Genomic DNA, 72,089 nt, shown 5'->3' with positions numbered 1-72,089 from the left:
TTGCAGAGTCTGGAAATCACAAGGACTGCAGAATGCCACCCTGGGGAGCATTAGTACCTTTCATGGAACATGAACTCGGTGTTGCTGCTCATGGTGATCACAAGCTAAATTGATTGGGAATTGGAATTTTACAGACCAATGAGTTTCCCTCTGATTGCCCAGCCCCAGTATGTCTCCCAATATTTTACCCCTTCTCCTGCCCTATAGCAGCAGGTAAGAGCTGAGCCTGCATTATTCCCTGGTTCCTATGAGCATAACAGGCAAAAGAAAGCAGGGAGTCAACCAATGCAATAGATTACTGTTTCCAACTGAATTATCCATTCACTGAAAGAAAGACTCGGAGTGCTGCAGTGACCATCAGATTGCATGTAACAGTGCGCAGTGCAGCTCTTGTTTAAATATTCTTCTCTTGTGCATTGGCTTCAGCAGGGAGTCAGGAGGCAGTAGCTCGATGTTCCCAGAAGCTTTCTCTGCTCTAAATTCCAACCTTTGCAGCTTTTGTGTTTCTTCCTGAAAAGCTACTGTTTGGGCTCAAGGATAAAAATGTCAAGATTGAACCGCAGGTGTCAGGCATCACCCATAATAATCTTTGCCTACACCAGCTGAAACAGGAACTGAAATCCTTTATGGTTATTGCACATATTGGGTTTCTCGTGTCCTGCCATCAATGGGATGTGAGTGCAGTCAGTTGTTCCTTCCACCATTAAGAAGTCTGCAATCCTGACAACTCCATGAGCTAAATCAGGGCAACCAGATATTCTGATAATATCAGAGTCATCTGATTATCAAGGGCCTGGTTCCTGCGCCTGATCAAGTTACATTCAGGACATCAATTGACCTGATTTTTCACACTGGCTATTTGGGAATTGAGGGTGACCATTGTGTATAAAAGTACAGCTGCAATAATAAAGTATGAGAGTATATAATGTAACCAGGTCTGTATTTACAGTGCAACAGAGAATGAAACCGAATAATGTAGGCAGTTCCAAGTTATATCATGCTGTAGTTGGACCATACTAATTATTTGACCACAGGGCTCTCAGATTGATGTTTGATGCTTTTGCTCTCGCTGACTGGATCCAAGATATCTGAAGAATGTATCTGCTCCTTTATATTTTTCAAGGAGAGTGAAGTATTTCACTATTCTTCCTGTCCCAGAAAGCAGCGAATATTAGAAATTATGGTTGGATTGTGTGTGAGGCTGCCTCTTCGTCTCTATCTCCCACCTTGGCTTTTCGAGTCCATTCTTAAGCATAACCCAGTTGGTTTGGTTTTCTTCTGTTAGTGATGTAACATATATCATCCACCACTCTTAAATGATGTGTCAGGATTTCAGTAATTTAATCTGACCTGTTGGTTGGAAGATAACTCCATATATTCCACTCTGTCTTTGCTGTTAGGTATGCTTGCTTATGTATGTATGCTGCAACTTGCCAAGTTTAGCAACTTAAAATAATTTGTTTACAGCTCTGATATATCTTCCAAACTCCTTCATTGATCCTGTATTGGTTCTCTGGTTTGATGACAATGGCAGAGTGAAGGTTATCCTGGGCCAGGGTCTTTTTGTGGTGGAACGTTGTCCTGTTGGTTCGGATCATTCTCAAATCAGCCCAGTCGCAACATCTGCTATTGCCCAGAGGGCGGTGTGATAAGTTTGCATAATTCTTTGTCCCAATTAGAATGGAGAGGTTGTTAGATCTACCTTAACAGTATAAAAACTGCATTGCCATTTGAGTGTATATAAATTATAAAGTTATATAGCTCAAAGTTAAAATATTTCCAAAACTATAGATCCTTGCATTGATACTAATGTCCCTTTGGCCTTTAGCCTGAAGTTTAGCCCTGTGTCTTGATCCAAGAATGCTGATGGATTTGCTGAGTTTACAGTTATCTTGTTTTATTGGAGAATTAAAGAGAGTAAAATGTGATATGGAAAGCAAATCATTTAATTATTTATTGAAATGTCTTTCCTCCCCTACATCACTTGAAAGGTTGGTACAAAATTCAGACAAAGAAAGATAGTTTCATTGCTTGTCTTTGCTTTCTTTATGTCTGTCAGTCAAGTGTATAGTCCTTTATATTCTTTATATTAAATTATGAAAAGATAGACAAGATAGATGTGAGGGTGCTGTTACCATTGGCAGGGAGGACTAGAACTAAAGGAAATTACCTCAAGATTCAGAAATTACAGTATATTAGGAAGAACTGCTTTCCAAAGAGTAATGAATTTGTGGAATTCTCTAGTCAAGGAAGCAAATAGATTTTTGCATAGTAGGGAAATTAAGGTGCATAGGGAAAAAAGGCAGATCAGTAACAATCTTGTTGCATAGCAGAGCAAGCTTGACAGGCCAGATGGACTACTCCTGTTCCAATGTCTTATGTTCTTATGGCAGAACTTTGAACATTGCAATTTTATTTGTTTCCAAGCCTGATTTTCAAAGAGGCCACAATATAAGCAAATATCATGAAGTTCTTTGTATTATATTGGCCTGCTTCAGTATCAGAAAAGGACTTCTTATTTTGACATTATCGAAGGCTACCCAGTCTCTCCTATTAGTAAATTGATTTGGTTTGCTAAAGTGATGCATTTCTTGATGTAATCTCAATTAGGTGTTCGCTTGTGTTGCAGACTAATCCAGTTTTGCCCCAGTATGTGAATCTCTTTTTCATCATGTTGAAAATCCTGTTCAAGACAAAATGAAAAGGGATGAAATAACTATGCCAGTGTTTACTTTAATCAAAGATTAAGCAATAATATTACTTAAATTTTAGGTGGCCTCAGCACTATTTATTGGCATGATTTTACTCCCACAATGATAGCTGTATTTTAATTTCCAGTATCTAAAATTCAATAAATGATCTTACCACTAGGGTATAGTTATTCTCAGTGCTTGAGCCAGAAATGTCAACATTTGGAGGATCCTTTCAACAAAACACAGCAATAGCAATTTAATCAACTCCCATTTGGCTGTGATGGAATCTTTTAGGTAAAATCTAGCTGGAGGAGAATAAAACCAGAAGGGAAAGTGGATTAAAATGGGTGGAGGCTTGTGGGAAAGGGGTTAACAATGGGGTGGGAGGTGTAAAAAGCAGAAGGAATAGGTCTTAGGTATTAAAGACTATGCTGTCATCACTTGAATATCTGTGCTTCAGCCACTGGTGTTGAACAAGGAAAGTCACAGCAACATCAAGGAAAAGTGGAAAATATCACTGGTCTCTTTTGAATGTGATCCTATGGCCTGTAGCATACAAGGCTATCCTACAATACTCACAGACATGGTTTAATACTTTGTTATTGTCTATGCATTTAGTACAGCCCAAAAACATTCATGAAGAGTAGAAGCCAAAGGAGCAGGAGATGATAGAAATGGAGGAGGATCAGCAGGAAGACCAGCATCAGACTTGCGGGAGCCATGGAATGAGAATTGTCACTGATAGAATATGAACTGGGACATCTATTTGTTCAAAATTCTCTTGTGCTCTTCAGTGCACACTCCCCAATGGAGAGCCAAATGGTTATGGTTTGACAAGGGCTTTAGGCATGAGGCCACTGTGACATGGTAATTATTCCCTTTAACTCTTTAGACCCAAGATCCAGAAGCTATTGAAAGTCTGAACTCTTACCTCAAGATAAGTACCAAGGAAGAACACACTGTGATGATCTTGAGTGATTGTAAGTTCCACAAATAGATGCAGCACCTATTCCACAGATACATTCCCTCCCCCACCACAAAAGTGGATTTATCATTTGTGAAGCTTTATTCATGAATCAACAAAACTGCATTAACCTATTGCAACCTAATTCCACTCTCTCCCTCTCCAACTGCCCAGAGTGGTCCACCTCTCATCACCCAGCTCCAACTTCACCCCTCCTTATCTCCCCTCTATACTGCTATCCACCCCATGCTCTCAGTCCCTGAAGCAGGACCTCAGCCCAAAATATTGACCATCCCTTTCCTTCCACAGATGCTGACTGTCCTCCTGAATTACTCCAGCAGATTGTTTTTATTTACCAATTTCACCCATAACATGATCATTCACTAACAAACAAGGCACATAGCAACAGTTATTTATTTTAAAGACTCCTTAAAATTTCAATACTACAAATTAAGTTAATACATTTGGAGACTTCTGACATGGTTTCAATTGTCTGACTTTGCAGATAAAATGCATAATCTTTCTGTGAATTAGTTATTTGAACTACTGCCATTATGTTCAGAGCTTGACGTCCTGCTTTGCGGAAACTGCCAAAATGTTTGGCCTGGAAGTCAGCCTGAAGAAAACTGAGGTCCTCCATCAGCCAGCTCCCCACCATGACTACCAGCCCCCCCACATCTCCATCGGGCACACAAAACTCAAAACGGTCAACCAGTTTACCTATCTCGGCTGCACCATTTCATCAGATGCAAGGATCGACAATGAGATAGACAACAGACTCGCCAAGGCAAATAGCGCCTTTGGAAGACTACACAAAAGAGTCTGGAAAAACAACCAACTGAAAAACCTCACAAAGATAAGCGTATACAGAGCCGTTGTCATACCCACACTCCTGTTCGGCTCCGAATCATGGGTCCTCTACCGGCACCACCTACGGCTCCTAGAACGCTTCCACCAACGTTGTCTCCGCTCCATCCTCAACATCCATTGGAGCGCTCACACCCCTAACGTCGAGGTACTCGAGATGGCAGAGGTCGACAGCATCGAGTCCACGCTGCTGAAGATCCAGCTGCGCTGGATGGGTCACGTCTCCAGAATGGAGGACCATCGCCTTCCCAAGATCGTATTATATGGCGAGCTCTCCACTGGCCACCGTGACAGAGGTGCACCAAAGAAAAGGTACAAGGACTGCCTAAAGAAATCTCTTGGTGCCTGCCACATTGACCACCGCCAGTGGGCTGATAACGCCTCAAACCGTGCATCTTGGCGCCTCACAGTTTGGCGGGCAGCAGCCTCCTTTGAAGAAGACCGCAGAGCCCACCTCACTGACAAAAGGCAAAGGAGGAAAAACCCAACACCCAACCCCAACCAACCAATTTTCCCTTGCAACCGCTGCAATCGTGTCTGCCTGTCCCGCATCGGACTGGTCAGCCACAAACGAGCCTGCAGCTGACGTGGACTTTTTACCCCCTCCATAAATCTTCGTCCGCGAAGCCAAGCCAAAGAGAAAGAGTTGGCCAACAGCTGCCTTGACTGTCATTGTTAGACCAAGTAGATCCACACTGAGTTGATAGATTTGAGGTTCCACTTGACTTCATCCAAGGAAGCAGTGCATGATGGTGGAAGGTTGCTTCTCACAGTGGAGGTCTGTGACTAGTGGTGTGCCGCAGGATTTTATTTTGGGCCCATTGCTGTTTGTCATCTATATAAATGATTTAGAGGAAAATATACATGGTATGATTGGCAAGTATGTGAGTGAGACTCAAGAGTCTGGTATTGTCAATATTGAAGATGGTTGCTAAATATTGCACCAAGGTCTTAGAAACATAGAAAATAGGTGTAGGAGTAGGCCATTTGGCTCTTCAAGCCTACTTCACCATTCATTATGATCATGGCTGATCAGTACCTGGTTCCTTCCTTCTCCCCATACCTCCTAATCCCCCTGGCCACAAGGGCCAAATCTAACCTACACTTAAATATTGACAGGGAACCAGCCTCAACTTCTTCCTGTGGCAATGAATTCCACACATTTACCACTCTCTGAGAGAAAATTTTTTTCCTCATCTCAGTCCTAAAAAAATTTCCCCTTAATCTTAACCTATGGCCCTTGGTTCTGGTTTTTCCCAGCAATGGAAACAACCTTCTTGCGTCTAGTCTGTCTAAAGAATTTTATAAGTTTCTATACGATCCCTCCTCAATCTTCTAAATTCCAGAGAATACAAGCCTAGTCTATCCAACCTTTCTTCATATGTGAGTCCCTCCATCCCCGGTATCAGCCTAGTGAACCTTTTCTGCACCCCCTCCAAGGCAAGGATATCCTTCCTCAGATAAGGCAACCAAAACTGCACATAGTACTCCAGGTGTGGTCTCACCAAGGCCCTGTACAGCTGCAGCAGGATCTCCCTACTCCTGTACTCAAATCCTCTCACTATGAATGCCAACATACCATTCACCCTCCTCACCACCTGCTGCACCTGCACGCCCACTTTTAACGACTGATGCACAGCAACACCCAAGTCTCGCTGCATCTCCCCTTTTCCTAAACAGATACCATTTAAATAATAATCCTCTTTCCTGTTCTAATCTCCAAAGTGGATAACCTCACATTTATCCACATTAAACTGCATCTGGTATGTCCTGGGCCACTTGCCTAACTTGTCCAAATCACCCTGCACTCTCCCAGCATCCTCCACACAGCTAACCCTGCCACCCAACTTCATATCGTCTGCAAATTTTGAGATACTGCTACCTATTCCCACATCTAAGACATTGATATATATCGAAAACAACTGCGGCTACAGCACTGAGCCTTGCGGTACCCCACTAGTCACTGGCTGCCATTCTGAAAATAACCATTTATTCTGACTCTTTGCTTCCTGTCCCTCAACCAATTCTCTGTCCACCTTAATACCATACCTCCTATACCATGCTCTTTAAGTTTATATGCTAGTCTTCTGTGCAGAACCTTATCAAATGCCTTACTAAAGTCCAGCTATACCACATCCACTGGTTCTCCCCTATCCACTCTACTGGTTACATCCTCAAAATACTCTATTATATTCGTCAGACATGACTTCCCCTTCACAAAACCATGCTCACTCTATGTGATGATACCACTGCTTTCCAAATGTACTGCAATTGCATCTTTAATAACCGATTCTAGCACCTTTCTTACTAACGATGTCAGGCTAACTGGTCTGTAGTTTCCCGATTTTTCTCTCCCTCCCTTCTTAAAGAGTGGGGTTATGTTGGCCACCCTCTAATCCTCAGGAACTAATTCAGTATCCAAAGAGGTTTGAAACATTATCACCAATGGATCCACTATTTCCTGGGCTACTTCCTTCAGCACTCTCGGATGCAGACTATCCGGCCCTGGGGATTTATCCGCCTTTAATCCCTGCAATTTAACTAATACAACTTCTTGACTTACAATTATTTCCTTTAGTCCCTCCGTCACAATAGATGCCCAATCCTCAATAATTTCCTGTAGATTAGTTATGTCTTCCTTGGTGAAGACAGAACTAAAATAGTCATTCAAACAGACTGCCATACCCTTGTTCCCCATGATCAACTCATCCGTTTCTGTCTTAACTAACCTCTTTCTCTTAATGTATCTATAAAAGCTTTTAGTCATTTTTATGTTCCCTGCCAGCTTCCTCTCATAATCCCTTTTACCTTTCCTAATTAATCCTTTTGTCCTCCTCTGCAGAACTCTGAATTTCTCCCAATCATCAGGGATATTATTCTTTTTGGCTAATTTGTAAGCCCCTTCTTTGGATTTGACACTCTCTTGGATCTCCCTTGTTAGCCACGGATGCGCTACCCTCCTCGATTTATTGTTCGTACAAACTGGGATATACATTTTCTGCACTTGCTCCAAGCTATCCTTAAATGATTGCCATTGCATTTCTACTGTTAGTCCTTTAAGTACCATTTGCCAATCTATTTTAGCCAATTCACATCTCATACCATCAAAGTTACCCCTCTTCAAGTTCAAAACCTTTGTATCAGTATCAACTCTGTCACATTCCATCCTAATGAAGAATTCCACCATATTGTGGTCACTCTTGCCCAAGGGGTTCCTCACAACAAGATTGCTATTAACCCTTCTCCGTTACTCAATACCCAGTCTAGAAAGGCTCGTTCCCTCGTCGGTTCTTCAACATGCTGATTTAGAAAACAATCCCGCATACATTCTAAGAAATCCTCTTCAACCTTACCCTTACCAATTTGGTCCACCCAATCTACATGTAGATTAAAGTCACCCATTACAATTGCCATCCCTTTGTTGCACGCATTACCAATTTCCTTCATGACTCCTTCACTAACTTCACTGCTACTGTTAGGCGGCCTTAACACTACTCCCACTAGCGTCTTCTGCCCCTTCGTGTTTTGCAGCTCTACCCATATGGATTCCACATCCTCTACACTGATGTCCTTCTTTTCTAAGGCATTCACCTCTTCCCTAACCAACAAGGCTACTCCACCTCCTTTTCCATTCTGTCTATCCCTCCTGAATGTCAAATAACCCTGAATGTTGAACTTCCAGTCACATTCCCCCTGAAGCCACGTCTCTGTTATCCCAACTATATCATAGTTATTAATAGCTATCTTCACATTCAATTTGTCCACTTTATTACAAATGCTCCTTGCATTGAGACACGAGGCCTTCAGCCTTTCTTTAGCCACACTCTTATCCCTTTTACCATTATGTTAATAAATAGCTCTTTTTGATTTCCACCCCCGCTTTTACTTGCCTACCACTAATGCTTTTCATCTTGCTACCTTTTGCTTCTATTCTTATTTTACACCCCTCTGACTCTCTGGTCTTGGTCCCATTCCCCTGCCACATTAGTTTAAACCTTTCCCAACAGCTCTAGCAAACAAACCCCCAAGAACATTGGTCCTAGCCCAGCTCAGATGCAGACCGTCCTGTTTGTACCAGTCCCATCTGCCCCAAAAACAAGAATCTGAAACCTTCCCCCCACACCACCTTTCAAGCCATAAATTCATTCTAGCTATCTTGTTGTTCCTACTCTGACTAGCTTGTGGCATGGGTAACAATCCAGAGATTGTTACCTTTGAGGTCCTACTCCTCAATTTATTTCCTAAATCCCTAAATTCATCTTGTAGGACCTCATCCCTTGTTTTTCCTATGTCGTTGGTACCGGTATGGACCATGACAGCTGCCTGTTCTCCCTCCCCTTCCAGAATGTCCTGCAGCTGCTCTGAGACATCCTTGACCCTTACACCAGGGAGGCAACACATCATCCGGGAGTCTTGTTTGCAGCCATAGAAACTCCTATCTATTCCCATTACAATGGAATCCCCTATGACTATTGCCCTACCACTCTTTATCCTGCCCTCTTGGACAGCAGCGCTACCAACATTGCCATGAACCTGGCTACTGCTGCCTACTCCTGGTGAGCCATCTCCTCCAACAGTATCCAAAACAGCATATCTGTTCTGCAGGGAGATGACCACAGGAAACTCCTGCACTACCTTCCTGTTACTTCTCTTACTCTTGGTAACCCAGTCCCTATCCTTCTCTACCCTCTGAAACTGCTGTGTGACCAACTCACTAAAGGTGCTATCCACCAGCATCTCAGCATCCCGGATGCTCCAGAATAAGTCCACGTGCAGCTCCAGTGCCGACAGGCAGTCAATCAGGAGTTGCAGCTGGACACACTTCCTGCATATATAGTCTCCAGGGACACTGACAGTATCCCTGAGTTCCCACATAGCACAGGAGGAGCATGACACAGGTCTGAGATCTGCCATTCCAGAAACAAACTCCTTAAGCTAATGCAATAAATAAAAAGAATGAAATACTCACCAAACTCTTTCCTCTTACCTTCACCTTGATTGATTGGACAGAAGAATGGTTGATGGAATCTTATAATAAGAAATGTGAGGTGTTGTATTTTATAAAATGTAGCATTGGTGAATTCAAAGGACCTGGATGGTGTTGTAGAACAATTGGATCTAAGAATACAGGTACATAGCACCTTGAAAGTAGCATTGCAGATAGACAGGGTGGTCAAAAGGGCTTTTGGGACATTGACCTTCATCAGTCAGAGTCTTGTTTTTAAAAGTTAGGAAGCCATGTTTTAATTGTATAAGACACCAGTGAGGCCCCATTTGGGGTATTGTGTTCTGTTTTGATCACTGTGCTATAGGAAAGATGTTGATGAGCTGGAAAGGGTGAAGATAAGATTTATGAGGATGTTACCCAGCCTCAGGGGGCCTAAGCTACAGGGAGAAATTGAGCAGACTATGGTTTTATTCTCGGAGTACAGGAGTATCAGGAGTGATCTCATAGCGATGTAGAAAATTATGAGAGGAATAGATCAGGTGAATGTAGAGACTTTTATCCAGAGTAGGGGAATTGGTAACCAGAAGTCATAGGTATTATGTGAGGGGGAAAAGATTTAATAGGAACCTGAGGAGTAATTATTTTTTACACAGAGGGTGGTGGCTGAATGGAATGGCCTGCTGGAGAAGGTATTTGAGGCAATACTATTGCAATCTTTATGAAACATGAGGGTGGATGCAAGGATAGGATAGATTTAGAGGGAGATAGACCAAATATGGGCAGGTGGGAGTAGAGTGGGTGAGACATTTTGGTTGGCATGGGCAAGTTAGTTTAGAGGCCTGTTTCCACACTGTATGACTACTCAATGACTCTGAGGAAGTGTTGTCTTGGTGCCATTTTTACATGAGCTACTAATCCAAACACTTTCTGACTTTTGAAGGAATAAAAGATCATGTGATTCAATTTTGAAGAAACAGGAGGAGAATTCACCCTGTAAAATATGCAAGGTTTATCCTGAAATCAATTTTATAAAATCAAGTTATCCTGTAATTTACTTAGCTATCATCTGTGTGAGTCTCAAGTCTTCAGATTGGCTGCAGTGTTTCTTACAGTAGACCAACAACGAGGAAGCTTACCTGGAAAATTATTGTGCTGTTACGGACTCTCTGAAGTTGTGGTAAACTTCTGAAGTTTGCTGTCACAATGCAAATTTTCTATACTTTTATTCTTCTTTCATTTAGGTGTTTGTGTTGTGCTACATTTCCACATGAGATGCTACATTCAATAGATGTGAATTTAAATTGTGATCATTTTGAAGCTATGTCCATGGGAGTAGGACCATTCTGTCCCCAGCCATTTCCAAAGGCATGCATTATCCAATCTGCTTTATTGTTTTGCCTATTTTCACTGTTAAGCTTCATGTAACTTCAGAAAATGTTTGCTGTATTGCTCTTTTCTCTGCTACCGTAGCACTATTACTTGGCATAGAAACACGTTATCAGCACAGCATCGTGATTGGAAAAGTTTATATAAGTTAGAAAGTCATGTTTTAATTGTATAAGATACCGGTGAGGCCCCATTTGTTGTAGTAGAGAGGAGCATAATAGTCAAGAAATGTAATGATCTTATCCTAAGACATAACTAATTTCTCATGAGTTAGTAGATTGACTTAGCAATTTTATCTGTTGCACTTCCATTGTCTCAGTAGCTAGACAATCATAGATTTTCTCTGTGTAGTATGTTAATGGTATGTATGATACCTCCAAGCCTCCTGTGTCAGGGCTTATTTCATTGTGTAATCATCAATCACTATATGTGCATGCTGCCTTCAAAGTGCTTCTATCAGATGCCACCCTTCAGGGAAAAAATGATCATGCAAACAAGAGCATCCTCAGGCAATCCTTAACTTAAGAATCATGCTTCTGTCAAAAAAAAATCAAACACCACATCAGGCCACTGAGTAGCCTCTGCGGCAGTGAAAATGTTAACCTTCATCTGTCATACAAGGGTCAAAGGGCACATTGCGTCATTGGTTTGGGTTAAGTAAAGCAGATGATAAACAAAAGTATTAAATATTCGCTGGCTGTTCTCTGGTTTCATGCCGCGATATTGAATGTTTTCCTATCCAATATGCGTGAATCTCTGCACAATGTAGAAGGGTCTCCTTCCTGACCCTGCCTTTTATTAGAGCAGTGGTGTGCATTCAAGAACCGATTTCCGTTGACATCTTTGACACGCTTCACTAAACCTAATGGCTGCCTATTACTAGTTACAATTTAGCAGCTGAGCAGGGAGCTGTAAAACAAAAGTAAATCATTTGGAGTCATGGTGAACAAAAGTACATTTCTACTGAGCATGACCCCAAGGTAGGAAAATGTAGGAAACAAATGCAGTGCTAATTTAATTAGCTGGTAGGAGATTGGGCAGCCTGTAAACTCCATTCACATTTGTTTTAATGACAACCAGATGCTGTAAATGAGCAAAACACAATGTTAATCAGGTTTTCAACGATCTAGTACAGGCTAAAATATCATAATGATACAAAACTGAGATGCTCTGACATTTTTTTGGAGGGTAAGGGAATTGTGTACTTTAAAGATCATTAAAAAGCAGATATTATTACATTATTTTAGCTTATTAAAGCCTGACTAATTGTGTTGGGAAAGTTTAATAGAATGCTCTGGAATTTGTTTCTGAATATCTTGAATATTTAGATATATAAATAACTGAGTTCTTCTGTCTGCTGTGGACTCCACAATGACTGGTTCCAATTCAGGTCTCATCATTCAATGCCTATCTAAGATGATAGAAAACAGCACAAAGAAATGAAAAAAAAGCATGAGAGACAACCATGAAAATATTTATTGAACGATTAATAATGGAATAACAGATTAACTACATGATAGCCTTGCACCTACTGAGCACAGCTCTCATGTGAACAGTGGGATTGTACAGAGTTTTGCATTTTAAACCAGTGTTTAAGGCTGCGTCGTGTTTCCAAAAGGAAAATCTGTTTTGTTGCAATAACTCTGACCACAAAGAAGCAGCCTATTGGACTGAAACAAAACATACATAGTATCTCAGATCTAAATAAAGTAGCCTACATAAGTTTAAACTGACATCACTTATATTACTATTTTAATCGTTTACTTTGCAATAGATCTGAATTGTTAAGTTCAGACATTGAATTTGATATGCAGACATCTGAGTTATTTGAAAAACACTGTACATCTTAAGCAGGGCATTGTGCCTCATTTTACAAGCAACATAACAATACTGTCTGTTTATTCATACAAATGTGTATTATAAATGACTGTGTGACCTTTAGATATTTAGAATGTACAAATTACTTTTGAGCCATTATGCATCCCTGACAATGATTAAATCATAAGTTTCATCTGACATTTCCAAAGAACATTTAATATAAAATAACAGCTACTTTGAGGACAGAAAAAAAATGGATAATTTCAAAAGTTATTTTGAAAAGCACTGTTTATTTCTGCAAACTGATCCATATTCTTCAACTGGTGTGTGAATTGTTCAAAAAATAAGGAGTACATTACATTATGATATGTTCATATTTTGGAGACAATTTTATTTTTCATTTTTACAATGTAAAATACATTAAACAAAATGTAACTTGAGTATTTTCTTCTGATATGAAAAGCAAAATTTCCATATTTCAGCTAGCAGTAGTCAGGAAGTATTGCCAACGATACCATTGAATTAATAAAAAGAATTTGTGCTTTAAAAAGTGAGTAAAATGTGAATTATGATATACTCCAATCAGAGACTTTATTAATCTACAGACATGAACTTGTTTTATATAAAATGCTGAATTTGTTTGTACTCCATTTCTAGGTGATAGACGCAAAAGCACAATCTCTCTTGTTCTCCTGCCATATTCTGCCAGTTTTAGGTGGCTTATAACAGTGTAAAGACATCAGTGGCATGTGTTAAAATGTATTAGTCATTGTACTTTTGAAGAACACACGAAAGAAAGAACATTGTTGTTCCAAGGTCCAATTCATCAGTTTTTTTTTCCCAGAGACTCTTTGGTTGAGCTTTTATAGGCCTGTTTGATTTTCAAATTCTCTTTCTCCCTCAGTGGAGCTATAGTGTCGAAACTTGTCTACATTTACTTCCCATGTTTTGTGCATGGTAGATGTCCTTTAAAAAAAGTATCTGAAATAAGTCTTTATTCCTGTTTTGTTGGTGCTTATTCTGTGTTTTCATGAACTCTGGCCCTGGCCATGGCAACTGCAAGAAATATGTTAGCATTGATTGACAGGATTAAAAAAAGCTCAGTCCCTATCCGCATTTCAAACACTTCGGAACAATGCTGTTGGGTATGATTGAATTAATGAGATATCAAGGACTGTCAAAAGAGCACACATACTTTACATAAACCTGATTATCTTTGCATGGCAGAAGCAAAAAAAGGAGGGAACAGAGGTTTGGCTTTCACTTATGCTTCCAAAGGAGCAATCAAAGTGCAACCCAGGCTCAGAGAGTGATATGCTGGCTGAGTCTCCCTGCCCTCTCCCTCCCACTTGGCCCTGCTTAGCATACATCAACCACGGACTTTAACAAATCTATTCAAGTAACAGAACCCAACACAACACTCTTTTCACAGCTCAGCACCTCCATGCTAGATATTGTGCAGTCTGGCATTGTTTAACTTGAACTGAGCATATATTTCAACAACTCAACTTAAAATTGGCCTCTTGTGCTCTCCTTTAACTCTTGGTGTTACATCAGCCAGAAATTGCCACAAAACATTCAGACTAGAGTTAAAAGCAAGCAGCAGTTTAAGCATAAACCATCTCAGAGACTTTGATTCTGTTCAAAACTGTTTGAATTTAAAATACCTTCACTTGCTTTGTTATGGAGGTATTTAAAGATATTTCAGAGATGGATTTTTAAAATTATTTCTGAAAATCAACCGATCTACAATGTGAAAAGGATGTAAAGTTTCCAACAAAGTTGATTAAAAGTGAAACTACAAACAATTGTTCGTCCTAATATTTCAGTTTGTGCAGAAAATGTTTATCTTCCTTTTCACATTAGGAGTGATATATTTCTAATGATGCAGTTTGAAAAGCAAATATCCAAATTGTACGAGTGGTTCCGTTTGATATTTTAAAAGTTTCATAATTTCATTGATATGATGATTTGATATTTTTACATTGACTTCCTTCATTAATTTCCCCTATTTTCTGAAAGGTATTTCAGGAATGTCATTAATGTTGCGTGTATCTCCTGCTGAAAGGAAATCATGTTCCTGACAAGTGTAATATTCAAAGAAACCTGTTGATTCAGAATCCCAATTGCTGCATTTCCTAAAGTTATAAATTAGCCCATGTTGTCATAGCCAGATGGAGAAAGAATTGGACTAATTGGATGCTTTACTGAGGATGGCTTGTTTTGGACTTCATCAAATTTCGTCTTTGGCTCTTCCTTTGATAATGATGTTTGGTGAAAGAATTTAATTGTTATTGTTCCAGTGGACACAAGTTCATTTTTCTATCTGTCATAATACTTCTGTAAATGCTTGCTTGACATCCAAGGAAAGTGAGAGGTGTCAACATAAGGCTCTCACAGTTCCTTTAACTTTCAACTGGAGAGAGTTTACCTCCAAAAGGATGCTTTGTATAATTGGATTCAGCAATCACTTCATAGCCTTCACATAGACTCAGCTATAAGAAACACTGGTTTCATGGGCATGGTTTGCTCAAGCCAGAACAATTTCAGAGTCCCAGCTACAAGCTTACTTTCTGATTGCCCATAGGAATATAATAGATAAAATAGGTAATACTTCTAGTCAGAAGTATGGTTCAACAAGAGTCTTTGCCCGGCTGTTTGAAATAAAAAATAAGTAAATAGCTTTCCTATTCCTATCACTATCAGGACAGTTATGTAATTCCAGGTTCACTGCCTCAAATTTAAACTTTAAATATTAAAAACTAGCTTTAGACTTGAATAGCTACTTTAAAGATAGCAAATAATAGTTCATTCATCTGGCATTTCAAAAAAATCTTTTGGATTGCAATCTTTTTTCCTAGGTGGTGTGCAAGCCAGATAGATTCATTTTGATTCTGAAATCCATTCAAAAGTATTAGTAATCGAGGAAATCATGCATTTGAATTTGAAATTGAATTTGAAATTTCAATCAAGGTAGCAAAGATTTAAGATGTTCAGGATTTTATCACTGGACCAAGCTACCCAGAAGAATATCGATGAGATCTGATGAGCTGTTGGAATTCACTGTTAATTAAAATTAAGCTAGGTATAAAATAGGCTAATTTGATCTGTCTGTTTTCTGTTGAATCTGTGAGATTAACATTATCTCCAAAGTATCTGTAAGAGTAATGTTGGTGTATCAAAATACTGGCAATGTGTTACTGAGTTCTAACATAAAAAAACCCAAAAACAAACAAAAAAAAGATGTGATCTATGGCATGCTTGTTCTGTCAGTGTGTTTTTACAGTGATTCAAAAGGGAGTTTGGAAAGAATGAAGGGTTAAACTCACTGTTAGCTGTAATTTCTCAATCAGCTTTAGAGACCTAAGGTCAACTTTGCTGATAAAACCCTCAACAAATATTTCTTACATATCAGGGAAATTATAATTCCATGCACAGAGTGGAATTGTTCTGATTGTTGCTCAGTATTAAAAATTAATTCAGAAAGATAGCCTGGCAATTGGTCTACTACAAGATAAATTCTTTATCTTTCTTGCTGACAGAATGAAGATTTCATGCAAAGGATCTGCTTCACATTTCATTGTATTAAGTTGTATTGCTCTTTCTTTCCCTAAATTGGAATCTAATTTATCTACTAATGGTAATCAGTGCATTTGTCTTGGAAAGTATTTCATGACATATCTTTCAGAACAGACAATCCTAGGGTGAACACCCCTGAAATGTATCACTTTCCTAACATAACGAAAGTGCAAATCAATGGAAAGTGGCAAGCGCCATGATTTTCCGAATGACCAACCAAGGGACAAACCTTCACAATCCTTGAAAACAACTGCCACTGAGGAGTGAGCTGAGGATAAACATTCTCTATGTTGGGATTTTCTACTTCTCCAAATCATTTGGGATTCAACATCATACTGGAATTTGAGATGGCCATTGACAATGCAAAGTGGTTCCCAGAATCTGTATGTGGATGAGAATGTAAAAGTCAGGGAGGGACTTGCAGTTCAAGAAGTTGATTCACCTCTATCTTCTCCAGAGTAACTGAGAGTGAACAATAAATGGTGGCCTTGTCATCAAACACATCTTTCTAAAAGAATTAAATAATGGAAGTGTGAGCCTCATAAATGTATTTATTGCAATTAGATACTTAGCTTTGAATGAAGAGATTGGAAAAATCCTATGGCAGGAAGGCAGACATAGGACATTTTGGCTACAGTTCAAAATTTATGAACACAGGAATATCCAAATTAAGAAGGATTACATATTTAAAGTCATGATTTCCTCAAGTTCACATTTGAATTATTGGGTTACTTTAATCCAGCAAATTACAGCTCCCTTTATTAAATTATAACTACATAGTTTTGTTAGCTTATAACAAAATTGTTTTGATAAATTTATAAAATAATTTCTAATCTCTGTAATTGGATTCTGGACTTCCTAACAGAAAGACTACAGTTTGTCTGGGTTGGTAGCAGAATGTCGAGCACCATCACATTGAACACTGGGCACACATCAGGGCTGTGTGGTTAGCTTGCTAGTTCACGCTACTGACCCATGATTGCTGTGCCTGATTCAGTTCTAACATACTCATCAAGTTTGGAGATGACACGACTGTAGTTGGCCTCATCAGAAATAATACAGAGAAGAAGTGGAAAATTTCATCATATGAAGCGAGAATATCAACCCGAGTCTGAAAGTCAACAAGACACAGGTGATTATTGTGGACTTCAAGAAGACCAGGAATGACCATCCTCCACTACACGTTAATAGCTTGGTTGTGGAGAGAGTAGAGAGGAGTCCACTGAAGAAATGACCTACTCTGGACACATAATATCTCCTCAATTGTCAGGAAGGTGCAGAGCGAATACACTTCCTGAGAAGACTGAGGCAGGCAAGTCAACTTTCTACAGGAGCTCTATTAAGAGCGTATTGGCCGGCTGCATCACAGTGTGGTACGGTTGCTGAAGAGCATTGGATCAGAGATCAATCTACAGGATCATAAGAGCAGCTGGGGTCTCCCTCCCTTCCTATTGTTGTGATCTACCGGGATCATTATTTGAAGGGAGATCATAAAATATTTGAGGATCCCTACCAGCCCATCCAGAGCATCTTTCAGCTACTCCCATTGGGAAAGAGATATAGATCAGAGCCAGAACCACCAGTCAGAGAAACTGCTTCTTCTCATGCATGGTAAGTCTGCTGAATGACTAAATGAACTGCTCATAGAAACCTATGAGACTCCACTATTTATTTATTTATTTTTATATATGTATCTGCATATGCATCGTTTTTCAGTATGTCAGTTATGTCTGGATGTGTGTTTGCATGTTTTTTGCACTGCACTGGAACATACTGTTTCATTGGGTTGTATATATACAATCAAATGCTAATAAACTTAAACTTGAACATAAACTTAATATGTGTAAATGTTTCAAATCTCTTGATGATTTTATTAAGGATGGATTGCAGGCCTATTGTGGGCTGTACATTGTGTATCCATGGGGGAAAAGATACAACAGCTAAAAAAGATCATAGCAGTCCATTCGCTCAAGTTCCTTTAGTCATGGCTTGAATAGACCTCTGCCCAGAAGACAACAGGTCAAATGATTCACTTGAAAAAGTTGTCACATGTGACTTGGGCATGGTTCACTGAATTTCAAGTCCAACAACAGACCAGAAGTATGAATTTGGTCAAATGCTGACTGATTCTATGTTACATAACATCTTACAAAATGGCTTGTCTTGTTTTTCAGTTGCCATCACATTCTCTCTGTGGGTTGGACAAATGGAAATTCACTATACACCTAATTCAGAGTGCCAAAGTAAAAATTTACTTCAAGTTCAAGATCAAGTTTGTTGTCATATTAGTGAGAAGGGTTCTTTTGCCTGCAGTCAACTAGAAAAAGCATTTAGCCATACAAAGTAGAAGAGCAAGAGCACAGCTATGGAGTGTAGTGTTGCAGTGAAAAGATCAATTAAGATGAAGCCAGGGAATTATGATGTTACCTTTATGGAATCTGTCAGATAGAAACTGTCTTTTAGCCTTTTAATACAATATTTGACACTATTAAGCCTTCCCCCTGATGAGAGGAGGGAGACAAAAGTGTGTCGAAGATGGGATGGATCCTTCAGTATGTTGAATGCCTTTCCTAGGCAAAGGGGAATAGAGTTTGTGGAGGAGACAGAGTTTTATATGATGTTCTGAACTGCATTTGCCAGCTTCTGCAGCTTCTTCCATCCAAGGCAGAGAAGTTTCCATATCACACTGTGGTGCATGCAGCTAGAATGCTTTTGATGGTGCACCTGTTGACATTGTTAAGGAATATGCAGGAGATACCAAACTTCCTAAGCCCACTGAGGAAGTAGAGGCATGGGTGCACTTTCTTGACCATCATGTCAATATGGTTGGTCCAGGTCAGGTCATTGGAAATGCTTAGTCCCAAGATGACATGAAGTTATCTACTGTCTCCATTTCAGCACCACTGATGTGTACACGAGAGGGGGCTCTGTGTCCTTCCTGAAGTCTATGACTGAAATTAATATATACTTGCATTGACCAAATAATATTCTTTTTCACTTTTATATTTTAGATTATTGATCTATTTTTTTGTTTTCTTTTAGACTACTGAACAGAAATAATAAATATATTTAACGTTTTGCTGAATAAAATCATTCCATTGGCCAAACAAAGCAAATAAAATAACCACGATTGCAATAGAGCAGAAGGCCCAGCTGGACTGATCAGATCACTGCTCTGACTGTTGAAATGTTAGTCAAAGAAATTTCAAGCTAGCAGCAGGCTGCAGGTCTATGAAGTCATAAAAGACCATGTACGATTGCTGACCTGCTCTCTATGGTTTTCTTAGGTTTGTCATGCACTGAAGATCATGTCCACTGTGCTTTCTGAACTAGAAACAAACTGATGTTGGAACTCTACAGGTCAGGGCAGCATCCATGGTGCAAAATGGACAGTTAACATTTTGGGTTGAAACCCGACAACAAAACTGAGAAAAGAGAGGGAAGGCAGGCAGTATTAAAGAGATGGAGAGGTGTCAGTAGGTGATAGGTGGACCAAAGAAGAGTGAAGGAGACAGATAGATCGAGCCAGTGGGATGGAGTTGTAACAAAGTGAGAGGTGGAAGCACCCAAAGAAACAAAATGTAGAGGGCAAATAGAGCTAAGAGGGAGGGTAAAAATGGAGAGAGATTATATCAACAATTTTTCTCTGTGATTGTTGCCTGACGAGCTAATGTCCAGAAGGTCTTTCTTTACTTCAGATACCCTGATCTGAAGTTTCTTGTGTCTGCATTGTGTTTCCATCCTGGGGTGATTTCTTTGCCTACTGGGAGACTCTTTTGATAACTTTCCTGTGGGGAACAGCGAATGGGGCTCTTCTATAATTACTGAAATTACATATTTTCTAACTTGAAAATGGTCATGAGTGTAGTTTTTCCTGATGTCCCTTGGACACACTCATCTTCTTAGATATAGGCAGTGTGTTCAACAATTCTCTTGAGAAGTTGTTTTCTGCTATGCTTCAATATTTCATCAGGATCTTTCTCTGACCTTGGAGGTTTGTTACTTTTCCAGTTTTAGATGATGTTTTAATCTTTTGCTTTTTTGGGTCAGCAAAAACAAAATCTTTAAAGTGCTTCTTCTAATGAGAATTATCAACTGGGCTGAGCTCCCTTCTGCTCTTTGCTCACAGTGTGGGCTTTTGAATGTTTGGAATATGAATATTTTTGATAGTGACTTGCAAGCCAAGTTGTTCAGCAAGCTGCTGAGCTTCCTGTAACTATTTCCCCCAGCATGAGCTCCTTAGATGAAGCTGCACTGGAGTCTTCAGATTCCCATGGATCTGTATTTTTCCCTGGAGTCCTAACAGTGGTTCCTTTCCGAGAAGGTCATGCATTTACAAATTATTACCTTCTGGATCTCCAGGTTATTCTTAGCAAACCATCCACTGTGTTTTCCAGTAGAGAAATCAAGAGCTTCTTCAAAGGCACTGATGAATGAGCACTTTGGATAGGCCAGGTACTTTGGAATCTCAGTGTCCTCTATTGGTTGCAAGTCATCAGGATGGGTGTGAGGTGAAGTCAAAATGATATAGTGGTCAGCTTGTAATGCTGCTGCACCACAGCTCCAGTGACTTGGGATCAATACTGAGGACTAGTATTGATCCAGTGTGTGGAATTTTACGTTCTCCCTGCCACTGCGTGAGTTTCCTCCAGGTGTTTTGGTTTCCTCCTAAAACCCAGTTCTGGAAAATGTACCTGGACATGGTTCCAATAATGCTCTACAAAACTGAAATTGGAGAACTCAATGTAATGGCATTGAGCTGTAGATAATCCAAGTGAAATACTGTTTCTCCAGTCTGCATTTGGCCTCATGTTGGTCGGAAAGGATGCCAAGGCCAGACAGGTTGGCTTGGGACAGGACCCCAATTTTAAAATGGCTTGGAACTGAAAGCTCAGGGTGGCTGTCTAATGTGCACTTGGGCCCACTGCTTTGAGACCACCATTAGACAAGGTTAGATGAGATGCACAATAAATTCAGGCCACAGCATCTCATTTTGACTCATAAATTGGGCATTAAGTGTATTATAATTTCCAGCCCTCTGCCTCCCTAAAGTGACTGAATAAATATAAACATTGCAGACATTTATTGTTATTTGGAGTAATTATTATTCAGAGGAACAGCCCACTGTGCCATTGAGTGCTTCATTTGTGGTTTGTATGTGAAGTTACATTAACTTCTACAGCCTCTATTAATTATAGTGCCATTAGTCATTGAAGATTAATCAATGTATCATGTATAGAACATTCTGAATGGGAATGTCTGTGCTCAGTGTGGACTTGCTGATAATTACGTCTTTTTCAAGCTGACTTGTAAGAACAAGGAGATAAAGAAAGAGTGAAAAAATATGGCAGGCACTTCAAGAAAGGTGAGGGAATATAGGAACAAAAATGTCAGAAAAAGGACATTGGGAAAAAAATATTTTCAAGATATAAATGCCAGTTTATTTGCATCAGACCAACCTCTTTGTCTCTCTTTCATAAATATTTTGATAAGGGAATATTCAATTTAAAAGAGGATGATGTGTTTTCTGCCTCTGTAAAGGGAATCATGTAGACACATGTGCTTGGAATAGTTGTGACCTTCAATAGAATGTTTAAACATAAAGCACTGTTCTGAAAACTGCAGCATCTACTTCTGTGCTGAGCTGTTTCTGAAACCTTTATAAAGAATTCCAATTGTCACCAGCTAGTTTGGATTGCCAAACAATAGCAGAGCAGACCAGTAAATCTGAAGAGGTAAAAATGAACTTTTCCCCTCCTTAGTCCCTTTCTGCTTTTCTTCTCTCTTAGTGTGTTAGAGAAACACAACAGAGAAACATTCCCTTTCATCTGTCAAGTTTGCACTTATGATCAGTCACCCATTTGCACTAAGCCAACATTTATTCCATTACATTCCATTATCTCATTATATTCTCCCAACATTCTCATGCACTAACACTTAGGAGCAATGTACAGTGGCCAATTAACCTACAAATATGCACATGGGAGGAAACTGGAGCACCCAGAGGAAATGCACATGGAAATGCAAACCCAAGATCAGGGTTGAACTGGATCTCTGGGGCTATGATGTAGAAGCTCTACCAACTGTGTTGCTGTGCTGTCCCATGCATGTATCCTTTGGGGAGAAAGCATAGAGTTTGCATATCATCTAAAGTTACTGTCATCAATGTCTTTCCAAGATGACAACACAGGACTGTGTTCTTAGCTCCCTGCTCTACTCACTTTACACCTACAACTGTGTAGCTCGGGACGACAATAACACCATCTACAAATCTGCTGATGATCCCACGGTAGAGGGTTCTATAATAGATGGGGATGAGTTTGCATATTGGTTGGAGATTGAAAACTTGGCTGAATGGTGCACCATAACAACTTTGCACTTAACATCACCAAAACTAAGCAGGTTGACTGTTGACTTCAGGAAAGTCAGAGGTATATAATCCAGTGATAATTGGGGGATCAGCGGTGAAGAGGGTGAGCACATTTAGGTTCTTGGGAGTATCTATCTTGGAGGATTTTTTCTGGACCCAACACACCAATGGCATAGTGAAGAAAGCACATCAGCACCTCTACTTCCTGAGGAGTTTTCAGAGATTTGGTATGACATCAGGAACCCTGGCAAATTTCTACAGATGTCTGATGGAAAGTGTGGTGACCGGCTGCATCACGGTCTGGTATGGGAACACCAACACGCCTGAGCATAAAGCCTTCCAAAAAGTAGTAGACACAGCCCAGGACATTACAGGCAAAACCCTCCCCACTATTGAGTACATCTACAGGGAATGCTGCCATCAGAGCAGTAGAAATCATCAAAGACCACACCAACCAGCACATGCTCTGTACTCACTACTACCATCAAGAAAGAGGTATAGGTGCCACAAGACTCACACCACCAGGTTCAGGAACAGTTGTTCCTCTAACATCAGACTTCTCAACCACAAACTCAAGTGAAGTAAAGAGCCCAAAAAAATAATGACACACTTTGTCAGATGATTCACAGAGTTGGAGCCTCAAACTTTCAAAGTATAGTCAAACCTTGATAGGCATGAATAAATAGTCCTGCACGACCACATCAGTGACAACGTATAATGCTTTACATGGTATTGCATGAACAAGTCTGCCTGAATGATCAACAACCAATGAAGCCTCACTCTATGCAGCTGCTAAGACACAACCAAATACTATTGACAGGGACTCTACATGCACCTTGCAATATCTGTGCAAAAGTAGCTTTAAAGAAAATCCAGACCAATTAATTTTAATGCACACTGTCCATCAGTTGACTTAAGGTGGATATTAACTGGTGGAACAAATCAATTGTAGCCTCAAATCAGCACACAAAATTTACTTGCAATCAATTTTGCATAACATTTGTCTTTCTGCCAGAATAAAAACAATTTATAAAAGTGAGGCACATTTGAAGATTGAAATATATTTTGAAAAAAATAATCCCAATTGTAACTCCTTCATTATTCGACTCTGAAAACTTTTTTGGATAATCGAGGATTTTTAAAAAATGAGAAATCTTCGTTTATTCGAAAAATTTTGAAGCTGAAAATGACATCATTTCGCCTCCAAAAAAAATCTCAGATAAATGAAGATATCCAAATCAATCAGAAATCTTCAGTTATCCAAAATATTTTCAGAGCCGAATTGACAATGTTGAAAATTAAACATTATTTACATTATTTCATGCTTTTAAAAACCTTCCCTTGTTGTTTGTTGTTGTTTAAATGTTGTTACGAATGATTAGCTGTTGCTGTTTTAAGAAAAATAACCAGCTTTCCAAAAATATTGTTTATCCAAAATAGGCCTGGTCCCGACCATCGCAGTACATTTCTAATGTATAAATTTACTAATGTTTAGTGGGAAAATATTCAAAGGATAGTTTATTGACAATGGTGCTCTTTAGAGTCCCTTTAGCACAGGCATATGATGTTCCTAAATTATGACTGATCTACAATTGGTAATCCTTTACCGCCTGCAACCTGACTGAAATATTTCAAGATAGTTAATTGGAGTTCTGATCCTACTGAGTTACAGAACAGTGAATCTGAATTACTTTTAAAATTTAGACATACAGCACGGTAAGAGGCCCTTTCGGCCCACTTGCCCATACTGCCCAATTACATCCAATTGACCTACAACCCTAGTACATTTTGAAGGGTGGGAGGAAACCAGAGCCCTTGGAGAAAACCCATGCAGACATGGGGAGAATGTACAAACTCCTTATATTCGACTCTGAAAACTTTTTTGGATAATCGAGGATTTTTTAAAAATCAGAAATCTTCGTTTATTCGAAAAATTTTGAAGCTGAAAATGACATCATTTCGCCTCCAAAAAAATCTCAGATAAATGAAGATATCCAAAACAATCAGAATTGTTACAGTCCCAATTGCTGGCACTGTAACAGCATTGGGCTTACTGCTATACTAAATGTGCTGCCCCATGTTTTGGCTTTTGAAGAGATAATTTTTATCATCACTTCTAATCAAGTAAATATGAATTCAAAACATCCATTACATCAGGTTCATGAGAGAAAGAATTGCTTGAATTTAAGTGTTTCATGTCCTATCGCAGATTGTTATGTTTATGACAAATAAAATTTACAGAATCATTTCACATGGCAAATATTGCTGATGACATATCAAAACGATAATCTGAGGGTTAAACGAGCAGTTCAAAATTTCTGCACATTGTAAACTGCTTGAGAATGTTTTGTTCGTTTAACTGCTTAATTATGTTTGAATGCTTTTTTAAACCAAAATGATAAGGCTAATGGCAATACACTTGAGCACTACCCACAGATATAACCTATGAGTGTTACTGATTAAATGCAGTCTGCACATTAATAAATAGCATCTTGATTAGCATTAAGAAGAAAAATGTAGTGTACAATCAGATCATGTTGCAGAAAGCATTTTAAAATGAGTGAGCAACTTTTTTTGCCTGACTTACTTTTTAATGCAATAATATGGTTAAATATAATGCTCGATGGAATAAAATTAGCAAGGTAATACCCTCTTCGTAAACTGTCAATGACATTGTCAAGCTAGATATTTCCTTTTTAATTCTTACTCTCTCCTACTGAAATATTTAAAGGTAATTACTGGGTTTGGTGATCCCTGCTGGACTCACTATTGAGTCAAAGAGCTATGCATCGAGAGGTGGATGATAGCGTTACTTTTAATGACTGAAAGAAATTGAACTGCTGATCATTCTTCTGGATTTAATCAGACCAACATGTGCCAGAAAGGATGTTGATAATTAACACCTTCTATGTTCAGGGTAATGCTGCAGATTTCCAATCTCGTGCCACACTGTCCGATCATTTACAGGTGACTGGACCTTATAGTTAAACCTCAATGTGACAGGAAGCGAAACAGCAACTGGGGAAATGAAAAGGGCTGGAGGTCTAATCCAGGGGACTGCTGATGTTAGGCTTCTCATGCAACATTCAATTTCTGGAAATGCCGTTTAATGAGAGTTTAATAATATCCTAGGCCTTTTCTATCTTTAATGAGCACTGGGACTGAAAACTGAAGTGAAGGAATAAAACTACAAATGAAGCTTTCTACTGAAACTATTTTCGTGACATGATAAAAAATTGACATCACTCTGAAATGTTCTATTTGCTCACTTGAAAGGGTAGGATTTATCAGTCTCTGAGAATCTGAGGAACGGATTCATGTCTCAACCAAACAAACGTGATAGAAAATCAGTGAATTAAAGAAAGACACGATATTTTGTATTACATTTTTTAACATGCCAATGTACAAAATCTGCCAATAATTTAATCGCTTGTTGTATTAAAAAAATACTTTTCTTCACATAATTCTGACTGACCAGTGTTGCATTGTTTCATTTTCTGAATTTGAACATATTCTAATATTTAGACTGAATATTACAATACAAAAATGAAAAAAAAAACTGTTTGAACTTCTTTTTGCACAAAATTAGAGCTCGCTGGCAGAAATCGTATGAACTGTTCAACTCTTCTAGTAAGTATGACGATTTTAATTCTAGATCCATAAAAACAGGCCTTTTGGCCCTTCTTGTCATAACATCCCAACTCAATAAAATTTTTAATACATTAAAAGTAAAAGATTAATGAGGGATAAAATTGCACCCCTTGTAGATAGTGAGGGTAGGCTGAGTGAGAAGTCAGAGGAAATAGGGGAAATTTTGAATGATTTCTTTGTCTCAGTATTCACTAGGGAAAAAAAATATTGAACCAGTTGAGGTAAAGAAAAATAGTGGGGAGGTAATGAAGCATATAAGGATAACGGAGGAGGTAGTGATGGCTGTGTTGAAAAAGATAAAGGTGGATAAATCTCCGGGACCGGACAAAATATTCCCAAGGACACTCAGGGACGCTAGTGGACAGATGGTGGGGCCATTAACAGAGATATTTAGGTTGTCACTGGCCACGGGGGTAGTGCCAAAGGATTGGAGGGTGGCACATGTGGTTCTGCTATTTAAGAAAGGGTCTAAATGTAACCCTTGGAATTATAGGGCCCGTGAGTCTGACGTCTGTGGTGGGCAAGTTGATGGAAAGTGTTCTGAGGGATGGTATTTACAAATATTTGGAGGTACAGGAATTGCTAGGGAGTAATCAGCATGGTTTTTTCAGGGGTAGATCATGCTTGACAAACCTGATTGAGTTTTTCGAGGGGGTTACAAAAAAGGTTGATGAAGGGAAAGCTGTGGATGTTGTCTATTTAGACTTTAGTAAAGCTTTTGACAAAGTTCCCCACAGGAGGTCAGGAAAAAAGGTGGAGGCATTAGGTATAAATGAGGAGGTAGTGAAATGGATTCAGCAATGGTTGGATGGGAGGTGTCAGAGAGTAGTGGTAGAAAATTGTTTGTCCAATTGGAGGCCGGTGACTAGTGGAGTTCCTCAGGGATCGGTCCTGGGTCCTCTATTGTTTGTTATATATATTAACGATCTGGAAGTAGGGGTGGAGAATTGGATAAGCAAGTTTGCCGATGATACAAAGATTGGTGGTGTTGTGGACAGTGAAGAAGATTACCATAGATTAAAAGGTGATTTAGGAAGGCTGGAGGTGTGGGCTGAGAAATGGCTGATGGAATTTAATACAGATAAGTGTGAGGTGTTACATTTTGGAAAGGCAAATTTAAATAGGTCATATGCATTAAATGGTAGGCTATTGAGATGTGCAGAGCAACAAAGGGATATAGGAGTTGTGGTAAATAGTACCTTCAAGGCTGAAACTCAGGAAGATGGTGTGGTGAAGAAGGCATTTGGAATGATGGCCTTCATAAATCGGAATATTGAATTCAAGAGTATGATGAAATTGTACAAGGCATTGATGAGGCCAAATTTGGAGTACTGTGTACAGTTTTGGTCACCAAATTATAGGAAAGATATAAACAAAATAGAGAGAGTGCAGAGAAGGTTCACGAGAATGTTGACAGGATTTCAAGGTTTGAGTTACAGGGAAAGGTTGTGCAGACTGGGGCTTTTTTCTCTGGAGCGTAGAAGATTGAGAGGGGACTTGATAGAGGTGTTTAAGATTTTAAAAGGGACAGACAGAGTATAAACGTGGATAATCTTTTTCAATTAAGAATGGGGGAGATTCAAACTAGAGGGCATGGTTTAAGATTGAAGGGGGAAATTTATAAGGGGAATATGAGGGGAAATTTCTTTACGCAAAGGGTGGTGGGGATGTGGAATGAGCTTCTGACAGACGTGGTCGAGGCGGGATCATTGGTTACATTTAAGAAAAGACTGGATAGTTACATGGAGAGGAGAGGACTGGAGGGGTATGGACCAGGTGCTGGTCAGTGGGACTAGGAGGGTGGGGATTTGTTACGGCATGGACTAGTAGGGCCAAACTGGCCTGTTCTGTGCTGTAAGTGGTTATATGGTTATATGGTTAATACTTTGATTTAAGAAGGCCAATATGCCAAAAACTCTTTTTACAACCCTATCTACTTGTGACACCACTTTCAGGGAGTTATGCATCAGCATTTCCAGATTCCTCTGTTCTATTGCACTCCTCAGTGACTTACCCCTTTGCTGTGTTTGTCTGTTCTTTCCAAAATGCAACCCTTCATACTTGTCTGCATTAAATTCCATCTGCCATTTTTCAGCCCATTTTTCCAGCTGGTCTAGGTCCCTCTGCAAACTTTGAAAGCCTTTCTCACTGTCCACAATGCCTCCAATCTTTGCATCAACAGCAAGCTTGCTGATCTTATTTACCACATTATCATCCAGATCATTGATGTAGATAACAGACAATGGTCCTAGCACCAAGCCTTGAGGCACAGTTACAGACTGCCAGTTTAAGAAGCAATCTTCCACCAGTACTCTCTGACTTTTCCTTATAGCCAAGGTCGAATCCAGTTTATTATCTCATGAATACTGAGTTCCTCAGCCTTCCTGACCAACTTTCCTTTTGGGACCATATCAAAGTCCATGTAGACAACATCCATAACCTTTCCTTCATCATCTTTCCTGTTAACCTCCTTGAAAAACTCTTTCAGCTGTCTAAACTCTATCAGATGTAAAATCTCTATTTTCATGTGATCCCTTAACTTCATTCTGTATTAAATGTTTAAGCTGTTTCAAATATTCCAGTTTCTGCTCATTCATAATGTTTTCCAATTTACACCTGTAAGGTTTAATGAGGCAATTTACCAGGAATTAATTCTCACTTTGCCTTGATAATTCTCAATCCAACTGCCTACCTTTTTTGCCCATAAAGGAATACTTTTTCATATGTTTACTGCTCATGGCATTTTGCAGGTGATAATACTGAATTTAATGCCAATATCCACTTTGCAAACATTCTGTGCTTTTTCTGATTCACTGAGTAAAATGGAAGTCATAATTTATCCATTTGCTGATCAGAAACATTGTGGATTTTTCAGTTACACACAACGGAGGATTGCGTTGTCTCTCCAAGGATTCCAGGTGTTGAGCAACAAACTGCCAAGCAAGTAAGTTGATTGGTCTCCTCACTCCTTCAATATCTTCCCATTGGTCCCATTCCATGTTAACTCCCGTTTCTTTGAATCCTTAATTCTGTTTGATTTCATGGAGAAACCCTAAAATTTCCTCATCTTCCCCATTCTACACCACCTCATTTCAGATGTACCCTCACTCTACACCCAACCCTCCATTAGCACTAAGCCAATGCTCAGTTCTAATGGAGGTGGAGTGAAATCAGTTATATCTCTCGTGAAGCTAATAAACAAAAAATAAAAGATATATGTTAAATGTTTCAAGATTGGCCTTTTTTCTTCTGTCAGAGAAGATAAAAATCAGGAAAACAGCTGCAATTTTCCTTTCAGCCATGTTGAGTTCAAGAGTGCCATTTTTTTTTGCCAAACCAAAACCCTAAATGAATTCCATTTCATTTTTTTCTTATGTTGTATGGATATATGAAAACAAACCTTAATTACTTTTACTTTATTTGGAGTAGCAGCTGCATGAACAGAATGGATGATGAAATATTGTGCTCCTTGGTTTCGGTGACATTGAGTGCGAGGTTGTTGTTGTTATTACACCATTCAGCCACGTTTTCAATTTCCTTCCTGTATGCTCACTCATCGCCCCCCTTTTATACAACCCACTACCGTGGTATCATCTGCAAATTTGTAGATGGTGTTATTGTCATGCCGAACCAAATAGTCGTAGGTGAAAAGCGAGTAGAACAGGAGGCTAAGAAAGCAGCCCTGTAGTGCTCTGGTACTGATGGAGATTGTGGAGTAGATGTTATTGTTTGATTGTGGAGATTGTGGAGTAGATGTTACTGATTGTTGTCTGGAGGGGAAGAAATCCAGGATCCAATTACACAGTGGGGTGTTGAGGCCCAGGTATTGGAGTTTTCTAATTAGTTTTATGGGGATGATGGTGTTGAATGCCGAACTGTAGCCAATAAGGACCATTTGATGTATGCATCTTTGGGATTCAGGTGTTCCAGGGCTTTGTGTGGAGCTAGTGAGATGCCATCTGCTATAGACCTGTTGCTGCATTAGGCAAATTAGAACGGATCCATGTCCTGCTCAGACAGGAGCTGATATATGCTTCAAACCAGCCTCTCAAAATACTTCTAAGTAACAAGGCAAAAAATTATGTCAACCAGTAAGAATAGTCCTGTTGACTTGCATACATCCAAGTACCATTCACGCCTCTCCTGTTCAAGACAGCAACCATTTCTATTTTCTATTTGTAATGTTCATTGTAATTAACTTTACTAAACTTTCCATAATCTATCACTGGGGTTATTGAATTAATTAGATGAACTGCCTAAATACTGTGTGATTTATTTTCTGATACCTCAAGCTGTTCCACTACCATAAGGTACAAATGAAGAGTATGAAGGAATGAGCAGGAATGCAGTTTCACACCATCCAGGCCAAGACTGTGAACTTGATTGGCACCAATTAATCACTTTAAGTGTCCATACTTCCTATCATTATTGACACTGTTGTGCACCTTGTCAAATATATAACAAGATTCTTCAAAAGTACTTTGATGTCCTAATGTTTTCTATCATGGAGAAAATTAAAGTTACATTAACACAGCTAATTGCAAGTTTGCACCAATCAATACACGACATTATAGTGAGAAATTTAACATTATTCCTTCATTGTCACTGGAACTCATTTGCAAAACTATGGAAGTGCCCTATGCAAGTACTGCAATGGCTAAAGATATTAGGATACCACCAACTTCTAAAGACAAGAGATAGACCAGCCTTCTTAGCAATGCACATATCTTATTAACGAGTACATTTAAAAAATACTGGTCTGTATTTCAGCACCAAAATGAGGAAATCTGATGTTAATTTGAAAAACAATATGTAAACTTATACAGTAAAATCCCCTTTTATTCGGGACCTATGGGGATAGTGGATGCTGGATATGCAAATTTTCCATTTGACTGAGACAAACTCTTCTTCTTTCTTTGGCTTGGCTTCGCGGACGAAGATTTATGTCCACGTCAGCTGCAGGCTCGTTTGTGGCTGAGAAGTCCGATGCGTGACAGGCAGACACGATTGCAGCGGTTGCAGGGGAAAATTTGTTGGTTGGGGTTGGGTGTTGGGTTTTTCCTCCTTTGTCTTTTGTCAGTGAGGTGGGCTCTGCAGTCTTCTTCAAAGGAGGTTGCTGCCCGCCGAACTGTGAGGTGCTAAGATGCACGGTTTGAGGCGATATCAGCCCACTGGCGGTGGTCAATGTGGCAGGCACCAAGAGATTTCTTTAGGCAGTCCTTGTACCTCTTCTGTCATGGTGGCCAGTGGAGAGCTCGCCATATAGCATGATCTTGGGAAGGCGATGGTCCTCCATTCTGGAGACGTGACCCACCCAGCGCAGCTGGATCTTCAGCAGCGTGGACTCGATGCTGTCGGCCTCTGCCATCTCGACTACTTCGACGTTAGGGATGAAGGCGCTCCAATGAATGTTGAGGATGGAGTGGAGACAACGCTGGTGGACGCGTTCTAGGAGCCGTTGGTGATGCCGGTAGAGGACCCATGATTCGAAGCCGAACAGGAGTGTGGGTATGACAACGGCTCTGTATACGCTTATCTTTGTGAGGTTTTTCAGTTGGTTGTTTTTCCAGACTCTTTTGTGTAGTCTTCCAAAGGCGCTATTTGCCTTGGCGAGTCTGTTGTCTATATCATTGTCGATCCTTGCATCTGATGAAATGGTGCAGCCGAGATAGGTAAACTGGTTGACCGTTTTGAGTTTTGTGTGCCCGATGGAGATGTGGGGGGGTTGGTAGTCATGATGGGGAGCTGGCTGATGGAGGACCTCAGTTTTCTTCAGGCTGACTTCCAGGCCAAACATTTTGGCAGTTTCCACAAAACAGGACGTCAAGCGCTGAAGAGCTGGCTCTGAACGGGCAACTAAAGCGGCATCGTCTGCAAAGAGTAGTTCACGGACAAGTTTCTCTTGTGTCTTGGTGTGAGCTTGCAGGTGCCTCAGATTGAAGAGACTGCCATCTGTGCGGTACCGGATGTAAACAGTGTCTTCATTGTTTAGGTCATTCATGGCTTTGTTCAGCATCATGCTGAAGAAGATTGAAAAGAGGGTTGGTGCGAGAACACAGCCTTGCTTCACGCCATTGTTAATGGAGAAGGGTTCAGAGAGCTCATTGCTGTATCTGACCCGACCTTGTTGGTTTTCGTGCAGTTGGATAACCATGTTGAGGAACTTTGGGGGGCATCCGATGCGCTCTAGTATTTGCCAAAGCCCTTTCCTGCTCACGGTGTCGAAAGCTTTGGTGAGGTCAACAAAGGTGATGTAGAGTCCTTTGTTTTGTTCTCTGCACTTTTCTTGGAGCTGTCTGAGGGCAAAGACCATGTCAGTAGTTCCTCTGTTTGCGCGAAAGCCGCACTGTGATTCTGCGAGAATATTCTCGGCGACACTAGGTATTATTCTATTTAGGAGAATCCTAGCGAAGATTTTGCCTGCCATGGAGAGCAGCGTGATTCCCCTGTAGTTTGAGCAGTCTGATTTCTCGCCTTTGTTTTTGTACAGGGTGATGATGATGGCATCACAAAGGTCCTGAGGCAGTTTTCCTTGGTCCCAACAAATCTTGAAAAACTCATGCAGTTTGACATGCAGAGTTTTGCCGCCAGCCTTCCAGACCTCTGGGGGGATTCCATCCATACCTGCTGCTTTGCCACTTTTCAGTTGTTCAATTGCCTTATATGTCTCATCCTGGGTGAGGACCTCATCCAGCTCTAGCCTTAGGGGCTGTTGAGGGAGCTGGAGCAGGGCGGAATCTTGGACTGAGCGGTTGGCACTGAAAAGAATGTTCTGACCATCGGTCAGAACAAACTCTTACAATGCCTAACTAATACACTTGCATTTAAAATAAACCATTTAAAAATCAAAAGAGTTTGAAATGTAAAGTAATTTGAAAAATAAAATCAGTATTATAGTCTTTAATTATGTAAAGCTCATTTTAATCAGGTAATTCCCCTAACTTACAAAATTTAAATTTAAATTCAAACCCTGGTCACTGGCGTTGTAACAGCATTGCGATAGCCACTTTACTAACTGTGCCACTGTCATAATTAACCCCATCTTCCAAGTTTACAGAAAAAGCTTTATTAATATACCTAATACTAATAAAGATAAAAGCTCTTACTAGGAAGGGATAGGGAGACACTTTGGGAAAGTCACACCAGCAGCGAGCAGCATTGACAGGTTCTTCATCCTGGTGTACCAGTCAAGACACTTGGTGTAACCTGACTCACTTTCACACAAGTGTCCCGCTCAGGCCCTCAGAGCACCTTCCTTTAAATTCAAACCCCAGTTGGTGGCAATGCAGCAGTGTTGCACTAACCGCTATGCTAACTGTCCCACTGTTGTAATTAAAACCCCCACCCCCAAAATTACAGATAAAGCCCTACTAATATACTTAATAATTTATTAATAAAGATAAAGACTCTTACCAGGAAAGGATAGGGAAAGACTTTGGGAGAATCACCCCAACGGCAAGCGGCATCGTCCGGCTTTTCACCCTGGGTGATGGGATTTTATTCAAATCCAACTTTATTCAAACAGCTACTGCTAGTGGAGCATGACTGGGGCGCTCCACTGGCTGAATGTTTGCTCTCATCTTCACCAAGGGTTTGTATGTTGCTTCTGAGAACATTTACTTTTATAATTTTAAACTTTAATTTAAACTTTTATTGAAAACTTCATTTATTCTTTTTTTTAATATGTATTTTTTTTTGTTGGTTGAGTTTCTGGTTGATTGAGTGCCGTATAATAGGGATTTCACTGTTATTTTGTAAACAATACTTGCCAGAATTTGCAGAAATAATTAAGGATAATGTTTAATATTCTCAGTCATCAAAATCCCTGAGGAATACATTTGATAGAAATACTTAATTCACAACACTAAAAAAATTATCGTGATATAATGAGATTTTCAATCTGGAATTTATGATTGTATCATCAGACAATGTAACAAAGGTAAACATTTACAACACAGAACTATTTGCAGTACTTTGAACAAATTTGATCACAGATTAAATCTTGAAATAAATACCACAATAGATGCATGGAGTTGTGAGTGGTTTTTAAGCAGAGAAATTGAATCTAGTGCTATTAACTTCTGTGGTTGGCTAAAGTGAGGATCCATAAGCAATTATCATGACTTGAAATGCTTGAATTCTAACAAATGACAATATTTATGTTTAGGATGTCCATTTTATTTTAAATTCAGCTAATATTCTAACTCCAAAATATACATTTCATCTTGAACACAGTTCAACTATTTTCTAGAATTGTTGATTGAAACTAAAAAAGGGAAGCTTACTAGTAATAGATATGTTTGATAAAAGTTATTTCAGATTTAAAACAATAAGGGATTAGCATTTAGTTTTTAAATAATGGACATAAGGTCTCAAATCCACTACTAAACCAGGAGTTTTTGCTGCCAGTGGGTCAGGTAAAGGATTAGGCCTACCTCTGGTAATGATTTCCCAACTACTCACTTTAATTCACAATCAAAAAGTGAGACTCTGAAATTTAATTAAAGTTAATGCTGGAATTATTCTGCAGGTCAGGAAGCATTAAATCTTCATGTCCAGAATGTATTTTAACTGTTGGAAAGCACATGAACAGTGAAGGCTAGTTTGCTTTCTTTATATGGTTGTGTGAAGTGAGTTTGAAAGATGAAACTCAGTGGTATACATATTGTACTCTCAGTTTAAAATGGTGTTTGCAATAATACCTGAAGAAACCTCTCTTTACTTCTATTATTATAGCTTTTGAACACTGGTGTTACAATAGTTAAAGCAACTTTAACAGAATGTTGTATTTGCTGCAGCAGAATCATTGAGACAAAGTATAAACTCAGGACATCTTTGCTGTATAATTTCCTGCTTCCTCATTATAACTTTGCAGAGAGTGGTGCATGGATGTAATGTTGGGCAAACACGTTCCTCTTGAAAGTCTGGAAGAGTGTTTGAAGTACATAGCTGAGAACCAGTTGTACTCACATTGTTTTTCAAAAAGAAAGCAAGTTTTTGAAAAAGTGAAAAAAATTAAAAGTTGCCTGAAGTGGAATGAAAAATCGTAGCGAGCATTTTATTTTGGGAAAATGCCATCGCTTCTTGGCCTTTTGGCTACGATCAAGTGTGGAAAATACCAAGGCTGGCTTATTTCTGCACTGAAATATTTTGCGATTTCTGGAAGATCATTGAATGGATTGGAGTCAGGGATGAGCAAGCGCAGGAGCACCAAAAAATGGTTCACAACAAAGGCTCGTTGATGTAATTAATGGAAGTTGAAACTTATTGCTTAGGTCCAGCAGACACTGACATGGAACAGTAAAACTTGAACCTATTATGACTAATTCAGTACAATATAATAACAAACAATTTATTGCAAAATCACATCTAATCAAGGGGAACTTATATCTGAACATTAAAAAACAAGCAAGCAGTGTGCAGGTTTACAATGTTAATTCATAATGACAATTTATAACATTACAGTAATTTCCTGTTAAGTAAATCATTTGCTACAGTGCTTGAAAGGTTGACTAATATTCTACATTTTGTAGAATATTAAGTAGTCAGTTTGTTGATGATACTGTCTTGCAAAGTTATGGACAAATTCTGACTGTCAACATATCACATATTTATTTGTCCAATTCCTGCTTTTGTTATCCACAGCATCACCTTAAATTCTGGAATTTTCTGTGTAAACCTTAATCTCTTCACCACATTGATCTCTCCTCCTCAGCTATCAATTTAACCTCATAACCTATCAAATATCACAGCTTTGGCTTAAATCCTAATTTTTCTTTACATTTCTGTCAAACACTCGGAGGAAAGGCAATTTTGTGTTAATGTTCTATTTAAATGCACAAAAATGAAATGGATTTATAAAGCGGAATAAAACATTGAATAGGAGTTTGGCAAAAATAATGAAGGGGGAATGACTGAATATTTGATTAAATGAAAAAAGTTTTGAGAAGAATTTTGAAAGGGGAGAGATGAAAGGAATATATTGGGTGCTTAGACATTATCGTTGGAAGATTCACCACTTAGCATGGATTAGAGAAAGGGATATGGAGAAGGTTATAATCAAAAAGGCAACAGATTTGAGCTGAGAGCATGGCTATTGAATGCTGCAGAAGTAAGGTCTGGTAAAGTTATGAAACTACAAAAACTAACTTTTTTACTGCTGGTTTACTATCAATCCAGAAACCGGAGTTCAAATTTCAATTAATCAAGTCAGCTGTGTTACATCGCAAACTAGCAGCAATGTTAAACACTGTATTTATTAATAGCTACTAATAATATAACACATTAGTCAACTGAACCCCAACTGTGTACAAGTGTGCGTGTGTGTGTGTGTGTGTGTGTGTGTGTGTGTGTGATACCAAACCATTACAGCGTAGGCACAATTCAGGAAAGTCATTCCAAATTTCTGTCTTAGAAATCCATTGTCAAAATACAGGCTTTTAAACTGATGCACAGAAGTAATCATGAAGGAAATGGGAGAGACTGAATGACTAGATTGCCAAAAACTCATGAATCCTTGTTGAGTTTCTTCCAGAGGAATATTCTTTTGTATGAACGATTGTTACAACTCCCCCTTTCTTTGCGTAGGGGAAACAAATGAGTTACTTCCATGATGCTTCCAAAATCCAGGTACTGTTCAATTGAAATGACCATTAACTTGGACGCGATCTGATGCAGAAATTCTTCTTTTTCTGATTGGGAGAATCAACCAAATTGTCCATTTCACACAGTATTGCCTGTTCCATGTTTGAGGAGATGACCGCTGGTCAAAAATGTGCTGTTCCTTCAGTGTTCCACACACATGACTCTCTCACCACCTGTATCCATGGAAAAAGCAACAAATGTTCTCAACTAGCTGTTGCTGTCCAGTCTCTCCACGGGTGTGAATGGTTGCAGCCTGTGCTGGTCCTTAAAGTGACACTCACATTAAATGAAATGGGAGCTCATAATACCTCCCCCAACAAAGAAAATTTTGCTCTGTAAAAGCAAAATTTTAACTGAAACTACAATATTTGAAATAATAAATTAACTATTATTACATGATATAGTACAGACAAATATAATATTTTTCAGTAGCAGTTACAAATAATAAGTTTCATTTTTCTGCAAAACATTGCAATCAACATCTTGAAAGACAATCAGTCTTTATCTTTGCCATTAATGTGAGTTATCATTAAATCATATTTCTGCAGAATTAGACTCTAGTTTAACAATCATCTATTTTTGTTTTTAATTTTACTCAAGAAAACTATGGATTATGGTCAGTAGGCACAACAAGTAGTCCCTGGGCTGTCAGATTTAGACATCAAAATGCTGCAAATCCAGTACAAGTGACAATAATTCTTTCTCTATGGTCAAACAATTCTTTTGATGCTCATTGAATTTCTTGACCATGTCTGGATGGTCAATATCACCACAATCATTCTTTTGTAATAACACTGCTCCTGTAGCTTCATCACTAGCAGCTACTGCTAAAGAAAATGGCTTCTCAAAGTCAGGTGACTTAACCACAGGGTGGTGACATAAAATGGCTTTTAGTTTATCAAATGCTTTCTGTCAAAGTTCTGTCCAAGCAAACGTTTCACCCTTCTTCAGAAGGTTAGTTAAAGAAAGGTTAGTTGAATATCAGCAAAATTTTTAGCAAGCTTCCATTCTAACAACTTTCTTACCTAGAAAGTTCAGAAATCATCTGCACTTTCACCTGAATAGGTGCCAACTTGCCTTGACCAACAACATAACCAAGAAAAGTCACAGTAGCATGGCCAATTCACTTTTAACTAAATTAATAGTAAGGATTGCTTTTGAAAGTTTGTCAAACAATTTCTCTAACTCATTCCAAATGGTAAAATATTGTATTCATCGAACTCTGACGAGGTCACAAATTCAGAAATTCCCCTACCTCTCTCTGTTAGGGGAACACACCAGTAACCTTTTAATAAGTCCATCTTAGTAAGAAACTTAGCCTTTCCAACCTTGTCCACACAATCATCCACCTTAGGGATACAATAAGCATCTGTCTTTGTTACTGCATTAACTTATAGGTTAATAGGTTCCTAATTTTTTAAAGTAGCTGTTTCATTTGCTTCTTTACCTGGGGCTGAAGATGAGCCAACTTAGCATCCAAATTTTGCAAATTAGACAGGCAAATTGGGACAAGGTTTTGTTTGAAGTGAACCTCACAAGAGTCAGCTTGTACCATCTCATGGTCCCTGGACTCCTTAATTCCACCAACAACCAATACCGCCGGTGAAGGCTGTTCCTTGCTAAAAGCTAAGTTCTCAAAATAAGTGTTAATATATTGATGTTGCAACTCTGCATTTTACTTGTCTAATCAAGGGTTCTAACTACATAGCTGACTTCATTCACCTTTGACTCTATTTCTTATGGGCCTAAAAAATTTGCCCTAAGGGGATTGGAATTTGTTGGAAAAGGGATTAACACTTTATCCCCTGGCATAAAAGTTCTCACCCTACCCTTTTTATTATACCAGGTCTTCATATAGAGCCATTTCCAAATTTCCTTGAACTAATTTACAGACTTTCTGCAAATGATCTTCAAATTTTGAAATATAATCTAACAAATTCAACTGCACATCTTCATTAACCCATGGTTCCTTCAACAATACACCACCCTTGAAATAATAGCCAACTGGCAATTTCATCATGAGAGAGAGCCTTATCTCTCACTTCAGTAAGATTGGGATCTTTGTTCTGCCCTGCCATAAACTCTTTTCGGGGTAATAACAAACCTTTAAACTTGGGTTTAACTCTGGTCCAATAAAGAAGGAGGTACAATCTTTGGTAGGTCATTACAACCTGAGTGGTATTGTAGACTATTACAGATTCTGATCCCTGTGAAGATCAGTCTGCACAGGACCATTGCCACTGGCAAGATTTTTAGCCATAGCTCGAGTCACTGATCAGGTTGGCTATATATGCAAATCTGTCTTTGTCTCACCACAGAAACAACTTTATTTTCTGCAAGATTATTTCCCAATAACAATGAAACTCCCCCCACTGGTAAACTCGATTGGATCCCCATTGTAACAGGTACATCAAGTAATGTTGATTTCAACATTATACACAGAGATATCAACTTCAGATCACCTCCCAGATCTCAAATCAAATTTATTTCACCCGTGGCAGTTTCATGGCCAAACTCCAAAACATTCTCTAAGATAAGTGACTGGGCAACCTCAGTATCTCAAAGGATCTTCACTGTCACTTGTAGTGACCCTTCCTTTACCAAAACAAAACCTTCTGAAACAAAATATTTGAATTACTCCCTTATGTTATCAGCAGGTTTGCAATCTTTTTGATTTCAATTTTTTCAAATCTTTTTGAATACAGACATCTGATGCTGCTTCCTTTGCATTCTTTTTTTTCTCACCACAGAACAATTTGCTATCACATGACCAAGTGTCTTACAATAGTGGCAAAGGGGACTAGAATGTTTTTTTTTAATTTGCTTCCCTTCATCTCTATGCCTAGCACTACTTCCCAATGTATTTTCTAACTTACTTGGATAGTCCATATTACCCTTTTGGAATGTTCTATTTAATATAAACTTAACCTTGTGGGTTAAAGCATACTCATCTGCTAATTTAGCAGATTGCTGCCAAGTTTCCATCTCCTTTTTATCTAAATATGCGTTTTGTCATTAGGGCTGCAGCTTTTAATTTCCTCAACTAATACCAGCCATCTTAGTCTGTTATAATCATCATTTATATTTTTTGATGTGCACCATTGGTCAAAGCACATAATTTTGTCATGTGCAAAATCCACATAAGAGTGGTTCGCCTATTTCCTCAAATTCTTAAATTTTTGCTTATAAACTTCTGGAACCAATTCATAAACTTTAAGCACAGCTTGCTTTACAGTCTCATCATCATCTGCTTGTGCAGCTCTAAAGGCAGAATAAGCCTGCTGAGCCTTCCCTTTAATCACACTGTGTCACCCTCATCAAATGGAGGAACTAACCTAACCTCCCTACTAGCCACAAACCTCTGACTGGGACCAAAAGATGGAACTCCATTTCTCATCTTCTCTCTCTCTCTCAAACTGCCTTTGATTCTCTGCTTCCTCAAATCGATGTTTTTCTAGCTCAATCTGTTCCAACGTTAATTGCTGCTCAAGGGATTTACTCTCAGGAAACTCTTCTAACTCACCCTCTCCAAATTTCTCTGCTGCTATTTAAGTTTTTACAATAATTCTCTAGATTTCTGCCTTTTTCATATACAGCTTTATCACAACAAATCCCAACTTTTGGGAAATATCCACCAAATCATCCTTTATCGCCCTCTGCAAACCTGCAGAGGATGGTGATTTAAAAAAAAACTAATCATTATCCATTTCTGCTGTTTTCCCACAAAGCCACAAGCCTTTTAATTGGCTTTCAAATAGGAGTTCAATCAATCAAATCAAAAACTAAATCAATCAAACCCAACTATGTATGAATATGCATGTGTGTGTGTGTGTGTGTGTGTGTGTGTGCGTGTGTGTGTGTGTGTGTGTGTGTGTGTGTGTGTGTGTGTGTGTGAGAGAGAGAGAGAGAGAGAGAGGGAGAGAGAGATACTGAAACCATTACAGTTTAGGCACAATTCTGGAAAGTCATTCCAAAGTTCTGTCTTAGAAATTCAATGTCAAAATGCAGGCTTTTAAACTGATGCACAGAAGTAATCACGAAGGAGATCGGAGAGACTGAGTGAATAGACTGCCGAAAACTCTTGAATGATTATTGAGTTTTTTCCAGAGAAATATTCTTGCATATGAACAGTTGTCACAACTCGCCTTTTCCTTGCATTGGGGAAACAAAATAAGTGACTTCCACGATGCTTCCAAAACCCAGATACGGGTCAATTGAACTGATGCAGCAATTCTCCTTTTCCTGACAGGAAGAATCAGCTAAATTGTTCAATGAGATGGCTGCTGGTCAAAAATATGCTGTTCCTTCAGTGTTCCACACATATGACTCTCTCACCACCTGTGTCCATGGAAAAAGCAACAAATGTTCTTTCTCTTCTGCAAAGTACTGCCTGTACTAGCTCTTGCCACCCAGTCGCTCCACAGGTGTGAATGATTGCAGCCTGTGCTCGCCCTTAAAGTGATACACTAAATGAAACAGGAGCTTGTAATAGCTGCAATAAACAAAAATGGTTGAGATGCCTAGATTACTGCTGGGTTACTTTGAAATCCTATCTGATTCACTAATTTCCTTCAGAGAATGTAATCTGCAATCATTATCCATGCCCAAATGTGACTCCAGTATAATGACAATGTGAATAACGCTTAAATGCCATTCAAATTGGCCTAACACACCATTTAGGTCAAGGTGGGTAGGATTTGTGGACAAAGATATTGTTCTTAAGGTCCTGCAAGGATGTAGTAATGTAGATCAAAAATGAGGACAGAGATTGAACTGAAGTATAATTATTAAACTCTGTCAGGTCAGCTATTGAATGAAGTTTCAGCTATCCTGGCTCAATGAAATGTATTACATGCAATCTAAAATATATCTTATAATTTTATTTTTTTAAATATTGCCATATCAACAGTGTCTGAGGAGTGGCCACACCACATAAAAGGTTGAGAATGGTTGGTCTAAAGATTTGGGTTAGTTGTGTACCCGTCATAAATAAACTGTCTTGATGCCTGACAAAACTTATTTTTCTCAACGACCAAACATACAGACTGAGGACTTGATGTGACCCCAGATTTCAGAAATACACAATTACTGTTCTCCTTCCAAACCCCACCTGTTCTCCATGAGTACATGGCACAGTGAAATGCTAATGTACAATTCTCAGATATATCAATCTTATCAGAAACTACACAAACACATTTTGGTCACACTCTCCTATTAAAAGCTACTCAATTAGTTTTTCTTATGTAGACAAGACAGTGAAAAAGCTCACTTGAACAAAAAGTAATTGTGGCTTCTCAATAATAGTTTTTAGTGGAGATCAATATCAGGTCAATATTTAATGTCCTATTTGCGCACTGTGGTGAAACACTAAGTCCAGCATCTTTTTATCTGAGACTTTTATTCTGTAACTGGAACTTTTGAACAATAATCAAGTTCACATTCAAGTTCAAGTTTATTTATCTTCTGATTGTACAAGTACAAACCGTCAAAAGATGTTCTCCAGTCCTCAGTGCAAATACACATACAGACATAACACATAAATAGACAAATGATGCATAGGCACAGTACATATATTAAAATTAAAAATATCATTATTAAATAAATGGTTGAGTCTTGGAGGGTTTGCATGCGCATTTCATCAGTCATTCAACAGTCTCACTGCCCATGGGAAGAAATTGTTTCTAAGCCTGGTGGTTCTGCTTCTGAATGCCCTGTATCTTTTTCTCATTTGGACTAGATTGAAGTTGGTGCATGCAGGGTGGTAGTAGTCATGTTTAGATAATGATCACAGTAAATCATGTTGATGGGGTGGGGGGGGGGGAAGGAGGGATTAATAGTAAAATTACTTTCAAAGTCAGGCAGCTTGAAGAGAGCATGATGCAATGAACTGGAATTCACAGTCTATGTATTGTTACGATGGCTGGCTCCTGCCTTAACTCCACTCTCACCTACCTCAATATAAACCCTGGGTTTCCTGCCTTGCCTGATATTCACCTGAGGACTATTGTGTCTACCGACCATTGATTGTAAACTCTTAAAATCGTGTTTGTACTCCTCACTTGTCTCTGAGTGCCATCAGTCACGTTATAATTTTCCTAGCATAACTTTGAAGCAGGATGGAAGCCCTGTTGAAGCCAGGCATGCTCCAGCTCAACCCTCTGTCCCCTGAGGCCCTGGAGGAATTCGCCCACTGGCTGGAGTGCTTCCAGTCCTACTTGATGGCCAAACAAGATGTCTTCAACTCTGATAGTCTCTGGAGATCAGCACTTCTCTCTTGAGTCAGCCCCAAATGGTACGCTGTTATCAGAAACTGTGCAACATATGAGTCAGCCATAGGTGGCTTGAGGGTCCACTACATGAAGACCCAGAACGATGTGCTGGCAAGGCACCGACTCTCTCAACATCAGTAGCATCTGCGCCTGACCAGAAAATGCCACTACAAAGTAGCCACGGCCCAGGTGAGAGAGAAGTAACAATCAGGGACACCCTCGTGGCAGGAGTGAGATCAAAGTACGTGAGGGAGCGACTGCTAGAGTTAGGGAAGAAAGACTTGGCCATCACCCTGGAGCTGGCGAAAGCACTCAAACAGGCCCAACAAGAAGCTGACAACCTCATGGGCAAAAGCGGCACTTTTTCAGAGGACCAGGTCATTGGGGCACCAGTGACCCCTGCAGCCCAGGTTGCGTGAGCAGGGATGCTACTTCTGTGGACAGACACAGTACCCTTGTGCCCAATGCCCCATGAAGGATGGGGTAAGCAAAGGCACTGGGTGAAGGTCTGCCGGGCTAAAGGGAACTCAAAGAGGGCAACCGTGTGTACAACTCCTGAATCAATGTTTGACCCGTGCCCGAATCCCAAAGTGCCGGTCTCAACCTCTCTGTGCTGCTCACTGCTAGCGTTTTGCTGTGCCTCATGGCAGGACCTGCTACCGGAAGTGAAGCATCGCGAGAAGCCGTGGTGGCTATCTTGTTGTGCCTTGAGGTTGATACCACCTAGTCCTTCATTAGATCAAGTTGGAGGGCAGCCATCTTGCTGTGCCTTGTGGTCAACGTCATCTTGTCTACCCGCAGGCCAAGAGGTGGGCGTCAACATCAGCGTGGAGAGCGACTGGGTTTTCGGAGCACTGGCATCGGTAGTCCTGGATTAGGCAATTGAATAACTCAACGATGGAGGTGAGGGTAAGCAGACATTTGACTGCTTGGTAGACACTGATTCCACGGAGAGTTTTATAAACTCTGTGATGGCTCTGCAGTACCTGACAAACTATCGTATTTTCCTAGTTTTGCACCTCGAACTCTGCGACGATCCAGAGTTATTGTATAGTACATCTAATTGTAAAATGGTGGGGGGTGGGGGAAATTTTGTAAGTTCTCACTGTATGCATTGAAGGATTGTGTGCTCCTGTGTTGCTGGGCCTAGACTTCCTGTGTCACCTTAAAACCATGACCATGGAGTACTCTGGCCCACTCCCTCTAATCACTGTGTGGAACGGAAGATCCAAAAAGCCAGATGCCACATGCGGTTTCTCTACCCTAAATATTGATTCCCCACCCCTTCCCCCACTGTTTCCGAAGACTCCTGATTGCAAACCAAAAGCTACAAAGAGCAGGAGATACAGTACGAGGGATCTGGAATTTATTAGAGCTGAGACGCAGTGGCTGCTCAAAGAAAACATCATTGAACCTAGCAACAGTGCATGGAGAGCCCAGCTGGTAGTCGTAAAAGGGAGAGAAAAGTCCAGGCTAGTGAATGACGACAGCCAAACAATTAATCTTTTCACACTCCTCGACGCATAACCCCTCCCTCGAATTTCAGACATGGTAAATGAAATTGCTCAGTATTGGGTCTATTCGACCATTAACTTGAAAGCTGCATACCATCAGTTACCGATCTGTTCCGAGGACTGCCCCTACACACCATTTGAGGCAGATGGATGGTCTCTTTTGGCTTCACTAATGGGGTCTTGGTCTTTGAGAGAGAGATGGACAAAATGGTTGATGAGTACGGGTTGAAGGCCACCTTCTCTTATCTCAACCACATCACCATTTGTGGACACGCTCTGGAAGACCATGATGCCAGAAGTTTCTCCACACGGCCAAGGCCCTGAACCTCACGTACAACTCCATTAAGTGTGTGTTCTGGATAAAACGTCTGCAAATCCTGGGCTATGAGGTGAAGAATGGTGTCAGTGGCCCTGATCCCGATTGAATGCACGCCCTGTTAGACATCCGAATCTGAAGACCATGAAAGCCTTAAAGAGGTGCCTGGGCTTCTTCTCCTACTACGCCCAGTGGGTACCTCTTAAAGTCCACCTCTTTCCCATTGTCAGCTGAAGCCCATGCGGCTTTCGACTTTGTTTGGAGCTACATTGCAAGGGCCACCATGCATGTGGTCGACGAGAACGCATCCTTTCAGGTGGAAAGTGATGCCGCTGATGTAACTCTGGCCCCTACCCTTAACCAGGTGGGCAGGCCGTTGCCCTTTTCTCCTGCACCCTACAAGGCCACAAGCTTCAGAGCTCATCTGCGGAGAAAGAGACTCAAGCCATTGTGGAGGCCATCAGGCACTGGAGGCATCACCTGGCCGCTACTAGCCAACCAGCGTTTGATGACATTTATGTTTAATAATGCAAAAAGGGGAAAAATAAAGAATGATAAAATCGCTAGGTGGAGGATTGAACTCTCCACCTATAATTACGACATAGCATACTGGCCAGGTACTCTCAATTAGCCTCCAGATGCCCTGTCAAGAGGAAGATGTCTCTCTGCATACACTGGCCAGTTGCAGTCACTGTACAATTAACTTTACCACCCAGGCATTACCCGCATGGCTCATTTCGTCAAGACACGCAACCTGTCCTACTCTGTCGAGGACATCAGGGAAATGACCAGGTCCTGCCAGTGCAAGTCACACTTCTACTGCCCTGACAAAGCACACCTGATAAAGGCATCCCGCCCCTTCGAAGGACTCAGTGTTGATTTCAAAAGTCTCCTTCCTTTCACCAAAGGAAATATATATTTTCTCAATGTCATCGTATTTCATTCACCATTCCCTGTCCAGATATGACCACGGTCTTGAGGGCCTTGCACTCTATTTTTGCCTTGTTCAGGTATCCCAGCTATATCCATAGTGACCTTGGCTCATCATTTATGAGCGAAAAGCTACACCAGTAACTGCTCGTAAGGGGCATTGCTTCAAGCAGGACGGCTAGCTATAATCCCTGGTGTAACAGACAAGATGAAAAAGAGAACACAACTGTATGGAAGGCCATGAAATTGGCTCTCTGGTCCAAAGGCCTTCCAGACTCATGCTAGCAAGAAGTCCTACCCATGGCGATCCACTCCATAAGGTCCCTCATCTGGATGGTGACCAACGCAACTCCTCACGAGCTTATATTTACGTTCCAGAGGAAATCCACATCTGGGATTCATTGAGAGGGTGCACCTGCTGTTAGCCAACCCAAATATGCCTACGTGGCATACCCTGACAGCAGAGAGGACACCATCTCAGTCAGAGACATGGCACCCTCCATAAATGAGGGTCCGATGCCTCAAGTGTGCCTCAACTACCGAGTACCCCACTCAGGGTCCAGGAGGACACTGCACAGGAAGTAGACCAATCTACTCCATGACTTGAGCCCTCGAGACCCACTGACCCTATATCACAGGGTGTCCAGGATCTCGAGCAGAATTACCAGACCCCCTGACAGACTTGTAAATATTTGTAATGTATTAGGTTTTTTTTGAATGAATGAACTCTGTTTTTCACCCTCAGGCTCAATTCTGAAGGAAGAGGTGAATGCAGTGAACTGGAATTCACTGTCTATGTATTGTTCAGATGACTGGCTCCTCCCTTGGCTCCACCCTCACCTACCCCAATACAAACCCTGGGTTTTCCACTTTACCTCAGATTCATCTGAGGACTATTGTGTCTATTGGCCATTGATCGTAAACTATTAAAAGCTGTTGTACTCCTCACTTGTCTCTGAGTGCAATCAGTCGCGTTACACATGAATAATAAACATATAATCAGAGAATGATGGAAATGGTCAGCTGATCAAGCAGCATCCCATGAAAAGAACTTCTTTCATCAGAACTAAGAGTAGTTGGAGAAAAGCAATGATATGATGTGGAGAAAGGAAATAGGAAGAAAGAACAAACAGGCAGACTCTCAGATTCTCCAACATGAGGAAACATCCTCTTTATGTCAATGCTGTTCTCAGAATCTTTCATGTTTCCTCTCACTTTTTTTAACATCCAGTGCCCTCCATAATGTTTGGGACAAAGACACTTTTTTCCTTTATTTGTCCCTTTGCTCCACCGTTTTAAATTTGTAATCAAACAATTCATATATAATTAAAGTGCACATTCCAGATTTTAATTCAGGGTTATTTGTATACATTTTGGTTTCACATGTAGAAATGACAGCACTTTTTATACTTAGTTCCCCCATTTCAGGACACCACAATGTTCGGGACATTTGGTTTTGTAGGTGTTTGTGAGTACTGTGATTGCTTCATTGGTGCAAGTATAAGAGAGCTAGGCTTGCTTCTAAGATTTTGATCAACTTTGGAGTCTATACTTGTCATTTTTCAACAGAGTTGTGCCAATAAAAGTCAAACAAGCCTTTATGAGGCAGAAAAACAAGAAAAAAACATTCACAGACATTACCCAAACCTGAGGATTACCAAAATCAACCTCTTGAAAAAGAAAGAACTCACTGATGATCTCAATAATCGCAAATGGACTAGTAGTAGTAGTCAATCAATGATGAAAAAAGAATCATAATGAAGAAAAATCTCCAAACACAGGTCCAACAGATTAAAATCACTCTTGAGTGGGGAGGTGTAGATGTGTCTACACCTGAGGCCCTTGGGAGCCCTTCTTACCCTTTGCATCCACATCAATCCTAGTTCTGAGAACGATACCTGGCACCCACTACCCGGCCTCCAGCAGCTTATAGCCTGTGTGAATCCTTTGACTGCATGTTGCCAGCAACCTGCACCCTGTGTGAGCCCATCAATCGCAAGTCACTCAACCACTGAGCTGCTCACTGGTCTGCTGCTGTAGTCACTATGCTGTATGGTTCTTCAGCCACTGAGACCCTCACTGGTCCACTGCCAAGGTCACCTTCCTGTAGGGTCATCTCCTCTGCTCCTCCTCCTCAATAGCAGTAGGGGTGGGGGGGGGGGGGTGTTCTCCTCGTTTCTGATGCCTTGTGCCAGTCTGTTGCTTCTCGGGAGTCTGCAACATCTCGGGGCCACTGCCGACTGACTATTTATGACTGCATGGAACATTTGGGAAAGTAGACCCTGAATTCCCTTGTGATAAAAATGCACAGAACACCTGCACACCCTTACTAGTAAATCTGGTATTTTCTCATTTATTGAGCCTTGTTGACAAAATTTGAACATTCAGTTAATTTCACATAGGCAAAGTTTTCTACATTAATGATGGCTAAAAAAACTTCATTAGTTGACTGGTAAATATTAAGGATTATTCTTGCAGCTTTGTCACAACTGAGTGCTTATTTATTATTACTAACGAAACCGAATATTCCAGAAACATTTGTTAAATATTTTTAAATATTTCCAGATTCATGTAATTTATTTATGTGGGGGGGGGGGGGGGTGACCATAGAGAAAAGTGAGTAAAGGAAACATGGATGATATAGTGTGCTGAGAGATTATAAAATAGTGAAATATTGTTATAAATTACTGGAAGACTGGTCAAAGATGTTGTGTAGTCTGTGATTTATAGATTAACCTGTTAATCACTGGTTTTCAGGCATGATAAAGGTAGGTTGTGCAGGGGAAATATGCCATATGGTTGAACCTCTGTGCCGTAAGGATGTTGGTTATAAACAGCTAAAAATGCTACTATTGTTAAAGAGCTTCACACACAGCATGAGTTCAAGTCTGAATAAAAACAACCAATGTGCTGCAGTCGCAAATTATTGCAACATCCTATTATAAATTTACTTTCAAGGGACTGCTATCAAACATGAGTGCACTCCTGCATTTGTATGTAGATGAGAAAATGCAGCCATTACCATGAGAATCAAATTAAAAAGCAGATTGAACAAGCAAAGAACTGACAAGAACAAGTTTCCTCTGAGCAAAGCAATTGAAGCATCCAAGCTGAGCAGCCACAGACCTCACCTGGTCCGATTCCCTTTCTACACAGTATTAAGTGGATGATTTAAAAGGAATGGGGGCTTTACTGTGGGGTATGTTTAGCATCCCCTGGGTATAAGAAATCATTGAACCAAACAGCTACAGCTGTCCAATAAACAAGTCAAACATTCTTTATTTATTTGTTATAAAATATTTATTGGTGTTATGAAAGGTTTAAAATAATGTGTCTGCCTTTTTTTGCCCTCACTCACTGTTTCCTAATGCATAAATAATTCTGGCCTGTGGACACTGGGACAGCACATTAGGTGGGATGTATCCGCTGTATCACATTCTTTCTGCCTGAGAGAAAATATCATCCCCAGTAATTTTCTACACTTATACAATCTGCGTTGACAGTAAATAATTGATGTATGAATTTACGAATAAAACTCCGACACTTCATGTCAAGGGTTACTCCCAGCAGATTTTGAGCTAAATCATCTCACAAAATGGGTTCTTTCAGTGGAAAACAGCTTTTGTTTTTTTTAATGGAAAGATGGGACCTTCGTGTATCTTTTCTTTTGATGAGGTCTTGCTTTGCATGGTTGGCAATAACTAAGCAATCTAGCACATTATGAGATGGGAAATGTTTCATTTTGATCTTAAATAGGTTTCACATTGACATGAACCAATTCTGATAGTGATAAGTAAGTACAAATGTGATGTGACTGCCCTCTGCTTTTCATCCCAAAATCTGCTAAGGTACAATTACACCATAATTTACTAACCTGGTCTATTTCAAAATGCATATCCAAATAAAGGATATCAATAATAATTCAGAAGAAATTCTATGTTTCATCGCACAACATTGGCAATTGTAGTGACATATACTAAAAATACAAGATCCAAAATATACCATGGATATTCCTCATGCTTTTGATTCAACCTTTTGGTGATGAAACCAGTTTGGTTCAAACATTGCTGTCTGGTAGCTTTCTAGCTCAAATAAGTTGCAAAGGAATCCATGGATACCAGCAACAGTGATATAAATTGTTAAATTGCTACCCATGTTTGCTTTTGGTTTGATCTATGACTCGAAAGACTGTTTATTTGTCACATTTTGGCTTTATTTGGCTTCAGTATGTACAAAATGTTTTCTCTCTAAATATGAAATGTGGCTACTATATGCAATCCAGTACCACACAAAAACGATTATACTCCGGTGCAAATTCAAGATTTTCGAGATTCATGTTATACTACAAAAAATGTAATATACACAAAAATTCCTTTTGCCTGCTCTAAGGCAAACAAAGAGTCACTATTCGCATTGCCCGGGATCCCTAACAGTAAAAGAAAGAGAAGCAAAGGAGTGTCCCTTCAGAGATAGCGAATTTTTTTACAGTCTCTGAAAAATAATGAGAAGGGAATTGAGTGGTGGAAAGTATCAGAAAAAAAGGGATACACGCACATTCCAGAAACGTATCAACCATTATTTTAATTTTTGATTAACATTTGCTATTCAAGGACTCTGAAGCACTGACATCAGTTACTAGCCTACCTGAACATAAGAACCTAAAAATAGAAGCAGAAGTAGGCCATCCGGCCCATCCAGCTTGCTTCACCATTCAATGTGATCCTGGGAGACCTGATGATATTTTGAAATGTAATTTATAGCAATATTTGGATTGTAATGTTGCCATAAAACAACAAATTTCATGACATGTTCATGACAATAAATTCTGATTCAGATTTGGATTCTATTTCAAACAGGCCTTAATCATATCCGTTTCAATTTCCCGTCTCATTCCCTTTTTGACATATCTGTCCATGGTCTCATGCACTGCCAGATTGACAGCAAAATGGAGAAACACATCTCATCTACCATCTGGGAACTGTCCAACCGGATGGTGCTAATATCGACTTCTCTAGTTGCCATTAAACAGTCCCTCCCCTTCTTCTTCCCCCTGTCACCCTCCCTCTCTCTCCCCCTCTCTCTCTCTTTCTCTCTCTCTCTCCCCCCATCTGTGACTTTCCCATGGCATTTTAATCTTTTCATCCTGCACTCACGCAAAAACTTTGGTAATTTCAATCCCACAATGCAATTACCCGTTTCACACTTGCCTGATTGCAATGCTGGCATCTGCTGATGCTGGAGATTGTACCAGTGGTCGAGACCGTCAATCCCCGGTGTGAGATGATGTCATCTGATGCCGACATTGAGCTGATTTTGTTTTCACACTTGCCACTTTAAAGGCCAATTGGCATTTGATTCTTGGGATCACTTCCAAGTGTGAAAGGGGCTAAAGATTCTTACTTTGAGTATTATTTATTATTCAATATTTATCTTTTGTTTTGCACAATCAATTTGTTTACATTTGTTTCTTTGCTTACATTTCTCTCTTTTGAAGACATATCTTTCTGCATTACTGTTAAGCAGAAATTTGCCTGGCCCACAAGAAAAAGGATCTCAGGATTGTCTGTGATGTCATGTGTGTCTTCTGTCAATATATCTGAACTTTGAGCCTTGAAAATTCTCATGAAAACGAAATGCAGATTTTTGTCAATTCTCTGCATCTTTTGCAGTTTCCCCTCATAGTTGGATTGAACATTTAAAAGAATGGTACTGCAGTTTGACTTCAATGGAAGAAAATCAAAATAATTCAATGCATAAGGAAATGAAAATAGAAGAGATAGAACCAGTTTAATAACCAGAACTGCTGTTGGTGCTATTCTCGCTCTATTTTCCCTGTCTCCTTTCATACAGACATAATCAATTCTTACCTCTTCTTCTATCATATCTAATTAAAACTGTAGACAGCTATTGCTATCGACTGCTCTACACCTGCTGAAAGGGTGTTGCAGCCACCAACCTCGCAACAGCATTCTGCGTACCACGAAGTTGCAGTGGTGAAAATATAGACTTTGGCACAGAGTGTATGCCATGTAAGAAGGTCCCTCTCATATGTGTACAAAGAGTTTGCTTAATGTTATTTTTGCAGTAGTTATCTTGTTATTCAGCACATAATAACAAACATGGTGTCAGAAGTAGGATACGAGTCCACCCCTCCACTTGGGATCACAAACATCCCAAGCCTGTGGCCTTCCAACTGACCATAAGTGAGTAACCAACACATGTTGGTTTGAGAATGTGACAATGAATTGAAATGGTTTACCAATGGGAAGTCCCAGCTATTGCAGCTTTTAGAGCTAAGGCCCTGAATGAAGCAATCTCCCAGTCTGCTTCCAGTCTCTCCAATGCTGAAGAGTCCACAATTGGAGCACTGGATGCAGTAGATGATTCTTGCAGCTTCACAATTGAAGTGTTGCTTCAATTGGGCCCAGAATGGTGGTGAAGAAGGAGGTGTGGACACAAATGTAGTACTTCTGTGGTGGGAGAGATAGGTGCAAAGATGATTGTTGGGAAGGGAGGAGTAGACGATGGAATCAAGATGGGAGCAGTCTCTTTGGTAGGTGGAAAAAGGAGGAGAGGGGAAGATGTTTCTTGTGGTGGGAATGGCAGAGGATGATATGTTGGATGTGGAGGCTTATGGGGTGGTAGATAAAGATCATGGGAATCCTGTCCTTGCTGCGTGTAGGGGCAGAGAAGCCAGGGCAAATGTGCGAGTAATGGAGAATATGTGGGTGAGGGCCGTATTAATAGTAGTAGAGGGGAAACTGTGTTTTTTGAAGATGGAGGACATCTCAGATAATCTCTCATGAGGCAGCATCAATGTAGTGGAGGAAGAGTTGAGGAGCCTTACCTGTGTAGGCTTGTAGCATGGATTGCACTGAGAGTGGCACATAGTTCCTTGACTGGTTGGACCAGGTTGTGCACAGAAATGGAACTTAGACCAATGTTGAGTAGTTTTCCCCATTTTATTGTAATTGCATTGTGTCAACTGCTACATGTGCTAAACTCCTTATGTGTTAATTACATTGCATAGGTCACATATAAGCCACCAGGTAAGAATATATTTAGTATATTAAGGAACTAGATGGATTATTTCTGTCTACTCAGGTTGCCATATGTAATACTATTTTAAATTAACCTGATTTCTTCATTTTCAAATATTTTTATTGATATTTAAAGTATAAACAATTAAACAGAACAATTATACCATGTGGCACAACATTTTAAAAAAATATTTAAAATATGAGTAATTAAAGAATCCAGAGCACATTCTTGATAAGAAAATAAAGCCCATATCAACAAAAAAAAAGAAAATAATTCAAAACCCTTTCCTCTAAGCAAGGTTGAAAATTGACATGCATGAATCAAGTAATGCCTTCTTGGAGAGGGACAACACAGCGCCAAGAACAACACTAAATCTTAAGATTATGATAGTCATCCATAAATGAGCCCCGTGTCTTTTGAAATTTAATATTTGAATCCTTGATAGCATATTTAATTTTCTCTAAATTTAAACAAGACATGTGTAGGAGGGGTGTAATCTTTCCATTTTATCAAAATTGCACATTTGGCTATCAATGGCAGTAAAAGATAATATTCAGCTCTGAGTGGAAGTCAGTAATACATCATCCTCTTGAGATATTCCAAAAAGAGCGATGTAGGGAAAAGGATCCAATTTTAAATTTAAAATCACCGATAAAGTTTGAATAAACACCCTTCCAATATTTTTCTAAGCTAGGGCAGGTTCAGAACATTTCTTAATCACTGTAGTTGCTTTCTCCATGGCCGTAATGCGATTGTGATAGCCTATAAATCAGTGACTTAAAGCTTTGGAGACCTAGTTCAGAAATGTAACCACTAATTATGTAACCTCTTATATTAAGGAAATCCAATTGAGTTTTTCATGATAGAAGCAACAGGATAATTTGAAGAGATCCACTGGAGATCTTCTATTTAGATTATTTCAAAGGGCCTTTGTAAAGGTCTCACATGACTGATTACAGAATAAGAACTCATGATTTTCAGAGCAATGCATTGAATAGAGAATAAAACAAACTGCTGAAGGAACTTAGCAGGTCAAGCAGTATTTTGTGGAGGAAAGGGCCGAACAATGTTTTGGCCATCAAGATATTAGCCATCCAATTGCCTTCACAGAGGATTGGTTCAAGAACAAAAAAAAATTGAAGTCTGTTACCATTAGGATGCTGCTGGGTCTTTCAATATTCAGACTTCCCATCCACTGAATACATCTATGTAAAGGCCTATCTCAGGGTGACAGGCAGCAATATAAAGAATACCATCATTCTGTTTACTACCTCTTCTCACTGCTACCCTCAGGCAACAGGCACAGAAGCCCGAAGACCAGAACCTCTGGGTTTAAGGGCAGTTTCTTTCCAACTGCTATCAGGTTTGTGAATTTCCCCTTGTGACACAAGCATTAAGCATACCTGCTCTTATAGCATCACAAATGGTCTGCCTGCGTTATTCCAAATGTAGCAACTGTGGTTTGATTAAGCCTCCGGTGAGCTGCTACACAAAGTCACTTTTTTTTTGCATGAGCGTAATTGCGAATATTATATATCTATCTTTTGTAATGATTGTCTCTTTTAATTCAATTATGTACAATAATTGTTTTTATTTACAAAATATCTGTTTGGCTGCAGAAAGTAAGAGTTTCAGTTTATGTACACCACACAATGCATTGGACAATAAACTTATCATCATTATTCTTTCCTTTTCTAATTTAATAAGAGATGCACCCAAAGTTTGTTGTTGATTAAACAAAAATGAAGTATCAGGGACATTGTGAGGAGTATACAAGAAATCTACATCCCACATTTCCCTTTGGATTGATACCCACAAATGTTATGGAAACCATGACAACAAATAACTGATCTCCTGACCATCTGGGATATTTATGTGCCAGAATAAAAAAAAAACAAATGTACATGAGTTGCTATCCCATCAGGCTGAAACAAATATGCTATAATCTTGAGTAGAAAAAGAATTACAAACAAATGGTCTTACTGGGGCTGGTGAGAACAACTGCAAACTTTTCATAGTACCTGTGCAATTCAAGGCCAAGAAAGGGAGTTCAATAGGGCATACTTATGCATTTCTTGTCCCAGGAAGTACTGCATCATTTTGCACTTTGAGGCTAATGAATAAGCTTAATCTTCAAGGAAGAATTTCAAAAAGTCTATTGAGAACTATAGGTCAAGTTAAAATCATTGAAACCAGCGTTGTTTTGGGTTTAGATAGTAACAATTTTTGTGAACTCCCAGGCATATACCCTCAGAAAACTATGTCTGTGCATGAAGGAAACATCCCACATCAAAACAACAATGAACTGTGGATCCATTTGAAAATTATTTGTTTATGCAAAATCTAGTCTGAGATTGAGTTGCTGATTGGTTCTGATGTGCCAAAAGTTCTGGAACCACTAGATATGATAAGGAATGTAGGAGATGGACCTTATGCTGTCAAAACTATGCTTGATTGAATGGTTAGTTGACCATTAGGAGGAAGAAATAAGGTTCAGGACCAGACGGATCTTAGTGCCAATAAGATATTGATTTTTAAACTTGATGAGCTGTAGGAGCAACAGTTCAAGAATGACTTCCCCGAGTGCCTCAGGGATGACCAAGAACCTTGAAGGGAAGACCAGCAGTTCTTGGATTTGCTGTCAAAATCTGCCAAGCCAGTGAATGAGCATTATTGCATTGCAATAACATTAAAGAAAAGGGAAATATGCATGCCTGATAATAGACAAATTGTTGAACAACGTACACTGAATTTAAAGAGAAGATTCAAGAAAGATTCTTTCTTTCATTCAGACTACATCAACTATGTGTCTGACATGATAAGTAAAAGATATGCAGAGAAAGTACCAGAGGATATCTTGGAAAATAGTGATGGCAAAAAATGATACTTACCACACCATGGGGTTTACATCTATAAAATCAAAATCTTTGAGTGGCATTTGACAATAGACCAACCTTTCAGGAAGTTTCACTAAATTACCTGCTCTTATAGCATCCAGATTTGACCAGTCCATTGATAGGAGTCTTAACTAGATTCCATAAAGAACCTGTTGTCATCACTGTAGGCAGTGAAGCAATGCTCCAACAGGTGAAAGTACCGAATGAAGACCGTGACTTGTTACAATTTCTTTGGTGGCCTGATGGAGACTACAGTCAGAACATTGTAGAATACAGAATGCCAGGGCATCTACTTGGAGCGGCTTCATCACAAAGTCGTGCAAATTTTCCCCTTAGAAAGTGTGCTGAGGACAATATGAAACTGTTCAGCTTGCATGCTATAAGCATCATCAGGAATAACTTACATGTCCAGGTACAGAAGAAGAAGCAAAAGCTCTTTATCATGAGCTGCAAGCATTTTCAAGGGAGGTTTTCCACTCACCAAATGGATAATTAATAGTCGTAATGTATTGGCTGCTATACCTGAAACACAGAGTACTAAAGAAATGAAAAATCTGGACTTAAACCATGACAATCTTTCTGTGGAGAAGGTGCTAGGGGTACAATAGTGTGTTCAGTGTGATGTTTTTAAATTCAAAATTATTTTGAAGGACCAACCTCTCACAAGTAGGGAGATTCTATCAATACTCAGTTCAATATATGATCCTCTAGGAATATTGGCACCAGCTGACCTGACTGCCAAGAAAATCCTGGAAGATTTAAGTATGAAAATGATTTGTTGGGTTGATGAGATACCACAATCCATGGACGTGTTGGATTCAAGCTCACCATATGCTGGAAGACTTCAAGACTGACATATGCTTTAAACCCACAAATTTTGGAACTGGGATATCTGCTCAATTGCATAATTTTACAGATGCATGTGAAAATGTTTATGGAACTATTCTTCTTTGGCTTGGCTTCGCGGACGAAGATTTATGGAGGGGGTAAAAAGTCCACGTCAGCTGCAGGCTCGTTTGTGGCTGACAAGTCCGATGCGGGACAGGCAGGCACGGTTGCAGCGGCTGCAGGGGAAAATTGGTTGGTTGGGGTTGGGTGTTGGGTTTTTCCTCCTTTGCCTTTTGTCAGTGAGGTGGGCTCTGCGGTCTTCTTCAAAGGAGGTTGCTGCCCGCCAAACTGTGAGGCGCCAAGATGCACGGTTTGAGGCGATATCAGCCCACTGGCGGTGGTCAATGTGGCAGGCACCAAGAGATTTCTTTAGGCAGTCCTTGTACCTTTTCTTTGGTGCACCTATTAACTAATTAACTATTAACTATTAGTTACCTGTTAATGCATGATAACCAGGATAAGGTACATTGTGGACTTGCAACATGAAGGCACAATTAAAACCAGCCACTAACCCTCGAATGGAGTTGATGGCTGCTACCATGGCAAGCAGAATGGACACAATATTGAAAAGAGAGTTGCATATAGAACTAACAGACTCCATGTTTTGGACTGATAGCCCCCATCAACAATGAAACCACAAGGTTTCAAACTTTTGTGGCTAACAGAATCATTGAAATTGATAAAGTCTCATGTCCAATACATTGGAGATAGGTTAAACTCAGTTAATAATCCTGCCGATTTGGCTTCCTGAGGTTTGAAAGTCAAGTCTTTTGTAAAGAAATAAATGTGGGTGTCCGGGCCTCGGTTTCTTCTACAGCCTCAGAAAGGGTGATCTCAAAATCCTGATAAATTAAGAAAAATCTTACCAGAGGACCCTGAAATAAGGAGTAACATTGTAAATGCTGCTCAGATTCATGATGAATTACTCCAGAAAGGAATCAATTGGATCTCCCATCTCCCTTCTGGCTCACACCATGGGAAAGATTGATTAGATCAGTGTGAAAGGTTCTCAGTTCCACCCTAGATGGACAGAATCTTAATGGGAAGGGTCTTCACAAAGTTTTTTTGTGAAGTTGATGTTATCCTCAACAGTCATCCAATGGCTAAGAATTCTACAGATGCAAATGATCTAGAGGCACTTACCTTGAATCACCTTTTCTCCTTAAAACTAAGCCTTTGATTCCACTGGGGCTGTTTGAAATGGAAAAAATCCCATCACCTGCTCGCCACAGGTGGAAGCAGGTGCAATTTATATTGGATTTGTTCTGGAAAAGATGAGTGAAAGAATATTTTCCACTGTTGCAGGAGTGAGAGAAATGCCATTAAATTTAAGGCTGTCCTGGAGCATTATTACGTGTTGTTCCGCAAGGTTATGTTTAGATTCACTCTGACAACAGATGAGGATGGGCACAGGCATGTTACTGAAGGAGGGGTTGAGAGATTTAAGTCGGTTGGCTATATCCAGCCTAAGTTTAGACCCACAAACTGTGCAGGTGTTTGATGAAAGCACTATTTAATCAGTTGAGCCCTGCTTCTAAATATTTATGGCTGACCAATTTGACAAATGTATCAGTCTTAAAATGCAAACTCTCCATAGCAATCAGACAGCAGTAACACCTACCGTGGGTCCTAAAGAGACGGGTTTGAGGTTAGAGGGATTGTGTCACAGATTTAGTGAAGGAGAATGGGAAATTCATGATAGTGCCAAGAGGGAGGTCATGTGTTCTGAGTGTGGACAGGCAGTGATGGTAGCTTCTGTTTCTTAGGAATCACCATCTCCAATGACCTGACCTGAGGCAAGTACATTGATGTCCCCCTTGTCCTTCAACAACATCTGCAATTACACTATCAGAAGCTTGCTTGCTGAATTCATTGCAGTGTGGAATATGAGATGCAATGCTCACCTTCCACCATGTGGACCAGACACTGGTGTCAGGAAAAACCAGGGGAGTTGGCTTTTGCGTCATCATTAACTCATCTTGGTGCACAAACGTGATGGTTTATGTACCAGTCCTGCTCCCCTGACTCTGAAATGCCACAATTCTACTTGCCAACGGAATTTAACCACCATCAACCTGGTCATAGTTTACATTCTTCCCGATGCTAACATCAGGCTAGCACTGGAGGGGCTGAGCACTGTGACCAATAGCCACGAAACAGCTCACCCTGATGACTGCCTGATCATTGCAGGAGACTTCAGCCAGGCCATTCTGAAGAAGTCACTGACAAACTATCACCAGTATATTATCTGTGCAACCAGAGGAGCCAACATATTGGATCATTGCTACACCGCTATGAAGAACGCCTACCGAGTCATCACACAACTGCACTTCGGCAAGTCTGATCATCCAGCTTTACTTCTACTCTTGCATACAAGCAGAGGCTGAGGACTCTAGCACTGGTGGTGAAAGTATAGTCGAGGGAGGTGGAAGAGTACCTGCAGGATTGCTTTGAATTGGTGGACTCATCCTCAGACCTGAATGAATATAAACTGCCTCAACAAGCGTATACTCACGTGCACATACCAGGAGATTCCTATGTTGGGTGAATCAGAAGAGTGGAAATCTGCTGAGGGTGAGATTAAGGGCATTTAAGGCCAGTGATCCCAATCTCAACAGAAAGGCCAGGTATGACCTACGGAAGACTATCTCAGCAACAAAGAAGCATTTCTGAAGCAAGCTGGAGACAGAATCAGATACTTGCCAGCTATGGCTGGAATTGAAGGCCATTACATCCTCCAGTGTGAGGCTGAAAACCATTAATGGCTGTGATGCTTCGCTGCCTGATGAGATGAACACCTTTTATGCTCATTTTAGGAAGGAGAACTCAATTGTGCTTATGAGAGTCCCTGGGGAGGCTGACGACTCTTTGATATCTCCCTCCGAGGCTGATGTCAGAACATCATTCAAGAGGGCGATCCCTCGCAAGGGGTCAGACCCTGACGGCGTACCTGGCAGGGTTCTGAAAATCTGTGCCAACCAACTAGCTGGAGTGTTCACGGATATTTTCAATTTCTCACAAATGTATTTGAAGGTTCCCACCTGCTTTAAAAGGTAATCAATCATTGCAGTGCCCATGAAGAGAAGAGTAAGCTGTATCAATGACTATTGCCCAGCAGCATTCACATCTACTGTGCTGAAATGCTATGAATGGTTGGTCATGGCCAGAATTAACATGTACCTAAGTAAAGATCTGGACCTATTGCTCCACAGCAAATCTCCACTCATCACCGGATCACCGAGACAACAGCATCTCCAATGTATGACTGCTCTTCATCGGCTATAGTTGAGCCTTCAAAATCACCATTTCCTCAGTGCTGGTCAATAAGCTTCAATCCCAGGGCCTCTGCAATCCCTCAGCAATCTTTGAATTCCTCATCAGAAGACTATAGTCAGTATGAATCGGAAACAATATCTGCTCCTCACTGATGATCAACCCAATCATACATCAAGGATGTGTGCTTTGCCCACCGCTCTGCTCACTCATGATTATGTGGCTACGCACAAATCAAATGCTACTAACAGTTTGCCGATGCCACATAAATTAATGGCAGAACACAGACAGCAATGAGGAAGCTTACAAGAGGGAGCTAGATCAGCTAGTTGAGTGGTGTCACAACAGCAATCTTACACTGAACGCCAGCAAAACTGAGGAGCCGATTGTGGACTTCAGGAGAACATGAACCAGCCTGCATCAAGGGACAACAACTTCAAATTCCTGGGTGTCAACATCTTGGAGGATCCGCCCTGGGGCCTCCATGATGATGCAATCATGAAGAAGACTCACCAGCTGCTAGAATGAGGAGTTTGAGGAGATTTGGTATGTCAGCAAAGACTCTTGGAAACTTTTACAGATGTATCGTGGAGAGCATTCTGTCTGGTTGCATCACTGTCTGGTATGAAGGTGCCAATGCACAGGACAGGATAAAAAATCTCCAGAGGGTTGTTGACATGGCCAGTGACATCATATACACCAGTCTTCACTCTATTGAGGACATATATAAGAGGCAGTGTCTTTAAAAAGCAATCTCTGTCCTCAAGGACACTCATCACCCAGGCCATGCCCTCTTCACAATGCTGCCATCAGAAAGGAGGTACAGGAGCCTGAGGATAAACACCAAGTAGCTAGCACCACCAGATTTCTGAATGGACAATGATCCACAGATACTACCTCACTTTGTCCTATTTCCTTGCACTATTTATTTATTTTTGAAATGCAATTTCTAGCAATATTTGCATTATGAAAGCTGCTGCAAAACGACAAATTTTGTGACATGTTCATGATAATAAATTCTGATTATGTCCATTTATCTTCCAATGTGAACAGTATATCCCTTCATGAGAATAAAAAAAAGTTGATGTCATTATGTACCTGTTCGATGTCAGGAAAATGTCATATGTACCAGCATGACTCTCTTTAAGGGATTAATATGCAGAATTTTCACTCTACTGTTCTTCAGCAAGTATATCCTTTTTTATTTAGGAGACCATAATTCTCCATAATAAGCTCTATCCAATTGTGGTATTATAACTGTTTAATGTTGGCCAAGGTGAAATAGATTCATACAATGGATTCAAATTATAACCAATGCAGCTATGAGGCCAAGTTTTGTTGGATATTGTTGAAGATTCCAGATGGTTCTGAAATTATGACATTTCTCACCAAGTATCAGCAAGTCCAGGATTTCCTTGATAATGCAGAAACCCTGGGATTGGAGACTGAGCTCCACCAATGGTGGATAGGAGGTTGCTGGAATTCTCTCACATTGGGCTGTGCAATTCCCTCTCTGATTGTATATTGGAGTAGGCTCAGTGAGGGATCCATGAGCCCTTTAATATGAATAGAGTTTTTCCTATTCAAGGAAGCAAAATAAGATCAGGCACATCTTTTAATTATTTGTATTTGCACTGCTTTTGTTGATGTAAAGTTTTTTATCTAATTTAAATCACTTTAATTTAAAATGTTTATTTTTTAAAAAATGTTGGCATTGTTTGTTTAATTTTAGTAGTTTTTGCATGTTTCTGCCTGTGCCTACCATTCAAAGACATTCAAAACGATTAAACCAATTAAACTTTTAAAAAAATTATAAGCACATTTCTTAAAAAAATATTAAATCCTTAAAAGCACTTGAAGAAATAAAATTATTAAAGAAACATAATCAATTATCTTAACCAACCTTTCTCCTGTTTCTCACCTCTCAAATGAATGGGTTTACTGTTTCACCACCAGATCTAACTTGGCAGAGGTTCATTGGGCAAGCTTCCCAGTGTAACTGTGGGAATTCAGCAAGCTTGGTGAATGATTCTGTGAGGGGACCAATGTCAGAACTTGTCCCAGGCACGTCAACAAGCCTCAGTCAACCATTTGCACATAAGTCCCAAACTGGCTGAGTGTGGTGTACGTTAAATGCCAGTGTTTCCATCGAATTGTTGGCAGATGACTGTAACTTCCTGATCATTGGAATAATAATAAATGAGAGTTTATTGGCAGAGAAAGAAAGCATATTTTGTTCTAACCTGGAGGCCTGTGAACAATGCCAATAAAACATTTCATAGAACAAAGCCAGATGATTTGGCCCAAATTTTCTAAACTAGTACAATATTTCACATGAACTTTCCCCCATTTCAGTTTTTCTAACTTTATCATCAGTTATTTTCTATTCCTTGAAGGTCAAAAAGATCCAAATGCTAAAAATCTGGGGGGGAAAAAAATCCCAGAAAATGCTAAACAAACATCAGCAGCGGAGATAGCATTCTATGGAATGAGAAACAGTTAGCATTTTTGTTTCTTATTAAATTTGTTTCTCTTTCTAGAACAGATGCCGTCTGTTCTGCTGAGTGTTTTCTACATATCCTGCTTTTGGTTTCTGTTTATTTCTCCCTTATGTCCTCATTTCATTTACTCTTAATTGCATCTGACCATTCATGGCAGTAAAATTCTCATTTTGATTTTAAAAATTCTTAAATTTCTTACATAAAATCCATCAGTTTTCACTCCAGTGCATTGACTCTTCAGGATATGTCCACAATTTCTGAAGGTTTTCTCACTATAATGAAAGGCTATCAATCTCCAGACAGAATGCTATTCTTTCTTTTTCATAAACCATTGTGTCTTTAACGAGATCATTGAGGTCATGCATGTTATCAGGATTCATCATGATTTATTCTGTGCACCCTTCTAAACCTACAAGCACCTTCACTAAGAAATCATAACTAACTATAAATATTATTATTCTTCTTTCTTCTTTGGCTTGGCTTCGCGGACGAAGATTTATGGAGGGGGTAAATGTCCACGTCAGCTGCAGGCTCGTTTGTGGCTGACAAGTCCGATGCGGGACAGGCAGACACGGTTGCAGCGGTTGCAGGGGAAAGTTGGTTGGTTGGGGTTGGGTGTTGGGTTTTTCCTCCTTTGCCTTTTGTCAGTGAGGTGGGCTCTGCGGTCTTCTTCAAAGGAGGTTGCTGCCCGCCAAACTGTGAGGCGCCAAGATGCACGGTTTGAGGCGATATCAGCCCACTGGCGGTGGTCAATGTGGCAGGCACCAAGAAATTTCTTTAGGCAGTCCTTGTACCTTTTCTTTGGTGGACATCTGTCACGGTGGCCAGTGGAGAGCTCGCCATGTAACACGATCTTGGGAAGGCGATGGTCCTCCATTCTGGAGACGTGACCCACCCAGCGCAGCTGGATCTTCAGCAGCGTGGACTCGATGCTGTCGACCTCTGCCATCTCGAGTACTTCGAAGTTGAGGATGGAGCGGAGACATTAAGCAGAATGTAATTGACAGAAATGAAAAATGTGCGTTTGGTGGCTATCAGCTGTTAATTAAATCCTGGAGCATCAACGTACAAATAATCCTCAATATTACAAACAAAGAGCTCAACATTTTTTTGCATCCCTGGAAGTGCACAGTTTGTTATGATGGGCAATGATACCAATTCTCCATTATAACATCTCTGCCTATCATAACTTATTGCACATAGTTTGAAGATCAGAATCAATGGCATGTGCCTATGAGTTTGATGGTAAAGGGAGGTAATTTAAACAAGAAACTAACAAGTTTATCATGGATCCTCTGAAAATGCCAATGCATTTAAGGAAAGCTATGGCTGGTTTGAATGTTTCAAGAAATATACATCCATGCATAATATTGTCTTGTGTGGGAGTCAGCATTTACAGACAGTTTGGTGGTAGAAAGTTTACCAAGAAATTGAATCGAATTTACAGGAAGGATGTCTATTCTTCTTGTAAGTGGTTAACATGGATGAGATGTGGCTCTTGCGGGGTAAGGTTGTGCATTACTCTCAGGGGTTCATACGGCTGAAAAATCGCTGAGAAAACATTGTCAAATTGACAAATGAGGCTGGAAAAATTATTAAAAGCACATGCTGAAGAGCTTACATTCAAGGATCTGTTAAAGATTGAGTAACAGCAGTCACAAGAAGAACGGAATCTCATGAATGAAGCACACGACCATCAAATCTTCATTGGGAAAAAGATTTTTGTTGGCATTTTTCGATATTGAGTACATAATAGCCACTTTCAAAACCAAGATGAAGGGCAGCATTGAACAAAGTACATAATCGAAAATGTCGCGCTTTGCTGTAGTAAGATTTATCAAATGTAAAGGAAAGGAATTGTTTGCATTACCATTAATGCATTCTTTCACTCTTGTTTAACAGGAAGAATCCTCACCAGCAAGCTTAGTTTCACAATTACCCCCATCCAAAATATGCTTTTCATCTTCCCTGCCATCATCTCAACATGAAAAGTCACCACGACTGCTTACATGCAAAGCAGAGAATAGGCAGTAAATCTTCTGTCTGAAATGAGTGACATCTATGTGGAAGAAATCCGTTCAACATCTATGCTGTCAATCCTTCTCAAATTATAACTAATGCATCTATTTCTGCACCCATGCACCCTAGGATGAGACCATCAGGTCCAAGTGATTTGACCAGCCTTTATCACCTTTAATTTCTCATATTTTCTAGCAATAAATATCCTATTGTATTATTACTGCTATTGTAATATATTATTTTATGGTTTAATCATTGTTTTTTTTTACAGAATTAACTGTTTGTTGCAGACAGTAAAAATTTTGCCACATATGTGCAGTAAAACCCCTTGTATCTGGCACTTATGGGGAAATGCTGGATAATTGAATTTTACGGTTGCTTGAGATTGAATGTTGTATGATTGGCAAACTAACAGCAAGACGTGCCAATTTTAAACTTTCATATATTTCACCTATTTATTTTCCCCAATTGGAGTTGCTTGAGGCTGCCGGGCTTGAATTCGAGATAACATGGGTTTTACTGTACATTTTTCTTATGCATATGACAATAAACTCAGTATCACATTAAAATAATGTTTCAGGTTCTTCATTAATGTCCCTTGATTACCCGCTTATTATTGACAGGTGCCTTCCACTGTGAAGATCAATCCAAAATAATTGTTTAGAAACTGTCATTTCTCTGTTTCCCATTATTGGGTCCCCAGTATCATTCTTGCAGGGATCAATGTTTATCCACCAACAAGAGTGAAAATTTGATCATATTATGTTTAAACAGTTTTTATTTGCACTTGTGTAAATGAATAGAAAGTGAACGGTCTCTGACAAGTGACACCTGCTGCCCAATATTCCTTTTTGGCCTCTATTCAAACGATCATTTACATCTAAACAAAATGACAATGTTCAAATTGTCAGTGCTCCATGAAAGAATACTGAGGGAAACAAGAAAAAGATTTCAAAACATAAAATTGTAAATGTGGATAGAATTGAAGAGATAACATCTGTACACAGAATGAAAACAAAGATTAAAGCAAAAAGAAACTGACTTTTTAAAAATGTGAACATCCTGAATACATTCACGTGAAGGGGTTACTTAAAATCATAAACATGATGTCAAACTAAAGAATATGAATGAGACAATATTTTGCTGATAGAATAGTCACAATATAAAAGGCAATTTGTACACGCATGCTCCTAAAGTAAAGGTCTGCCCATTGAGAGTGTTCCTTGAAGATTTAAGCATAGAGGTCAGTGGCCCGACAGAATCTGTTACGCATATTGTTTGGAAAATCCTGTGGGATCCACTGTTCTCTGCTTCCAGATACCTGGTACTGACTCCCAGAAGATGAAGCATCACACAAAGAGAGTTAAACTCCTGAAAAAAAAAGTGTTTATGGTACTGGAACATTCTTTGGAAATATAATAGATAAATGTTAGCTTTAAGGATGAGTTTGAAGTTGTAATGATAAATATGACCAGAGGTCAACAAATTCTGTATTGAACAGAACAAAGGCCAGAGAAATGTAGGCTGGAAACCCCCATGGGTCTTTAATTGCAAAGTAAATGCAAGGATCTGGTGACCTTTAGTGATGACCTCACTGAAGTGTAATTGAAATTGTGTACATGTCACAAATGGAAGGAACTTTGTCATGACTGACTGTTCAAAAATCCCAATTCTTCCCTCCCTCCGGAAAAGAAAAGTAGAAAAAATAACTTTGATCTACAACACAATTCTTTTGGCACTATTTCTCTTATAAAACTCTTTGGAAAGATTAAACAAGTTTCAGCAATTATACACAAAACAATGTACAAACCCTATTTACAGGTAAGGCACAGAGACCAAGCCCAAAATAACAAAACAATAAACTACAGCATCAATAGCCCAATGTGAATTCACATCAACATCCCATGGGAAAGAAAAGGCCAATTTAAGTTTGGTGGGAATTGTAATTGTTAAACATCCTGCCTTCATGGAATTTGTGGTTTGATTTTAAAAAATTGCTTTTTAAAAAAAAATTTTGGGGACCATAATTGGAGAACAGTAAGCATGATTTCACAATTTGCCAGCATGTTTTCAAGTATTATTCCTGCATTTGAACAAAATCTGCAGTGTTACAGAGTCCAGAGGACCCCCAAAACCAGCAGCAATGGATATGCACCACAACACGGGGTTACTTAATCAAAAGTAGTTTTTAATTATAATTGATCAAGAAAACAGAATTCGATTTTAACTTAGTACCATCAACTTACTTAACCTACTTAATCGCCCCCCCCCCCCCTCTAATACTAAGTGCAGGTGTGTGTAATGTGTATTTAAGATTAGAAAAGTTATTTGGATCACAGTCCAATCTCACTGGTTGAAGGCAATTCTTGTACTGTGTACAGAAGTTAGCATTAACAAAGTTCACCAGTCTTTGGTGCTTAACAGGCAAATGATTACCATTCAGGAGGGTTCTTGCTGGTTTTCAGAGAGAGAGATTCCTCTTCCAGGGCATTCGTAACTGATTCTTTTCCAATCAGCCTTGTTGATGAAACTTGCCCCCTTCAGGGTTCTGCAGATGATCCTCTTTCTTTCAGGCCATCTTTCAGACAGCCAGCCTCTCCTTTGACCAGGCATTCTTCCCAAAGTTTGCCAGCTTTGTCCTTCTGGAACTGATTTCTATCTCCTCTCTCTCTCTCTCTCTCTCTCTCTCTCTCTCTCTCTCTCTCTCTGCCTAGTAATAGTCTTTATCTTTATTAATATATTATTCAGTATATTAGTAAGGTTTTACCTGCAAACTTGGGGGAGAGGGGTTCATTATGACAGCAGTATGGTTAGTGTAATGGCTAGCACCCCACTGTTACTGTGCTAGTGATCTGGATATAAATTTAAAGAAAGATTGATTCACTGAGGGCAAAACTGTTCTCTCTGCCTGCAAAAATCACATGTTCTCCCAGGTAAACTGTATGTTGATACTTTTTTGCTCTTCTGCAAAAGTCCTGCAAAAATTCTGTTTTAAAATCTGAGTGTGCAAGCTGCTCTAACAATTCCTTCCAAGCTACCTCTAAATACTCTGTCACATCAGAAATGAAGAAAGAGTTGTTTTTGCAGTAAAATCCTCAGTATCCAGCAAAATGTGAATTTTCTGTTTGACTGAGGCTCATTCTTCTCATACCTGCATTATGAACACACAGTTCAAAAGACACAAGAGTGCAAAATGTAAGTAATTTGAAAAAAAAATCAGTTGTAGTCTTTAATTATGTAAAGTTCACTTTAATCAAGTAACTCCTGTAACTTACAAAATTTAAATTTAAACTTGAACCTCATTCGTAAGTGCTGTTACACTGTGTGCTAACTGCTACACAAACTGTACCACCATCATAATTAATCCCTCCCCTCCCCCAAGTTCAAGATAAAGCCTTACTAATATACTTAATACTAATAAAGCTATAGATCCTTACTAGGCAGAGATAGGGAGACACTTTGGAAGAGTCACCACAGTGGCATTTGGCATCAATTGGCTCTTCATCCTGCTGTCATGGTCAGACACTCGGTGCAACCCGATTCACCTCCATGCCAGTGTCTTGGTCAAACCTTCGGTGCAACCCGACAAACCTCCATGCCAGTGTCCTGCTCAGGCCCTCGGTGCAACCTGACTCACTGAACACCAGTGTCCTGGTCAGATACTGGGTGCAACCCGACTTACCTCCACACCAGTGTAACTGGGCGCAACCTGACGCACCTCCACACCAGTGTCTTGGTCAGGTCCGCAGTGCAACCTGACTCATCTGCAGACCAGTGTCCTAGTCAGGCCCTTGGCACAACCCAACTCACCTTCATACAAGTGTCCTGGTCAGATTCTCAACACAACCCAATTCACCTCCACACGTGTCCTGGCCAGACCCTCAGTGAATCTTTCTTTAAATTCGTACCCAGATCACTAGCACTGTAACAGTGGGGTGCTAGCCATTACACTAACCATACCGCTGTCATAATGAACCCCTCTTCCCCCAAGTTTGCAGGTAAAACCTTACTAATATACTTAATTTTGCAAGCAAAATCTGCGCTAGGATTCTCCTAAATAGAATAATACCTAGTGTCGCCGAAAATGTTCTCCCAGAATCACAGTGCGGCTTTCGCGCAAACAGAGGAACTACTGACATGGTCTTTGCCCTCAGACAGCTCCAAGAAAAGTGCAGAGAACAAAACAAAGGACTCTACATCACCTTTGTTGACCTCACCAAAGGCTTCGACACCGTGAGTAGGAAAGGGCTTTGGCAAATACTAAAGCGCCTTGGATGTCACCCAAAGTTCCTCAACATGATTATCCAACTGCACGAAAACCAACAAGGTCGGGTCAGATACACCAATGAGCTCTCTGAACCCTTCTCCATTAACAATGGCGTGAAGCAAGGCTACGTTCTCGTACCAACCCTCTTTTCAATCTTCTTCAGCATGATGCTGAAACAAGCCATGAAGACCTCAACAATGAAGACGCTGTTTACATCCAGTACTATACGGATGGCAGTCTCTTCAATCTGAGGCACCTGCAAGCTCACACCAAGCAACTTGTCCATGAACTACTCTTTGCAGATGATGCCACTTTATTTGCCCGTTCAGAGCCAGCTCTTCAGCGCTTGACGTCCTGTTTTGCGGAAACTGCCACAATGTTTGGTCTGGAAGTCAGCCTGAAGAAAACTGAGGACCTCCATCAGCCAGCTCCCCACCATGACTACCAGCCCCCCCACATCACCATCAGGCACACAAAACTCAAAATGGTCAACCAGTTTACCTATCTCGGCTGCACCATTTCATCGGATGCAAGGATCGACAACGAGATAGACAACAGACTTGCCAAGGCAAATCGCGCCTTTGGAAGACTACACAAAAGAGTCTGGAAAAACAACCAACTGAAAAACCTCACAAAGATTAGTGTATACAGAGCCGTTGTCATACCCACACTCCTGTTCGGCTCCGAATCATGGGTCCTTTACCGGCATCACCTACGGCTCCTAGAACGCTTCCACCAGCGTTGTCTCTGCTCCATCCTCAACATTCATTGGAGCGACTTCATCTCCAACATCGAAGTACTCGAGATGGCAGAGGCCGACAGCATCGAATCCACGCTGCTGAAGATCCAACTGCGCTGGGTAGGTCACATCTCCAGAATGGAGGACCATCGCCTTCCCAAGATCGTGTTATATGGCGAGCTCTCCACGGGCCACTGAGACAGAGGTGCACCAAAGAAGAGGTACAAGGACTGCCTAAAGAAAGCTCTTGGTGCCTGACATATTGACCACCGCCAGTGGGCTGATATCACCTCAAACCGTGCATCTTGGCGCCTCACAGTTCGGCGGGCAGCAACCTCCTTTGAAGAAGACCGCAGAGCCCACCTCACTGACAAAAGACAAAGAAGGAAAAACCCAACACCCAACCCCAACCAACCAATTTTCCCTTGCAACCGCTGCAACCGTGTCTGCCTGTCTCGCATCGGACTTGTCAGCCACAGACGAGCCTGCAGCTGATGTGGACTTTACCCCTCCATAAATCTTCGTCCGCGAAGCCAAGCCAAAGAAAGAATAAAGATAAAGACTATTACCAGGCAAGGATATGGAGACACTTTGGACAGTCACCCTAGCAATGAGTGGCATTAGCTCACTCTTCATCCTGGGTGCTGCCATTTTATTTAAACACAACATTATTGGAACTTTATTCAAACAGCTGCTGTGGGTAGGGCACAATTGGAGCACTCCACTGGCTGAATGTTTGCTTTCAAGGAGTTGTGTGGTGCTTCAGAATACACTTACTCTTACAATTTTAAAATTCTATTTAAACTTATTTTTCAAAAAACTTCATTTATTTTCTAAAAATTATTCATTTATTTTATTGTTTTAGCTGGTTGTTTGAGTTTCCAGTTGATAGAGTGTTAGATAATGGGGATTTTACTGTATAAAGTGAAATACCTGGCAAAGTATCATCTGACCTTAAGTTGAAATGGCTACTGGGTAAATCCAGGCAATGGATAATTTTGCTGGAAGTTAAGAATTTGTTTCAACCGTCAGTAATGCAGCTATCATGACATAAGTGGATGAGAGTTTTAAAATGGAAGTTAAGAGTTATTGCAGAAGTACATTTAAAAAGAAACTGAAAACAGTCATCTGTAGGATGAATTATTATATTTTCATAAAATTGCTGTATTGTTGAACAAAAAAAAACCCAAATGTTGAAGTTTTCACATGAATCAATGGGAAAGCAATGAAGAGAGCATGGGTTTCATCGTGCTATAAAATTCTATTTTACAAAATTCTTCTTTGCACGTAAGATTACTTTTGATTCTGTTAGCGATTCACAAATAATATGTCTTCATATTTGTTGATTACACATCTTATTACTAGTTAACTGTATGGAAAGATTTTAAAAATATTTACAGGAAACACAGCGGCCTATTTTCCACAGTGAACCAGCATAATATGATAATTTTTCATTGGCTGTCCATGATGATAAAGATGGAGGTCGTGATGAGCGTTTACTGTCATATAACCATATAACTGTTTACAGCACGGAAACAGGCCATGTCAGCCCTTCAAGTCCGTACCGGTTCACTTGAACAACTCCACTAGCTCCTCCGCAAACTCCTGAGGAAGTAGAGGCTATTTAAGTACAATATATGAATACATCCAAAATTCCTACCTTCTGCAACCAAACAGGTATGCAAGATAAACCTTTGTTTCTTTCTTTGTTTACATTTCTTTCTTTTGTATATGTATCTTTTCTTGAATACAGTTGCACCTCTGATAAGTAGAAATTCTGCCTGACCTGCAGGTAAAAAAAAGAGAATCTCAGGATTTTACATGATGTCATGTTTGCACTCTGACAATAAAATTGAACTTGATCTTGAACTACAATCATACAAATTAAATTGCCTCAATATGCCTCGACGGAAAAATATGAAAAGACAGATAAATACATATTCACAGTTGCAGTCAGTGCAATAAAAATATGGAGCATTTCAACAGTGCAGCCAGATCTACAGTAAAAGCACAATGTCAGTTATGCAGTTAGTCCTGGAGTAGTTTATGCTCAGACGAGTGTGGGAAGGTGCGAGAGCCTGATAGCTGTTGCAAAAAAAATGTTGGACCTGAAGGATGTGGACTTAAGGCTTCAGTACCTTTTGCCTCATGTTAGCAATGAGAAGCGATCTTGACTAGGATGATGGAGATCCTTTATGATTTTAAAACAATTATGCACCTCTTTTTTTTTGGTTCTGTATCACCTCTTGACCAAGAAGTCTGACCAGGACTGGAAGTTGGAGTAAGTTGCAACTGGGCTTAAAGCAGTGGATGTTGTGGCCCTGCTCCCATAAATACCTTGACTTCTCTGAGGGTACATTATCTCCTTTTAAATATCTTTGATGTCCCTGGTGATACAAGTTCAAGGTCCAGACCATCCGCTCAGAATATTCATACTCTGGCTCTGGACTCTGAAGTCAGTTCAGCAATGGAGAGTGAAGTTATTCTAACGTCTCGCCTTTCTCTGAATTCTGTG

Source organism: Narcine bancroftii, chromosome 1 (assembly GCF_036971445.1).
Source record: "Narcine bancroftii isolate sNarBan1 chromosome 1, sNarBan1.hap1, whole genome shotgun sequence".
Lineage (NCBI taxonomy): Eukaryota > Metazoa > Chordata > Chondrichthyes > Torpediniformes > Narcinidae > Narcine > Narcine bancroftii.
This window is presented reverse-complemented; position numbering follows the sequence as displayed.